At 39.3% G+C, this 72,089-nt stretch overlaps 1 protein-coding gene and 1 long non-coding RNA gene across 4 annotated transcripts; both read right to left on the minus strand.

Annotated features, from left to right (window-relative positions):
* Positions 1–1,253: 1,253 nt before the first annotated feature.
* On the minus strand, positions 1,254–26,362 carry LOC149846762 (uncharacterized). 3 transcript variants are annotated; one of them, XR_016430556.1, is made up of 3 exons: positions 26,153–26,362; positions 2,484–2,560; positions 1,254–1,641 (listed from the first exon to the last, which is right to left on the minus strand). It is a non-coding gene; the product is annotated as an uncharacterized LOC149846762 (long non-coding RNA). The 3 variants fall into 3 exon arrangements; XR_016430557.1 differs by lacking the exon at positions 2,484–2,560; XR_016430555.1 differs by having other exon boundaries at positions 1,254–2,560.
* A 1,139-nt stretch (positions 26,363–27,501) lies between these two features.
* Positions 27,502–56,094, minus strand: LOC149846763 (serine/threonine-protein kinase MPS1-like). The gene is made up of 6 exons (XM_089998143.1): positions 55,691–56,094; positions 54,422–55,198; positions 53,187–54,301; positions 52,632–52,832; positions 28,112–28,273; positions 27,502–28,039 (listed from the first exon to the last, which is right to left on the minus strand). Exons 1-6 carry the CDS (start codon positions 55,845–55,847, stop codon positions 27,551–27,553), a joined length of 2,901 nt encoding a protein of 966 aa, XP_089854269.1. The 5' UTR covers positions 55,848–56,094; the 3' UTR covers positions 27,502–27,550.
* Positions 56,095–72,089: the final 15,995 nt, after the last annotated feature.

Consider the following 72,089-nt stretch of genomic DNA (forward strand, 5'->3'; position numbering starts at 1 on the left):
AGGTCAGATTGAGTAGATACAACATGCACCTATGATTTTTCAACTAGATTTCACATGCAATAATCAGTACAAATATACATCTGGACAACGATGCACAACAATCATGTGATTTCAAGCAGAACTCTTAGCATATCCCTAAGACCATTTAAAAGGAACCGTTCTCCTCTAGAGGATGGTGGCAACCATCCACTATTTGAGAACGTGGAGCCAGTACTTAGTGAGCCAAGTTATGGGCAAAGAGGACGGATAGCCAACAAAGTGGTACCTTTAGGCCAAGGCTAAGCCCATGTGAAACAGACATTCAGAAGAAAATAAGCTAGAAAGTTCTAGGAAAGCAACTGTATGTACCAAGATCTATTCATTGTTAATTTAGTTGATTCTAGTTTCTTTAGAAAAACACAAAAAGAATAAAGATGGTGATAATCAAACAGTGTTGTACATGGGTAAGGAAGGCCAGCATCACGACGAAGCAGATTTTTTGAGGGTGAATAAGCCAACACAATGACGCTAAGCGACATGATTAGTTCACAAGAGATTGTTGAACAAGAAAAACTCCATGAAAGATCCAACTCAAAGTTTCTAGACAATCATGGTCACATACCACGTGACTGTTTCCACCAAGGTGGGGTGGGGTGGGGTGGGGTGGGGTGGGCAGAGAGAGAGAGAGAGAGAGAGAGAGAGAGAGAGAGAGAGAGAGAGAGAGAGAGAGAGAGAGAGAGAGAGGTGGGGCGGGGTGGGGTGAGGGAAGGGAGTTTAAATTTTATGCTTTGCTTGTAGAAAGCCATTCATCAAAAGCTAGAACCAGCCCCAAAGGGGGTTTGGTATAATGGGGTGGGGCCTAAACTGCTAGACAGGCGGTCAAGGTTTGATTCCTCACCGGAAAAACTTTCCTTGTGCTCTGACTTACAGCTTACGCACAAGACATGCCCTTGGGTTTCTCACTCGAGACACCCTTTAATCTCACCCTTTCATCTCGTGACAAATAGAGCCGGCCCCTAACCAGATGTGTGGTGTGGAGCCCCCATAGGCACTAATTACCGTTCCAAGTGTTTCACTTGAAAAGCAGAGCTGCCAGCACCGTAGATGAAGGGTTTCTCTACCCAAATTACTGTAATATAGGGTTCCATTACTTTTTTGGCCCCTATGGTAACACCTCTACTTCAAAATATTGTCCAGGCTTTGAAATTTTGAACCAACTTCTTTCAAGCAGTGAACCCTTGTTCCATCAATCACCTTTTTCCTTCCCTTCTCCATTTTCCTGGCTGGAGTTTAGTAAGATTGCTAGTGTGATGTGAGATAACATGCCCCTTTTCCTTAATGATTGGTGGTTCTTTTCAGCAATATGGTACAATACACTAATGCTCAACAGCTCTACCATTAGATTATTAGGAGACATGCTTCTCATAAAGGCTGCTTTTGCCAAGTAAAGAGGTGGGGATCCAAGAATAAACAGGGTCCAAGCCGAGTGGGTTCAACATAGAAATGTGAATGTGCAATGCAGCCCACGTTATTCTGTAAGATAAGGTGGCTGACAACTTGACATCGTGCATTTCTGAAGTGTCATTGCCATCACCACGCTTGTACAAAGGCCCACCCATGTACGAGAAGAGGATGAGCGGTACATTGCGAGTAGAACTGCATCTGCAGATCCATTCAACAAATATTGAGGCTGACAAAAGAAACAGTATCAAACGTTCATTGTGGCAACAGTATATTTGATCCAGTTCCCAGCAGAAAGGGGAGTAAAAGATATTCGATTTTCATATGGAATAAAAGTATTCAACTTTATCTTCATATAGAGCATTTCCATTAAAATAAGACAATGCAAGGGGTATAGGTGCCACAGCATGACGCAGGCAGCCAAGTAGTGCTAAGGAGTGTGCCTGGCCATAAATTCCCCCCCCCCACTGCCTGTTATTGATGTGTTTATGAGCAGATGGACCACAGTGCCCATGGCAGACATGCATCCACAATCACGAGCGGCACAGCCAACATTATTTGGCCACCCGTGCCATTCTTGAGCCACTACCACCAAAAGATGATTCAAAAAGCAAGAGAATCAATGATGACAATGTCTCATGCCCTGCTAAATTTGAGTGTCTTTTGATTGCAGAAGGTTAAATATTAACCCCAAATCAGTGGTTGCTGCCTATGGCATCAAACAGTTATTAGCTACATTGCCTAGAACGGGGTTCTAGATAAAACTGTGTCATTCACTGGGTAGAATTTGAAAATAACAATCATAGATTCCATTCATCAAAAGAAATTTTGAAAAGAAAACATGAAACATTTGCTACATTTTAGAAAGCACAAAAACAGAATAATTTCAGAGTTATATTGAAGCCATAATGAGCAATCAGATAACTATAATCTTAAATTCTTGCAGAGATTATGGTTTTGCAGTAGGATAAATGAAGTTCAACTGAAATTAGATATTGCAGGATTAAAACATTGCCCAAGAAGAAAGAGTTTAGATAACCCACAAATAATGAGGTACGTTAATTCAGAGAATAACACCATCAAGACTATCTTCTTCTTGATTAGCCCTTTGAAGTCAAAGCTACAGAAAAAACATGAATACTAAGTGAATCCTCTACAATGAGGTGCTACTACCATTCTTTACAACAGCTATTTAAATAAAAAACATTAGCAGTGGTGAAAAAAAAAGGAAAGCAAAAAGACCAGTGTATCTTCAGCTAGGTGTACAATGAGGTGGGACAACCATTCTTTACAGCACTTGATGACTAGAAAACTTCATGGTGAAGAAATTAGAAAAGAAAAAGGTATAAACATGATTCATAGTTGGCAAACCCGTCACTCGGGCTCGGATCGCCCGACCTTTGACTTGCGGGTCAACTCAGTAACTCGGATGGGTTAGCACCTAAATTTTTTTGTGTTTTTTTATAAAATAATACTTTAAATATTGAATATGACACTGTTTTCTATAATGTGAATGCAAATAATCAAACTCCAAGCAGCAAATTCACTAAATCAAAGCATCAAATAACAAAAACCACAAAATGTCTGCATAAAAAATAAATAAACTTTATAACTGCACATAGCCACATACATAAGAACAATAATAAAAATTGTGAAACAAATATTAATAATTAAGCTACACATGTAAAAATAAAACAAGTAAAAAATCAACAAGTAAACTAGTAATCACTACCTTTCTAAGAAGGGAGACCGAGGAAGAAGAAGAAGAAGAAGAAGAAGAAGAAGAAGAAGAAGAAGAAGAAGAAGAAGAAGAGTGGAGATAGGAGGAAAAGAAGAAGAGGAAAAAGAAGAAGAGGGGAAATGGGAGGAAAACTGGAAAAGAAGAAGAGGAAGAATAAGACGAGAGACAGAGAAAGAAAAGAAGAAGGGAGACAGGAGGAAAAGAAGAAGAGGAAGAACGAGAGAGAGAGAGAGAGAGAAGAAGAAGAAGAAGAAGAGGCAAAGGGGGAGAGAGAAAGAGAGACAAGAAGAAGAAGAAGAAGAGGCAGAGAAAGGGGGAGAGAGATAGAGAGAGAATAAGAAGAAGAAGAAGAAGGAGAGAGAGAGAGAGAGAGAGAGAGAGAGAGAGAGAGAGTGGGGCAAGGCGTTACCTTGGGTGGCCTCCTTCTTCTTCTTCATCGATACAAGACGGGCGAGAGTTGAATATATATATATATATATATATATATATATATATATATATATATATATATATAGAGAGAGAGAGAGAGAGAGAGAGAGAGAGAGAGAAGACCTGGCTGCTGGCGGACGGTGGTTGCCTTTGGCCTGATGGTCGTCGGTGGTCTTTGGCCGTCGCCCTAGGGGTTTCGAGACTTCAAGTTGAAGAAGGGGAGAGAGAGAGAATGAGAAGAGGCGAGAGAATGAGAATTTCAGTGTTGAACGATTCGTATCGAAACAAACTGGTTCAAAATCCAAGACGACTTGACAAATCGGTACCGAAACATTGAAATGTGTTTAAGTCCTGAATCATCCGATTCAGTCCTGAATCAGTTGACTCACCGAGTCAGCCGATTCCCAGCCGAACCTGGTCAAACCAGGACTGGTCTGGATCAGCAGCCCAGTTGGTGGGCGATGCGATCCGACTCAGTGAGTTTGCCAACTATGACCTGATTTACCATTCTCTTTGGGAAAATGCTTCACTAACTCAAGGAGGCCAGAAAAACTGGAGGCAGTTAAAGAAACATCATACCATCTAAAGCTAGAATTTCAAGTTTGTTCTCACTTTGATTTGACATAAAAATATACCTGTCTTAAAATGCCATAACACCATTATAGCCAAACTCTATTGAAGTCAGATGAAACACTAGACCATCCAATTACATTTTGATACTCTGAAAACTTCCATGTTTCATTATTTCATGAGTTTGGAGAGACAACACTGATGACCAGACAACATGACCAATGATTTGAATGGGCAATCATTTCTTACACCTAATCATTTAAAAATGGGTAGAACATGCAATATGCTACATTACATTTACCGGTAGAGCGTGTGCAGGATTGAGGGCAGGAGCTTCAAATTTAAGAGGATTCCTCCAAGAAGTGGATTTCATTAATTACATACATTGGTCATGTTGTTAATATCATATTATCTAGCAGGAACAAAGGTGTGAGCTTCATTTGCTAAATCTGATCCCATATGTCTTCAGCATGGTCTTTTTTTTACAAGGAAATGTACTTTGGATTGAACTGTTTCAACATAAAGCACTGATTTAAATTGTGAGATTTTGGATCATCGTGGGCCATGGTTTTTTTTTATGCTTATCTGTACATGACAATCACATGATCCAAAATATCTTTCTTACTAAACAGCTATATAGAAAAACATCTGACGGCTTTGTCCATGAACTGGGAAAAGAGAAAAAAAAGGAAAAAGGTACAAACTCATGGAACTCATTTATGGCACTGTGTGTGCACATGTAAATGCACACAAACAGCTAAAATATCTTTCTTACATCCCCTACAGCTAGTGGAGTGACATCCAATTTGGGTATGTTGGAGATATTACTATCGAAACCAATGCTTACATTGCATTCTCGATGGAAGAGCAACTAAACTAAATACATGGGCAATGTTATAACAAATGCATTAATAAACAAGTTAAAAAAAGTGATATTTTTAGTATCATCATCCAAGAAAAAGCTCAATAATTTTTTTTTTATTAGCAAGCTGGGGTTAGGCAGACCCCTACCAGTTACAAGTGATAATCTTAACACAATTTCAAATTGAAGGACACTAATCAGGTGGTTTATCCTTGTGAATTTTTTATGATTATGCATTTAAATATGATTCCTTTTGTTGATAACTTTTCTAATATTTTTATTTAAAAACTAAGTTGAGCTCCCCCTTTGTGTATAAATATGGGACTTTTCCCCTCTCAATGTATTCCTTTCTTAGAGCATCTCTTCAATAATATCACTATTATTTATGCTCTCTTGTGCTATTGTGTTTGAACACTTTGCATCTTTAGGTTTTGTTGCTCATTAGTGGCCTTGTGACTTTGTGGATCTTGCCCATTAGTGGCATTATCATTGTGTGATTATGGATATCTCTTATCTCTTATTTCATTACATGGTATCATAGCCATTGGGTTCTTTTGATCTTGGAAGCCTTAGTTGTGGGATTGAAGATCGTGACTAAAGTGTGTTGTCTTCTCATCCTCTTTACTCGTCATGGAACATAAATCAAGAGTGAAAATTTCCTTCAAACTCAATGGATCCAATTACTTGACGTGGGTCTCTGCAATGGAAAATCATCTTAGAGGAAAGAAACTTTGGGGCCTTGTGATGGGTACTTCTCTTGAATCATCATTAAAGCTCACTAAGGTCGAAGAAGGTGTTGCCAAAGCTCTTGACGGAGGTGATCGTGATAAAGTCATCAATGAACACCAAACAAAGGTAGATGATTGGAAAAACAATCGTGCTAAAATTTTGGCATGGTTCATAAACAATGTTGACATACAAATATGTGCCAGCATCGCTAAATTTAAAAAGGCCAATGAAGCTTGGTTCTTTCTTAAGGATATGTATACCCAAAAAGATCTTGCTAGACACTTTTTGTCAAGACAAGATTAGATCCACTAAACAAGGAGACATGCACGTTCGGAATTATTTTAGCATTTTGTCTGCTCTTTGGAATGAATTAACACTTCTTGAGTCAAAAAATAGGTGGCTTCCGAAGATGTTGAGACTAAAAGAGAGCAAACTGAGAAAGAACACTTTTTTTAATTTCTTCATGGTCTAAGACTGAAATTTGAACAAGTGAGGTCTTCTCTTCTTTATAAAATTAAGGCTATAACTCTTGAAGATGCTCTTGCCGAGGTATGTCAAGAGAAAACTCGCCTTGGCATAACAAATAAGAATGATGATGTTTTGGCCATTACTAGGTTGGGTTCCAATGTTAGGACCTATAAGCCTCCTTAGTTTGTAAAACAAAATAACTATAATAATGGATCCAACTATAATAGTCGATATAAGAAGGGTGCTATTTGCCACTATTGTAATAAACCGGGACACATTAGATCTATATGTTCAAAGCTTAAAGGCAAAATTGCTTCCGTTGGTGAAATTACACCCCAAAAAGAAGAATCAAGCAAAAATGGAGAAGATATTAAAGACACTTAACTAAATATCAAAGGCACTTCAACAACTTCTCAAATCATCTCCTACGACGGGTGCCACCATTGCATCTTCTTCACATCCTCCAGGTATATGGATTCTTGACTTGGGTGCTTCTTTCATATGACACCTCATAAGAATGCTCTTTCCAAAGTTCACACTATTTTTACTTCATCTTAAGTTTCAATGACCAATAGAACTTCCTTAAAAATAAAGTGTTGGGACACACAAATTTCTTGTTCCAAAAATAAGAGTTGTTCCATAGTTAAATTTAATTTTTTTTTTCTGTTTTTCAAATTTTCGATCATAGTTGCAAAATTTTTTTCTCATCTAAAGATTGCACCGTACAGGATCTCCAGTCAGGAAAACTGATTGGGCAAGGCCATAGGAGAGGCTATCTTTACTTTATGGATTTTTTGTCCTTTCCAACCAGGTCATTTTGTAATTATGTACAAGACAAAAGTATTGATACTTGGGATAAGAGACTTGGGCATCCTAGTTTTTCAAAGATGTATCTCTTTCCTTTTTTGAAAAATATTTGCAATGAAAAGGATATATCATGAAAAATATTTGTTTCATGATTGGCTGCCTTATGTTTTGTTTATATATATTGATATTTACAAAACATCATTTCTTGACCTAAAACCTTGTATTTATTTTACATTACAAGGGAGTGGATCCGAGTCTGGTGTATCCAGACCCGATTAAAAGAAAAGGTTACAATGTTACAATTACATTGTACTGTACATAATCCAGATCGGATTGGATCCTCCTGTACATAATTTGGATCGGGTAAAAGGTTTTCTTGTACCTTTTTCACCCCCCTCAAGTTGATCATGGTTTTGGACCATGAACAACTTGCTTTTAAGCATCCAAAAACGATCCTTTGTTAACCTTTTGGTAAATATGTCTGCAACTTGTCTTTCAGTACTGACGAACTCAGGCTCAATCTCCTTTTCTTCAACCTTCTGTCTCACAAAGTGTTGGTCGATCTCAATGTGTTTAGCACGACTGTGATGTACTGGATTGAATGACATGCTGATAGCACTTTGATTGTCACATAGCAAGGAAGTGTGGGATATCTTTTCTCCTACTTCTGTTAGTAGATGCTTGACCCATGTGACTTCGGCAGCAACAGAAGCCATGGATCTGTATTCAGCCTCAGTGCTTGATCTAGCGATATCTTTTTGTTTTCTGCAACTCCAAGAAACTAAATTTCTTCCAATGAAGACACAATATCCTGATGTAGACCTTCGTTCGTCAAGATCTCCTGCCCAATCTGCATCACAATACACAGTAAGTTCGTGCTCATCTTTGCCATATGACTGTGGTGAATATGTCAATCCATCCCCAATAGTCTCTTCCAGATATCTAAGGATCCTCTTGACCGCTTCCATATGTCCAGTACGTGGCGCATGCATGAATTGAGACACTTGATTGACTGAATAAACAATATCAAGTATAGTAAAAGTGAGGTACTGCAACATTCCTATTATGCTTCGATACCTAGTGGGGTCATCACACAGATCTCCATCATAAGCACTAAGTTTTTGATAAAGCACACTCGGAGTTCCTAGAGGTTTGCAGTCTTTCATGCCTGCCTTGCTGAGAACATCTACGGTGTACTTGTGCTGAGTGAGTGTCAAGTCATGAGCCTGGTTATCGACTTCTACGCCAAGAAAATAACGCATAACTCCAAGGTCTTTCATTTTGAACCTCTGACCTAGTAAGTCTTTGACTTCTTGAATGTGGCCCGCAAAGTTTCTCGTGATGATAATATCATCGACGTAGATTAATAATAGAGTGGTCACAGGCTGACTTCTAAAAATAAATAATGAGTGGTCTATCATGGAACGTGAAAATCCATGTTTCTGAATCTCCAACAAGAAGCTATCAAACCAGGAGCGAGATGATTGCTTCAGACCGTAGATAGCTCTTTTTAACCTGCACACATGGGATTTACAATTTTGTTCTTGATATCCAGGGGGTTGTTCTATGTATACTTCCTCCTTCAAATCCCCATGCAAGAATGCATTTTTCACATCAAGTTGACTCAGCTTCCATCCATGTTCAACAACCAGAGAAATGATAATTTCAATCGTTCACATTCTTACAACCAGACTAAAGGTCTCATTATAGTCTTGCCCTGCTTCTTGAGTGAATCATTTTGCCATAAGCCTTGCCTTATATCGTTCAATGGTTCCATCTGGCTTGTACTTTATTTTATAGACACATTTACATCCGACAACATTTTTGTCTGGTGGTCTAGGAACAACTTTCCAGGTTCCACATTCATACAAGGCTTGCATTTCATCATTCACGGCTTCTACCCATTTGGTAGAAGTAGTTGCCTGATAGTACATAATGGGCTCATCTTCCTTATTGATGGCAGTTAAAAACAGTTGAAGATTCAGAGAGAAGTATTAGAATGTGAAATATGGATTGGACATGGATCCGATATCGGATCCATATCCATCCACGAGTTTTACTTCAGCTGTATTATATTGTAACTTGTGTTACTTATAAGGGGCAATTTTGTCCCTGTAAATTATAATTGTAACCCTATACTAATAAAGGCACGAGTGCAGCAACTGAAGAGAAACAGGCTGCCGACTTCTTAAGAAAGGTTCTCTCTCTCTCTCTCTCTCACGTGTTTTCACATGGTATCAGAGCACGCTGTATACCTGGGTGAAAAAGGATCTTCTTCCTCAGCGACGTGAACTACCAAATCTGTTCACGTGCACTAGCCAAGACTGCTGCAGCAAAAGCTGAGTTTTCAGAACTCGTGAATCTGCCTTCCTCAGCAACGTGAACCAGTTCACGTAAATCAACAAAAGTCGAGTTTTCAGAACTCGTAAATCTGCCTTCCTCAACAACGTAAATCAGGTTCCCATATTTTTTTTTATTATTCCTTTCTGTAGGCATCCACTTCTTGATTTGTTTGTTCCCTTCACTCACAAAGAGGCTGAGTTCTTCTTATTTGTCGTGATTTCACCGTAATTCATTTTTTTTTCTTATTCCTAATTCATTTTTCTTATTCCTCGTGGTTTTACCGTGATTTGGTTTCACCCACTTTTCTTATTGTTCTACTTAATCCTGTTATTTCACACAGCAACTGCTGTAGTTGTTTTTATTCCCCTTAATCCACACACAACAACTGCTGTAATCTCTCTCTTTTTTTTAAAATTCACACACAGCATCTGCACTTCTTTTTCTTAATTCACACAGCCACTGCAGGTCCCTACTTCTTCTTCATTCATTCACAGCTGGTTACTTCTTCTTCTTCATTCATTCACAATTTACACAAGAAGGCTGAATTCGTTACCTATTTCCGTCATAAGCTGCGTCACTCCATTCTTTGTTTTCAGCCACATCTCTGTCATAAGCCTACAAATGGATTCTTCAGGCAGTTCTAGTCTTTCCTCCAACTTCCTGGGGCAACTGGTTTCGGAAAAACTGAATACAAATAACTATCTGACTTGGAAAAGGCAGATTACCCCTTTTATTCGCAGTCAAGATCTTTCAGGCCACTTGGATGGCTCCACTCAAATACCTCCGGAATTTGTCACCACTGAAGAAAAAGGAGATGGAGCAATGTCAAGCACCACCCGCAATCCTATATTTACTGCTTGGATGAAACGTGATCAGGCTCTCGTCGCATATATCACTTCCACACTGTCGCAAGAAGTTTTGGTTTCTATCCCTGATGATTGCACATCTAAAGTATTGTAGGAAAGTTTAGCTCAAACCTACTCTCAGATATCGGAGGCTAAGGTACTATTTCTCAAGCGTGAATTTCAGCTTTTAAAGAAGGGAGCAATGACCATTATTGAATTTTTAAATCAAGTCAAAAGCATCACAGATCAATTAGCCCTTGTTGGATATCCAGTGTCCGATAAAGAAAAGGTGCAACAAACTCTGAATGCCCTGGGATCAGAGTATCATGTTCTTGTCACTTCTTTATTATGCTTGCCTTCGTTGCCCAGTTTTGAGGAATTACGTGCTAAACTCTTCCAATATGAGATGTCTTTGAAAAGCATATCTGATGCTTCAGCAGGGCAATCATCTACGCATGAGATTCTTGTCACAGGGATGTTTGCTGATCGTACACGGGGAGGGCGTGGCAGAGGCAAGGGAAATCCAATTCAGGGTGGACGTGGGATACTACCTACACCAAATTCTAATGCCAGTTTTTCAAAGAATGTTCCCACATGCTATCAGTGCAACAAACGAGGTCATATCAAGGCCAACTGCTGGTTCAACCCACAAAATCGGAATAGAATGCAAAACACTAGAAATGTTGGTGCATCAGGAACTGCAGGTACGTTCCGAGTCAGTGAGGATGCTAAGGATCTCCTTCTATCTGCTATGGCCAACTTGAATCTGAAGCAAAATGATGATGGAATATGGTATGTTGACTCTGGGGCAGCAACCCATGTCACTGGTAATGCAGGTAAGTTCTCTACTATGACTCCCTATTTTGGAAAATCTAATATTGTAACCGGAGATGGGACTCACCACCCTATTTCGAACATAGGCACTGTCGTCATTCCTTTGTCCAAGTCATCCATTCCTTTATCTGATGTTGTTCATGCACCAAATATAAAGAAAAATATTGTATCTGTTTCCAAGCTTGTTGATTCTACCAATTCTTCTGTGGAATTTACTCCTACTTCTGTCTTTGTCAAGGATCTTCAAACGAAGGAGATGTTCGCTAAAGGAGAGCGACGTGGAGACATGTATGTCTTTAATGAAGATCCAGCCTCCAGTGTCCTGAAGCCCCAGTCTGATCTCATCCTCAAAAGTGTCTTAAGTACATCCAAATGTAATAAGTCAGATCTCTGGCATTCTCGTCTTGGTCATTGTAGTCAAGTCTTTATTGAAAAGTTAGTGTCCAATGGTCTTCTTTCGGAGTCTGTTTCATCTTTATTGAGAAATAAAATATGTCCCAGTTGTCATGTCTGCAAAAGTCATGTACTTCCCTTTCATCAAATAAATAAAAGAGCTTCTATACCTTTTGAGATAATATGTTCAGATGTTTGGGGCCCAGCTCCTAATCCTTCCTCTTCTGGAAGTAAATATTATGTATCCTTTATTGACAGCTTCTCTCGTTTTACCTGGATATTCTTTATGAAATACAAATCAGAGGTTTTTTCCATTTTCCGTCACTTTCATGCCTATGTTAAAAATCAATTCTCTCAAAATATCCAAATTCTCCAATGTGATGGGGGTGGTGAGTATTCCTCTAAAGAATTTTTAGATTTTCTCCAAGATAATGGGATGCATCGTAGAGTTTCTTGCCCGTACACACCACAACAAAATGGAATCGCTGAACGTAAACACAGACATATTGTGGAAAGTGCAATGAGTATGATGCATGGGAGTAACTTACCCATTAGTCTTTGGTCTGAAGCCTTTCACACTGCCACTCATGTGATAAACCGCCTTCCCATGCCTATTCTTGAAAATCAATCTCCCTATTATGTTCTCTTTGGTGCACATCCCAATTATAATGAGTTGCGAGTTTTTGGATGCACATGTTATGTTCATATTGACAAATCCATGAGAACTAAATTCCAAGACAAAGCCTCTATATGCCAATTTGTAGGTTATGCAGATGAACATAAGGGTTACAGATGCTATGATCCTGCCAATAAGAAGATCAGAATTTCCAGAAATGTTGTTTTTGATGAAAATAATTTTCTGGGAAAAGAAACAGAAGCCAATCGTGAACCTACTGGCTCAGTTGCTAATTGGTATGATCCATGGCTTAGTGCTGAACTTATTTCACATGCTGCCGAGCATACTATTCTGCCTACTGAAAGCATACATGGTGAGACAGTTTCAGATGATGCATCACAAGCAGAGTGTCGAAGATACAAAAGAAATGTGTATACCAGGAGATCTAGAGAGCAAACGAATGTACCTACTGAAGAACACATTGCGTTGTCTAATGACAGAGAAGCACCAAGAAGATCAGGCAGGATAAAGCATCCTATTGAAAAATGGGTTAGTTATGACAACTTTTCTATGGACTTTCAGATCTTTCTATCCCAGATTGAAAAACACGATGAACCACTTGGTTTTCATCAAGCTATCCAATCCAACAAATGGATTGAAGCGATGAATGAGGAGATCGAGGCACTCCATGAATGTCGAACATGGGAGATAGTTGGTCGTCCTCCAGATAAAAATGTTGGTTCCAAATGGGTTTATAAAATTAAATATAAACCGGATGGTAGCATTGAACGGTACAAGGCGCGTCTTGTGGCCAAGGGTTTCACTCAAGAATATGGTCAGGATTATGATGAGACATTCAGCCCAGTGGTGAGAATGAGAACTATTCGCATTATACTTGGCCTGGCAATTGAACATGGGTGGATCCTCAGTCAGCTTGATGTTAAGAATGCATTCCTTCATGGGGACTTAAAGGAAGAAGTCTATATGGAGCAGCCTCAAGGTTATGCAGAGGGAAGCCCAAAAGAATATGTATGCAAGTTAACCAGAGCTTTGTATGGATTGAAGCAAGGTTCTAGGTCATGGTTTGAAAGTTTTTCCTTAGAAATCCATAAACATGGTTTCTTTCGCTCCCAACTTGATCATTCTCTGTTCATATATAGGAACGGTACCACTGTGGTTTTCTTACTCATATGTTGATGATATTGTTATCACTGGTAATGCTCCAGACCACATTCAGCGAATTAAAGTTCTATTGAGTATGCGGTTCAAAATGAAAGACCTTGGGGAGCTGAGATATTTTCTTGGAGTAGAGGTAGATAGACAAGGTGATAAAATGTCATTAACTCAACATAAATACACTCTTGATCTTCTGGCTAAAGCAGGAATGACAGATTGTAAACCTCTACCCACACCCAGTGTTGTTAACCAAAGGCTCAGTATTTGTGATGGTGAGTTATATCCTGATGCAGTCAAGTATCGGAGTTTAGTAGGTATGTTACAATACCTTACCTTCACTAGACCAGACATTGTGTATTCTGTCAATCAAGTATCTCAATTCATGCATGAACCAAAGACTGGTCACATGGATGCTGTCAAACGCATCCTTCGCTATCTCAAAGGAACGGTGGGTGATGAACTCGCATACACTCAGTCTTCATGGAAATCCCCAAAACGTGACATACTTGCTTATACAGATGCAGACTGGGCAGGGGATCCAGATGAGAGAAGGTCTGTTTCAGGATACTGTGTTTTCATTGGGAGAAATCTTGTCTCATGGAGTAGCAGAAAACAGAAGGCTGTGGCAAGATCTAGCACAGAGGCAGAGTATAGATCTATGGCAGCTACCACAGCAGAAGTGACCTGGATTAGGCATCTTCTTACAGAGATGGGAGAGGATATCTCAAATTCGACACTTATGTGTGATAATAGAAGTGCTATACAAATTGCATTCAATCCTGTTCATCACAGTCGGACTAAACATATTGAAATCGATCAACATTTCATCAGACAAAAGATAGCCGACAAAGAGATTGAACCAGTTTATGTGCCTTCAGAAGATCAAGTTGCTGATATGTTTACAAAAGGTCTCACAAGTCATCGCTTCTGGTATATGAAGAACAAGTTGCACATGGTTCAACCCCATGCACAACTTGAGGGAGGGTATTAGAATGTGAAATATGGATTGGATATGGATCCGATATCGGATCCATATCCATCCACGAGTTTTACTTCAGCTGTATTATATTGTAACTTGTGTTACTTATAAGGGGCAATTTTGTCCCTGTAAATTATAATTGTAAACATATACTAATAAAGGCACGAGTGCAGCAACTGAAGAGAAACAGGCTGCCGACTTCTTAAGAAAGGTTCTCTCTCTCTCCCTCTCTCTCTCTCTCACGTGTTTTCACAAGTTGTTATAGCTAACCCACCTGCCAATAGGATGTCGTATGCGATTTGATTTTCTGACCTCAAGAGTAGGATTGACGACTGAGACATGGTCTGAGTGGCTTGATGTTGTCGATCTCTGCCTAGAATAGACGATGCCTTTGTGTCTGCCCGGTACTTCCACTTCATTCTGTGATTCCGACATCCCAGTGTTCTCAAACATCTCTTTTTCTTGCTGTACGCAGTCTGAGGAACAATCTTCATTGGAACCAGCAAAAAGTTCTGAGCTCAGCCAAAGATAGTAAACTTCAGTTGGCATATTCGTTGTGTCGGCTCCATGATCAAAATTTTGTTAATCAAAAATAACATTTCTTGAGGTTTTGATGTGTTTGTTGGTGGGATCATAACACCTACATCCTTTGTAGTCATCTGCATATCCCACAAATCTGCACTTCTGGGCCTTGTCCTGGAACTTGTTTCTCAAGGATTGATCAATATGCACGTAGCAAACACACCAAAAAACACGCAGATCCTGATAACTGGGATGAACTCCAAAAAGACAGTGATAAGGGGGCTTATTTTCCAGAATAATCATAGGCAGTCTATTTATCACATGCACGACAGAATGAAAAGCCTTTGTCCATAGGTTGATGGGAAGATTACTGTCATGAAGCATACTCATGACACTTTCAACAATATGCCTATGTTTTCGTTTAGCAATCCCATTCTGTTGAGGGGTGTGAGGGCAGGATACCCTTCTTCCTATTCCGTTATTTCGAAGAAAAGAAATAAAATCACGGGATGAGAACTCCCCACCTCCATCACATTGGAAAAAATGAATGGACTCGAAAAATTGATTTTTGACTAAAGAAAGAAAATTTTGAAACAGAGAGAAGACTTCTGACTTATTTTTCATGAAATATATCCAAGTGTATCGAGAATAGTTATCAACAAAAATTAGATAATATCTGCTCCCGAATCCAGAGACAATTGGAGCGGGTTCCCATACATCAGAACAAATTATCTCAAAAGGTTTTGAAGCTCTCTTATTAATGGAATGAAAATGCAATACATGACTCTTGCATGAAAGACAACTGGAACACTTATGACTGCTCTCATCCCAATTGAGACTTTCTTTTGAAATGAGATTATTAGAAACAAGTTTTTCAATGAAATGACTCCCACAATGTCCTAATCGACTATGCCACAAGAATGACTTATTACATTCAGAAATTCTAAAAACATTAGCAGAAGAGGATGAACATGACTCTAGTGAAGACTTTGAATTCAGATGAACCGGGTAGACAGTATGACATGGAGCTTCTTCAAAGACATACATATTGCCTCGTCTCTTTCCTTTAGTGAATGTTTCCCCCGTGTGTAGGTCCTTGACCTGCACAGAGAAGGGAGTGAATTCAATTGAGGCATTATTATCATCAATAAGTTTAGAAACAGAGACAATATTTTTCTTGATGTCAGGAGCATGCAGAACATCAGAAAGAGTAAGAGTGGAATGTGACATGGGAATGACAGTTTTTCCAACATGAGAAACAGGATGGTGGGATCCATCTCCAGTGACAATCTTACCTTTTCCAAAATAAGGAATAGGGTTAGAAATTTTACCTGCATCGCCTGTCATATGAGTCGCTGCCCCTGAGTCAACAAACCAAGTGCCTTCATCACTCTGCTTCAATTTCAACTCTGACAAGGCAGATATCAACGGATCTTTAATCTCTCCACTGTCTCTGGTATTTGTGAATCTTCTTTTAGTTTCTGTTTGTGGACCCTTTCCGTTATTCTCTGGATTGTGCCAACAGTTCGCCTTGATATGCCCCTTTTTGTTACAAAGCAAGTAGGGATGGATCTTGGTCCCTGCGTATAAGCTAACATGTTTGGAGTGGGAAGTAGACCACGCCCTCTGTATCCACTTCGCGCTTGTCCTCCTCGTCCCCGTCCTCTACCATAAGTCACGCCTGTGGCAAAAACTTCTTGAAAATTTGGATGAGTGTGACTTTCTTCAGAGAATCCCTTCAGAGTCATTTCATACTGGATCAATTTGGCTCGTAGCTCATCAAAGGTAGGAAGAACAGGAAGGCACAATAGTGAAGTGACTATCATATTGTAGTCAGATCCCAATCCACTCAGAGTTTGTTGCACCATGTCATTGTCACTTACGGCACATCCTATAACTGCAAGTTGATCTATGATGATCTTTATCTTGTTCAAATATTCCATGATAGTCATGGAGTCTTTTCTTAACAACTGAAATTCCCTTTTTAAAAAAACCATCCTTGCTTGAGAAACCTGCGAATACGCCTGAACTAGTCGTTCCCAGAGTTGTAGTGTTATACAATTGTCGAGAATGGCAACAAGTACCACTTGAGACAAGGTTGAGGTGATGTACGCAACACCTGATTGATCTTTCCTTTCCCAATTGAGAAATTCTATATTTTTGACATACACGATCGAACTCGCCCCTTGATCATCTTTCTCTTCCCTCAGAACAAATTCTGGTGGGACTGAAGTGGTTCCATCCAGGTGACCTAAGAGACCTTGGCTCCTTATAAAATGAATGATTTGTCTCTTCCAATGTTAGAATTCCACTTGCACCTGTATTGGGAAGAGAGAGAGAGACGAAGAAAAGAATGTGAGAAAGGGGGCCTGCGACAGTCATGATTTCTGAATAGAAATCGTGACCTAAAACTTTGTATTTATTTTACATTACAAGGGAGTGGATCCGGGTCTGGTGTATCCAGACCCGATTAAAAGAAAAGGTTACAATGTTACAATTACACTGTACTATATATAATCCAGATCGGGTCGGATCCTCCTGATTGGGTCGGATCCTCCTGTACATAATTTGGATCGGGTAAAAGGTTTCCTTGTACCTTTTTCAGGGCTCTCCTTGTACAATAGTGTCACTCTCACCAATTGTAACATTTAATTACACACACATATATTTCATCAAGTCTTATCCCAATTAGATTGGGGTTGGCCTGTCGAGTATAAATTTTCTACTCCTTCCTATACAGAACCTGCTTGTCTCCCTGAAATCCTTCATGACCACCTACAATGTCCCTCCAAGTTCTTCATTCCTTTCCATAATTACTCCCATCTGTACCCAATTATCCTTTCTTGTTGGTGTGCCACAAATGTTTGCACAACACATCAAATAATCTTTAAAGACACTTTTTTTTAATTAGCAGTACTCAATGTTCTCTAGTGTACATTTTGCTAATCCTACCAATCTCTTCCATATGTCCACCTTAACACTGTTAAAATATACCATGCGTATGGATCTGGATCCAGATCCATACGCATGGCATATTAAATGAAACACATGCTATATTCATCTTCATTAATGGCATCCTTGTAATATCTCTGATATTACAAGGCTTGTTGTATACTTGTTTTGTTTTATAAATGTTAGGGTTTGGAGGTCGAGCAAAGGTGTGCCGCCCTAGCCGATTGTGCATCTCTCTCTCTCTCTCTCCCTCTCTACTTTCCTGTGCAGGCTGAACCACACATATGAAATCAAAATCTTAGATGGTATCAGGGCTGCCAAATTTCTGGGCGTGAAGGGGCGTGAAAAGTTGTCTCCTCCTTCTCGTCAATGAGTGTTGATTTGCCTCCAGACCTTCGTTTCTTTCATCCTCTTCTCCTCCTAATTTGTTCACCAAAGGTTCCCTAAGTATCCAACAGGTTTGACCGACCCTGTGTTTCCTAAGTATCCAACAGGTTCATAGCAGATCTGAATCACATTCAGATCTGCTGTGTATTCCAACAGATCTGTCATATTTTTTTTTATTCATTCTTTGATTTCCAGAACCTTTAGCGTCTGTCATTTTCATTCATTCCTTGATTCCAGAAAATTTTTCCTTTATTGTTATTTTAGTGTCCCCTGTGCATCGCCTACAGGCAAATTGTAACTGTTTATAATATCGATTCTGAACTGAAAAAAAAAAGGAAAATTACTTATTGATTAAGTGATCTCAAACCTGTTTGTTTCTTTCCATTCGTTTTGTTTGCTTATTCATTGTCCCATTGATATGGATTACTCATCGTCATCTGGTCCCTCTGCAAATTTCTTGAGTCAGCTCATTACAGAAAAACTTACTCATTCTAATTTTTTGACTTGGAAGAGGCAAATCCTTCCTTTTATACGGAGTCAGGATCTCGATGAACATCTGGATGGTTTAGTTCCTATACCACCACGCCTTATTTTGCAGGAAACCAAGGATGAGAAGGGTGACACAATTACCATTTCTATTAAGAATCCAGAGTATACAGCTTGGAGGAAGCGGGATCAGTCTTTGGTTGCTTATATTACGTCAACACTCTCTCAAGAAGTGTTGGTTACTCTTTCAGATGATTGCACTGCGGCGGATCTGTGGAGTAAGTTGTCTCAGACATATTCTCAGATATCAGAAGCCCGAGTTATGTACTTAAAAAATGAATTTCAAAGTTTGAAGAAAGGCTCCATGACAGTCATGGAATACATAGGCCGCTTGAAGAGTATTACTGATCAATTGGCGGTTATTGGAAGTGCTATTGCAGATAAAGAGAAAGTTCAACAACTTCTCAATGGATTGGGTCCTGATTTTGACATGCTTACCACGACTTTATCATGTCTTCCGTAGTTGCCCACTTTTGACGACCTTCAAGCGAAACTTCTCCAGCATGAGATGATTATGAAACAAAGGGCAGAAGGAAATGAATCAGCTCGTCCTCATTCAGTTTTGGCCATGGACACTTCTGTAGGTTTTGGACGAGGGAATGGAGGGCATCAAGGAGGCAGAGGCCGCGGACGTTTTGGGCAGGGAGGACGTGGTATCTTGCCTACACCTAATATTTCATGGGTTTTTAATACAGGGAATCAGAGGAGAGTGCCCACTTGTTTCTTATGTAACAAAAAAGGACATGTGAAAGCTGATTGTTGGTTCAATCTACAGAATAGAGGAAAAATAAACAAAATTGAGAATAAATCAGCTACTACTGTGGACACAAAAGGGCCATCCACAGATGTGCAACAACTTTTGTTATCAGCATTATCACAGATGACGATCAAGCAAAATGAACAAGGCGAATGGTATGTTGATTCAGGTGCCGCCACACATGTTACGGGTAATGCGAGTAAGTTATCTCACTTATTGCCTTATTTTGAAAAAGGTAGTATAGTTACGGAAGATGAAACTTATCACTCCATTAGTCATACTGGCAGTGCACATATCCCTATGTCAAAGTCCTCACTTCACTTGTCCAATGTCCTTTTTGCTCCTAATATTAAAAAGAACATTGTTTCTGTAGCTAAACTTGTTGACGATATGAATTCTTCTGTCGAATTTACTCCCTCTTCTGTTTATGTTAAGGATCTACGAACGAAGGAGACGTTCGCTAAGGGGGAGCGACAAGGAAACATGTACATCTTCAAGGAGATTCCTTCAGTGTCTTCGTCTTCAGTCCCAGTTCTCTAGTTGAAGTCGTCCAAGCATTCTTCAGTGTCTTCACCTTCAGAGTCTTTGTTTTTCCCTTCATTGAAAGTTTTTAATTCATCTCATTGTAATAATCCAGATACTTGGCATAGTCGTTTGGGACATTGTAGTCGGGGTTTCGTTGAAAATCTTGTATCTGATGGTCTCCTTCCATAGTCTAGTTTATGTTCATTTTCTGATAATAATAATAAATGTTCTTCATGCGAACTCTGCAAAAGTCATGTTCTTCCTTTTCATATTATAAATAAAAGAGCTTCAAAGCCATTTGAGATTATTTGTTCTGATGTTTGGGGACCCGCACCTATTCCTTCTCTTTCTGGCAGTCGTTACTATGTTATCTTTATTGATTCTTATTCCCGTTATACTTGGATATATTTTTTAAAACACAAGCATGAAGTTTTTCAAATATTTCAGGAATTCCATTCGATGGTCAAAACAAAGTTTGCTTGTGATATTGTGCATTTACAATGTGATGGTGGAGGAGAGTATTCATCGAACGAGTTTATTGCCTTTCTTCGGGATAAAGGAATAAGTTGACAAGTTTCTTGCCCTCATACTCCTCAACAAAATGGGGTTGCGGAGAGGAAACACAGGCATATTGTAGAGAGCGCGATGAACATGTTACATAATAGCAATGTGCCCGTTAGTCTCTGGACAGAAGTTTTTCACACATCTGTTCATATCATAAATCGTCTTCCTATGGCACTTTTGGATCGGAAATCTCCCCATTATACTTTATTCGGGCAACATCCCTCTTACGATGAGCTGCGTGTTTTTGGTTGTGTATGTTATGTACATGTTGATTCATCTCTGCGAAATAAGTTTCAGGACAAGGTTGTCAAGTGCAGATTTGTTGGGTATGCAGATGAATACAAAGGTTATCAATGTTATGATCCTACTACAAAACGTATTAGTACCTCCAGAAATGTTGTTTTTGATGAACGAAATTTTCAGATCAATGACTATGCAGCGTTGCCATCTCGAGAATTAGAAGTATATGATCCATGGATGAGCGCAGATCTTTTTGCTAATACAGGAGAAACATGTCAGACAAATTGCCCTTCCTTCGGCTTGAGTAGGGAGTTGAATGACTCACAGATGCATGTTGAATTATCTCCAGTTGAGTCTTCAGTTGAACCACCCCCAGTAGAACGCTTCTCTGGGCAGATATACACTAGACGGGACAAAAATACAGAGCCGAGGAATGTGGAAAGCATCGCCAATGATCCGGCTCAAAGACCGTCACGCATTAAGCATCCTATTCAACTATGGGTGAGTTATGAGACCTTCTCCCTTGATTTCCAGTTGTTTATGTCTCAACTCACAAAACAGGATGAACCCACTTGTTTTAATCAAGCTCTTCAATCCCGTCATTGGACTGAAGCTATGAATGAAGAAATGGAAGCTCTTCATGAATGCCAGACTTGAAAATAGTCCCTCGGCCAGAAGGAAAGAATGTAGTTGGCTCAAAATAAGTTTATAAAACAAAGTATAAGCCTGAAGGAAGCATTGACAGATATAAGGCACAACTTGTTGCTAAAGGATTCACACAACAATATGGTGAAGACTACGATGAAACTTTTAGTCCGGTAGTCAAAATGGGTACTATTCGTGTCATCATATCCCTAGCAGTCGACCGAGGTTGGAGCCTTAGCCAGATGGATGTTAAAAATGCATTTTTGCATGGAACTTTAAAGGAAAAAGTGTATATGGAGCAACCTCCTGGTTATGCCGAGAAGGATCCTACTGCCTGGGTGTGCAAACTAAGAAAATCTCTGTATGGGTTGAAACAGGCCTCCCGTTCCTGGTTTGAAAGTTTCTCTATGCAAATTCAGAGTTATGGTTTTAGAAGATGCCCTCTGGATCACTCACTCTTTATTTGCCAAAAGGCAGACATTGTTATACTTCTTCTTATATATGTTGATGACATTGTGATCACTGGGAGTTCAGATAATCATGTGCAAGACGTGAAGCAGTTTTTAATGAAAACTTTCAAGATGAAAGATTTAGGGGAGTTGAGGTACTTTCTTGGTGTGGAAGTTGACAGACAACAAGACACATTGACACTCATGCAACAAAAATACACTCTTGACCTTCTGGAAAGAACCGGGATGACGAATTGCAAACCAGTCAGTACTCCTAGTGTATTACATCAAAGGCTGAGCTCTGAAGATGGTCATCTTTGTGTCAACCCTACAACGTATAGAAGTCTCGTGGGGATGTTACAGTAGTTGACCTTTACCAGACCTGATATAGTTTATGCTGTCAATCAGGTATCCCAGTTTATGCATGCTCCAACGGAGGGTCATATGAAAGCTGTGAAGCGCATTCTACGCTATTTAAAAGGAACTATAGGAGACGGACTTGTTTATCGCAAGAACGATAATCTGCATAGAAGACATGAACTCATCACTTATACAGACGCAGATTGGGCAGGGGATCCAGATGAGAGACGATCTGTCTCTGGATATTGTATATATATTGGACACAATTTAGTGTCCTGGAGCAGCAAAAAACAAAAAGCAGTGGCACGATCCAGTACAGAGGCTGAATACAGATCGATGGTTGCAGGCACGGCAGAAGCCACATGGATTAGACACTTATTGAGTGATCTTGGGGAGACAATTATTCGATCATTTCTTCTATGTGACAATCAAAGCACAATAAACATTGCATGTAATCCTATCCAGCATAGCAGAACTAAGCACATTGAGATTGATCAACATTTCATACGGCAGAAAGTCGAGATGAAGGAGATAGAACTACGTCATGTTCGAACATAAGATCAAGTGGCAAACCTGTTTACCAAGGGGTTAACAGGACGCCAATTTTGGTTATTGAAGAGCAAGTTGTACATGCTCCAAAATCACGTACAACTTGAGGGAGGGTGTTAAAATATACCATGCGTATGGATCTGGATCCAGATCCATACGCATGGCATATTAAATGAAACACATGCTATATTCATCTTCATTAATGGCATCCTTGTAATATCTCTGATATTACAAGGCTTGTTGTATACTTGTTTTGTTTTATAAATGTTAGGGTTTGGAGGTCGAGCAAAGGTGTGCCGCCCTAGCCGATTGTGCATCTCTCTCTCTCTCTCTCTCTCTCTCTCTCTCTCTCTCTCTACTTTCCTGTGCAGGCTGAACCACACATATGAAATCGAAATCTTAGAAACACATGCATCTCAACTACATGCCTTTTCTCTTCTTGTTGCTACCTAGCTTTACAACACTCAATACCACATATTAGAGGAAGTCTTTGTAGTCATGCAAAAATGCTTTCTCAATGAAAGAGACACTCATATATTGTGCAACATTCTTCTAATTTGTTTCCATTTCATCCAATAAGCAAAATAATCCTACTAGTGACATCATATAAAACTCACCAATCACCATCTTAACATATGTACATACATATGTGTGTGTTCAAACACGTCTCAATCAAATGCCAGGTGATTGGCAATGAAAGATCAAACTGTTGAAGAGCACAATCATCCAAAGCAGAGATACATAATTTTGAAGAACCTATGAGGCTTTGAAATATAAATATGATGTACATAAATAATAAGTAAACTATATATATATATATATATATATATATATATATATATATATATATATATATATATATATATATATATATATATATATATATATATATATATATATATATATATATATATATAAGTCTCTGGTGTGGATATGCATCGGTATCAATGAGTTGAAACAAGCAATACCTTATTGATCGTGTTATTTTAAGTGAATCTAACCTTATAAATATGAGCAGGGGTCCAGAGAGCAGCTAAGTGCCAGGGCTATTTGACACAGCCAATCACATGACATCATTTCATGTGGGGCCTGCACTATGTAGCTGTGGGCCCCATGCAATGCTGTCATGTGATTGGCTAATGTCACATAGCCATGGCACTTAGCCACTCCTTTGATCTCAACTCTATAAATATAATCTACATGGTCTGTTTGGTGGGGGGTCGACTTTTGAATAGCCGGAATCTGGTTGCGTACAGTTTTTTCTGGTGATTCAAAAATCAACAGCCATAAATGCATCATTTTTTCACAACTTAAAAAGAGTTTTTTTTGTCGAAAAATCATGATCCAAGAGTCCTCTGACAAATTGACTATGCTGAAAACATATGAAGGGTCAGACTGAGTCAAAATAACGTGCACCTATGAGTTTCAATGCACATCTGCACCAGAGACATCCATATATACATAGATAGATAGATATATGGTGGTTCTATACTATGATACCTTATGGTGGTACACACTCTTGTTTGTATGGATCTAGCAACCAAATGGTAAATCTAATCGTACAGATGAGTTTAGCATGGTTTATTTAATATGTTAGAAGGTTTTATCGTTTTTTTAATACACCATCAGATTCATTTTTTAAATGGTGAAAAATCAATGGCTCACAATTCATGAAAATATGGGTGGTTTATAAATGGTATAAAACATCCTATTTGAGTCAACTTTAACGCATGAAAATAGTAAATAGGACATGCTAAACATCATCCAAAGGTTAAATTTTGTGTTTATAGCTTATATCTATGTAAATCCAGTGTGTGCCACAGTAAGTTATGGTGGTACAATACCACCATAGAAGCATCATACAACGGTCCATTTTGCACTGCTGATCGGGCGGCACAAATTTTTGTGTGCAAAACGCAACTTTTAGCAGCAGTCATGACTGCCGCCAAAGGCCTGGGCAGAAATCAGGCCTTTACCGGCGGTTCAAAATCGCCACTAAAAGTCTTAAAAACCAGAAAAAGGATGTGCGACATTGCACATGCATCCGAATTTCGTCTGACCAAAAAGGGTCCAATGATACCCACTTTCGTGTGTGTGTGTGTATATATATATATATATATATATATATATATATATATATATATATATATATATATATATATATATATATATATATATATATATATATATATATATAGGGGTTAATATTGGCTACTAATGAAGGTACAAAACTAATGAGCTAGAAATCATATGTGCAAGTTGTATAAACTCAATCTAACCACATAGATGTGTTCAGCATGGTTTGTTTGCTAAGGGTCAAGCCTTGGGTCGTGCTTTTCTGATGCACCAAAGGATCTTTTGAGTTATGAAATTTTGGCACATTGTGGGCCATTGATTTTTGGACCCCTTTAAAAACCTAATTACTTGTCATAATCACATGATTCAAAACAAGTTTCTTACTAAACGAACCATGTAGATCACATCGGTAACATTTGATCTATAAAAAATTGGAAATTTTGAAGAAAAAAGTGATTTCTACTCATTAGTTCCGTACCTTCATTAGTAGCCAATATCTACCCTATATACATAAAGTATTTCTATTGTATGTAAAGGATATATGATACAATAATATATAGTTCAAAATTCCAATACTCTTAGAATATGAAGAGCCTGATTACTCTAGTTAGTGATTGTATTTGATGCCCTAAACTTGTGCATATTAAAAAATAAAAATATTTCAAATCCAGAAATCAAACGAAGAACAAGAGCAGAAGGAAAATAACGAAAAGGTAAATGCTGTCATTAAAGAAGCTCCTTTAGGAGGAAATCAAGACATTCTGAAAGAAAATTTAAAAAAGAAGAAGAAATTTCCGATTGGATATAGTTAAGAAGAAAGAATTAGCGAATACATGTTTGTTTTCTAAAACCGAATGCGAATTCGATGGGACCAAGAAACCTATGCCGATTTGCAGCATCAATTTTCCAGATAAAATGAGTTGGGGGAGGAAGAGGCCATTTTCAATGATACCTAATTTCGCTCCTTCTGCAAATTCTCATCGACTAAGGATTCTACGTTTTACAAATACATAAAAAGGAAGGCGGAGACGATAGCGGCAGGCTCAATCGAAGGAAACGCCGGTGTCCGGAACCCTTGGAATCTGCTCGAATGATGGATATGAGAGAGGTAAACTGCATACACCCCTATTTTAAGCGATTTCACAGGGAACAACTCTCGATTCTATGGAATCGACTTTCGATTTGCGACGCGAATGGGAGCATTCGACGTCAAACACCATCGGAGGGCAGAGAGAAAAGAGAGAAGAAACGAGGATGATTCAGTGATCGACCGGACAACACGACGACGACGATCGGGTGATGAAGATGGAGCTCAACCGCACGGAAACGCGGGAAACGAGTGTCAAACCTGTAGGAGCCGCGTCGGAGCAGCTCCCCGCTGCTTCCTGGCAAGCCATTTCACGCAGAAGTCGAGACGAGGAGTCGGTGAAGTGAGGCCTCTGGTTAGAGGGAAACGACCGCAGATTCCGGCGACTGGGAAACGGTTATGGAAGGAGAAGAAAGGGCCCGTACGCCGGAGAGAGCCTGTAGTAGATAAAACCCAGCTGCATGGTCAGGGTTTCTCGGCCCCGAGGCAAGTTTTGAAAATTTATATATATATATATATATATATATATATATATATATATATATATATATATATATATATATATATATATATATATCATAGATTCAGCGTTCGGTGGAAAAATAAAATTTCCTTGAATTTTGTGTGTTTGGATCAGTGTTGTCAGTATCGGAATCGGACCTGTATCGTTTGGCCAGCGATTCAGGTGAATGGTGAATCGGCCGATGCCGATTCTCAAGTGAATCGTTCTGAATCAGCCAAAAATAATTAAAAAGATTACATGTCAGAACGTGACACGTGTTAAAGCTATTAAAATAAAATTAAAATCTATTTTAAGTTTTTTTTATATTTATTAAAAATAACTGATTCAAGTCAGTATTGTATCTATTTTCTGACGATACGTATCGGCCGATTCAGGTCCGATACTGACAACACTGGTTTGGGTTATTTTTTTTCCTATGAGAGTTTCTCTCTCTTTCAAACGTGTCCTTAAATAAGAAATATTCCTCCAAAAAGGAGGTGGAGGAATGTTTCCTACCTAAAGAAAATGGTGATTTATACTCTCCACCACTCATTTCACCACATCTCACCAACACCACCAATCATCTCACCACCACCCACCTTCAGAAAAACCGCCATTCCCACGATGATTTTACACCATCCATCACTACCACCACTACCACCCACCATCACCTACCTCTCTCGAAAAACCACATCGGAGAAGCTCCACCACCACCATCACCCACCTCCTGAAAACTGCACTGGAGAAGCTCCACCACCCCGCACCTCTCTCATTTTTTTTAAAGATATTTCATTTTATTTTCCTCATGCTACCCAAGCAAGTGAAAATTTTTCATTTTAGAAAAATTATCATATCAAAACTACTCATAGGCAAATTTTTCTTTTCCTATGAGTTTTTCTTGCTTCCAAACGTGCCCAATGTGTGGTAGGCGATGGAAGGAAAAAGACTTTGAAACGAGCTTTTGCTTTGTTTAGACTTGCGTTTAGGCATGTTTCTAACAATTCCTAAGACTTTATTCAAGTGCATTTTTAAAAATTTCCTTGCACATTTTCCTGATTCTTCCATATGTGACACTTGCTAGTTATTGCACAATGAAAGAACACCATGATATTAAATATCAAATTTCTACCAGAACAGATACACACTGGATGCACAACTCACATTGTTACATAGTCTGACACACCTCTGCTCACTCTAAGAATGAGTTGCTTTAATTGGCTACACAGTAGAGAAACTTGTGGGGCAACACTATATTGTTCAGCAATCTGTGTGAGGGCTCTACACTGTTGGTCCAAGGGAGAAGAAAACTCAAAAGGCATTGGAGGTGCAAGAAAAGGGTGCCCAAGTAGCTGAGGTATCCGCCACCGTTCATTGCGGTCCCATGCAAGGCATTGCTTCATGAGATCAACCAACCATGGATTTGATACTGGACCAAAAGTGATCTGGTGATTTCTGTCAGTGATCATTTTGTACTTGGCCCAGAATGTCTTGTATTCAGCATAGGGTGTCCTTCCATAAACCATCTGATAAAGAATGCATCCAAGGGACCAAATGTCTGATGGCCGACCACATTTGATAGTGTTTCCATCTGAGTCTCGGTCGTTGCACATGAAAGCTTCAGGTGACATGTAATTCAATGTGCCTACCTGCAATGAAGCATATAATGAGCATTTTCTTCTTATTTAATCAGGGAAGAGATGGAGAAACAGAATTGAAACCTGTGAATCTCGTTGGATATTCGTTGTATCGCTTTGTATTGCCTTTGCAATCCCAAAGTCGATCAACTTCAGTGAACCTTTCACAAGAAGGAAGTTGGCAGGCTTCAAGTCTGAGTGCACAATGCGCTCTTCATGTATTGTATTCACAGCTTTGAGTATTTGCTGCAAGGAAAAAGCAGCTTTGTGATGTACAGATTGCATCAAGGGATCCTTTGTTATGTGAACAACTACAGAGATTCATAGATAAGCAAACAGTAGCATCATATTAGAGACAAAATACGTTTGTCAGCCATGAATTTCTCAGAAGATATTCAAATTTTTTATTTTTCTCATATCTTTATTGGAAATATCTGGCGAAAATAAAGAAATCAAATAAATTTAAAAATACAAAAAAGGAACTAAAGTTAGAAAATACTTCAAAATCAAAAGGAAGCTTCTTTTCCAAGATATTGCCAATAAAGGGAATATACCACTAAAATTGAAATATATATTGCTTTTAGTGATAAAATTGTATTATTTTCATTGGATTTTTAACCTTTGTCAAAATATATAGTCGTGTGATATTTTGGGAAGCGAAACGATTATAAGGAGCTGAACTTCCCATCAGAACAAAGAATGAATGACATCATGCAACACCAAGCCATTAATTGAATGTGAAGCTCTTGGTTTATGAGGGTTTCATCAGAATACTCATTGGCTTGCTACCAAACAATCAAATAAAGCATCAACTAGCAAAAGTATTTCAAAAAATAAGTTACCACTTAGTGATCTCAGATCCAAAGAGACTTTGGGATACCCATGAAAAAAGGAGGTAAAAACGGAACAAATGTACCCCCAGACATATGCACTGGCATTCAAATGTAGGCATAGATAGTCTACTTACCACACACATTTCCTCATCTCCCAGAATTGGAGTCAAATACAACCAGGTATTCTTATGTCTTCAAGACAGAACTGTGGCCATATTTTTTTAGGCTATTATACTTTGGGTTAATAGAAGAATTTTGTCTCTTATCTTCTCAATCTACTCATTTCAATAATGAGAATCATATTCTTTGTCAGCAACTATGTCACATGGGTGCGGGTGCGGGTGCGGCACTTTCAAAAACCTTGGGTGCGGGCGTGCGGCAGGGCAAAATGTAAAAAAAAATATATGTATATATATGTATATATATATATATAATTTTGAAGTTTTAACAGTTAACATTGTCATAATATCATTCATCATGCATGCAATATACCGGTGAATGATTGTTTCAAATATTTGGGATCTATCATTCAAAAGTATGGAGAAATTGATGGAGATGTAAATCATAGGATAAAGGTGGGGTAGATGAAATGGAAAAGTGCAACAGGAGTGTTGTGCGATCGTAGAATGCCATTGCGGTTGAAGGAAAAGTTTTATAGGACGACTATTAGGCCCGCTTTACTATATGGTACGGAATGTTGGGCTGCCAAGAGACATCATATTCAAAAAAATGAGTGTAGCTGAGATGCGTATGCTTAGATGGATGTGTGGAAATACAATAAAAGATAAGATTCGGAACGAGGAGATACATACGAAGGTAGGCGTTGCACCCATTGAAAATAAGATGAGAGAGAATTGTTTACGGTGGTTTGGACATATTCGGCGAAGGCCTAATGATGCTCCAGTTAGAAGGATGGAGAAATGGGAAAATATATTAGTTAAAAGAGGTCGGGGTAGGCCTAGGAAGACTTGGATGGAGATGATAGGAAAGGATATGAATGCTTTGAACCTCACTGAGGACATGGCATTGGATAGAAATGATTGGAGGAGAAGGATTCATGTGGAAGACCTCGAATGATTTTCTTTTTTGGTTCATATCGCCGACCCCAATTGTTTTGGGATGAAGGCGTAGTTTTTGTTGCTGTTGTATGCATGCAATATATCAACCTAAATATCAATCAAATAAGTAAAGCAATTACATAAATCAACCTAAATATCAATCAAATAAGTAAAGCAGAAAATAACAAAATTACATACAAAAAGTATTATCCTACAATGTATATGACGATGAAGTAATGGATCTTAATAATTTTCTTCTTCATCATCAAATGCACCATTAGAAGGAATACTGGGCTCAGCTAAATCCATGTTTGTCATGTTGAAATCATGCTCTCCCTCGAAGTCACAGTCTTCTGGATTTACATCCCAAAATTTGGATGTTCCTTGTCTGCGTTACAAACCCAATTTGAAAATGTTAAATATAATACAAGTATATTTAAATGAAAAACTAAGAAATAATCAAATAACTAAGAGAGCAAATTAGTACTTGTATTCATCATTGGTTCGTGAAAGTAATCGATGATTTGAATGAACATATATTAAACCCTCTGCATGCTTGCCGGTGAGTTTGTTTCTCTTCATGTTGTAGATTTGAGAATATGTGCTCAAATTTCTTTCACAACAAGATGAACTTAATGCAAGACGTTGGAGAAGAGGTGTTTCTAATCCAAATGTTGACCACCATGTGATAGGATCTATATTATCCTCCTCTCTCGCGAATAATGTCGGTCTATATAATCTCGAAGATAAAAATTTTTGAAACTCTTGTGTGACTTGATGTAGAAGATATGCTTCTGGAAAAAGTCTTGTCATACACATATTTCTATGTCTTGATAGCTCTGGGTCTAAATTTGGAGAGACACAACCAATACCACCTGCCCGCAACTTATTTGCATAATATTTTGGATTAAGAGAATGTGTCATTCCATGCAAAGGAGTATTACTCTTATCCCATCTTCTGACTAAAATTGAATGAATATGGTTAAAAAATCCTGAATCATCCAATGCAGAATTTTTTTCTTCATGCTTGAAAACTATAGTTTGTATTTTTTCAATCATATTATCCCACATTTCATAAACTTTGTAAAGCATGGGCTCATCATTATCAACTTCTCTTAACTTTTCCCAAATAGGTTCCGAAAATTGAAGGAAGTATACCACTTTGTCCCAAAACTCATCATCAAGAATGAATTTCTTAATTTCTTGAGCCTTGATATCATCATCAGCACAATAGAATGTCCAATTTTCATCAGTCACCATGTTAACCAAAGCATTCTTCACTTTTTTAATCATTTTCACCATCACAATGATGGACGCAAAACGTGTTTCAACGACCTTCAACAATTTCAGGTCAGAATGCCTATTAAATATAACATTAGTACGATAGTGGTTAACAACAAAATTTCTAATGCTTTTGACATTTCTTTCTAAATCTTCAATCCATGAACATAAAGCATATGCTTGTAAATTTTCTTTTTCTTTGGGGTTGCAAATGCTCTTTAGGGCCAGATTTAAGCTATGTGTTACACAGAGAGTCTAAAAAATATGAGGGTACTCACTCTCCAAACTCAACGTTGCACTTTTACAAATTGGAGCGTTGTCTGTAATGATTTGTACCACTTTCTGATCACCCATTTCTTTTATGACTTCTATAAACAACCCCTTCAAATACTCTGCATTTTTATATCCCTAGATGCATCAACTGCTCTCAAGAATATTGGGCCACTAAGCGAACAAGCAATGAAATTGATCAATGGACGCATTTGAATATTTGTCCATCCATTAGAAACGATAGAAACTCCATTTTGCTCCCATGAATATTTTTTAATCTCCAGCAACCTCTCCCCATTTGCCCTCTCTTCTGCAAAAAGTGTGGTTCGTATTTTTTCTGAGTTTGGATGCACATAGCCACTCAAATTATAATTTGCCAAAGATGTTACTAGATCCTTCCAATAAGGATTTCTAGCTGCATTAAATGGGAGTGAACTAGAATAAAAATACCATCCTACTTTTCTATCCATATCCTCCCTTCCATATGTATTGAATGATGCTTGTATCGTTCATCTACCTCCTACATTGACTTTTCTTTTTTTTTAGCATCTTCTTGGTGGCTTCCAAATGACACACTAATTGCACAAGAATCACACATTGTCTTTTCTCTTCTCATATTCTTCTTGTATTTTCTTGTTTTGTCTTCGCATTGCCTCATCAACTTTTCTGCATCCTGAAATGTCATGTCCTGGTATCTTCAACAAATGAGCATTCACTCTTGTGTAAGACCCAACAAAATCTCTTTCATAGAGCTTGCATCAAAATTTCTTGTTTCCACCGCCTCCTTCTCTAGTTTTTGCAAGCTTATCTACATGTACTCATAGCGGCCCTACATCATCACTCCCACTACAACTATCAACAAAACTAGCAACAGAACTCACATATGGGGATGAAGATAACGCAAGTCTTTTCCCTTTATCCGTCATTTTTGTCCTGAAAACACAAAAAAAAATATATTAAAATCAATTATGTAGACAATCAAGATTTGTAATACCGAGTCCAATAATGAGTGGTGGAGCCTGATTCAGAGTTTTTGCCCTTACTGGGGGGTTCAAAGGCTCCTCCCTTGGCGCGGGTCCCGCTGCGCATTCAACAGGCGGGGTCCAGGGGGGGCTGGCGGGGGGTCGTAGGGGGGCAGTGCCCCCTGGAAGAAATTTTTTCTTGGGAGGGGCTCGACCCCTCTCTTGAAATCAGAAGGAGCAAGGTGGGGGGCTCGACCCTTCCCCTGAAATCAGAGGGAGCAGGGTGGGGGGCTTGGACCCTCCCCTACCGAAAACAGGGAGGGGCTCGCCCCCTCCCCTGAAATCAGAGGGAGCAGGGAGGGGGCTCGACCCCTCCCCTGTCGAAAACAGGGAGGGGCTCGACCCCTCCCCTGAAATCAGAGGGAGCAGGGAGGGGGCTCGACCCCTCCGCTAAAGTCAGAGGGAGCAGGGAGGGGGCTCGACCCCTCCCCTGCCGACCCAACAAGACATCGAGAGGGAGCAAGGGGGGCTTGGCCCCTCCCCTACCGACCCAACAAGAGAGCGAGGGGAGTAGGGAGGGGGGCTCGACCCCTCCCCTGCCGACCCAACAAGAGAGCGAGGGGGAGCAGGGAGGGGGGCTCGGCCCCTTCTCTGCCAACCCAACAAGAGAGCGAGAGGGAGTAAGGGGGGGGGGGGGGTCCCTCCCCTGGCGACCCAACAAGAGAGCGAGATGGAGCAGGGCGGGCTCGACCCCTCCCCTGTCGACCCAATAAGAGAGCGAGAGGGAGTAGGGCTCGGCCGCTCCCTTGCCGACCCAACAAGCGAGCGAGAGGGTACCTGCGACGAGGGAGAGGAGGAGGTGGCGTCGGGCTCCCCTGAGAGACGTCGGGAGGAGAGGAGGCGAATGAGCGAGAGAGCGGAGCTGTGCGGGAGAGGAGAGGATTAGGGCAAAAAAAATTTGCCCTAATCCTCTTTCGCAGCCTCTTTTCATCGAGCATCAGATTTTTTTTTTTACGTTAAAAAATTGGATAAAAACGACCCTGCGTCGACCGCACTTTAATGAAAAGGGGAGGAGCGGCAGAAGCACCAATAAAGCAAATCACTCTTCAAGAGTGATTCCAAGAGCCAAGAACACAAACACTAAAAGTGTATACAAAAACCCACACAAGAGAAAAATGACCAAAAAGTCATAAGTTGGATATTATTGAAGAAGGAAAAAGAGGGTAAAAAACCCTTGCAATACAAGAGGAAAACCTCCTCTATTTATAGAGGAGGGGGCCATGTAGAAGGGACCACAAGGGGCTCCCATGTAGTCGTTGGGAGCCCCAACGGTCATAAATATGATTGTTGGGGCCCCAACGACTACATGTGTGGGGCCCTTGTGGTCTTACAAAAAGGTAAACAATAAAAAAGAAAAAAGAAAAGAAAAAAGAAAAAAAGGAAGAAAGGAAAAAATAGAAAAAGGAAAAAAGGTTACATGGGGTTTTACCAAAATACCCCTATCGGGTATTTTGAGAATCAAAGAAGAAAAACTGTATATATATACATATATGTATATATATACTTATATATATGTAGGTATATATATATAAGTATATGTATATATATATATATATATATATATATATATATATATATTTATATATACATAATTTAACACGCCCCCTCAAACTTTACGGGGAGAAGACCGAAAGTTTGCCAAGAAGAAACATAAATCGTGGAGTTGGGAGCGCCTTGGTGAAGAAGTCAGCCAGTTGATATTCTGAAGTGACGTATGGTAATGTGATGGTTCCTCTGAGGTATTCATCTCGAACATAGTGGCAATCCATCTCGATATGCTTGGTCCGTTCGTGAAACGTATGGTTGCTTGCAATGTAGATCGCACTTTTGTTATCACAGCAGAACTTGGTGGGTGAGGAAATGAGGACACCCATGTCACCAAGGAGCCCTCTGAGCCACACGATTTCCATTGTTGTCATTGCCATAGCCCGATATTCAGCTTCAGTGGATGGTAGAGAGACCTTTTGCTGCGTCTTGCACCTCCACGAGATGAGAGATTCACCTAAGAAAATGCAAAGACCAGTAGTTGAGATACGATCATTGGGATTTCTTCCCCAATCAGCATCAGTAAAAGCAGTTAATTCAAGAGATGAGGAAGAGGATAAGAAGAGTCCCTTGGAGATGGTATTTTTGATATATCGCACAATTCTCATTACAGCCGTCATATGAACTGTAGTAGGTGCATGCTGAAACTGGCTTGCAGCATGAACCGCATGAGCTATGTCTGGACAGGTGAGAGATCCAATTAATTGACGATAGGGAGTTGGATCATCAAGAAGAACACCATCATCAAGTCTGAGTTTTGCATTGATAACTTCGGGAGTCTCAACTTTCTTTTCATCAGATATTCCAGATTTGGTACAAATGTCTGCGGCCAATTTCATCTGAGATAAAATGTATCCTCGCGTAAGTCACTTCAATTCCTAAAAAATATCTCAAGAATCCAAGGTCAGACATATCAAAAGTTTCTTTTAACATAAACTTCACATCATTTACCCTCTTTTTGTCATTCCCAGTGATGATCATATCATCAACATATAACAGAAGAATAACAATGAAATCACCTGTTTTCTTAACAAAAAGAGCAGTGTCAGTATAGCAAGAAGTAAATCCTAAATTGATTAATACATTACTAAACTTGTCATACCAAGCTTTAGGAGCTTGCTTAAGTCCATATAAGGCCTTTTTTAATTTCAAAATTTTACCATTTAAATTCATACCCGGAGGTGGTTTCATGTAAACTTCTTCATTTAAATTTTCATTTAAAAAGGCATTTTTGACATCTAGTTGAAAAATTGGTCATTTTTAGCAGAGGCTATTGCAATAAGAGCTCGAACACTAGTCATTCGAGCAACAGGGGCAAAGGTTTCATCATAATCTACCCCATACTCTTGTGTATATCCCTTGGCCACTAACCTGGCCTTATATCTTTCTAAAGATCCATCGCACTTAGTTTTAACTTTAAAAACCCATCGACATCCAATGGGTTTCTTACCATTGGGTGGATCAACAATTTCCCAAGTTTGAGCCTTCTTAAGTGCATTAAGTTCCAGTTCCATTGCTTCATTCCAATGAGCATATTGTCTAGCCTCATTATAATGAGTTGGTTCATGAATTGAGTGAAGAGCAAGTAGACATGCCCGAAAATTTAGAGAAAAAGAATCATAAGATACAAATCTATTTGGTATTTTTGAAATACGATTTGATCTTCTTTGAGAGGTTTCTTCGGTTGACTCATTTTGAGAGAATTTTTCAAGGGCACAAGGAGGATTACTTTTATTTCTTCTAGAGTAGACTTGTATTTGCCTTTGTACATTTTCTTGAAAATTTTGGTCATCATTTGGAGGTTCAAACTCGTCTATGAGTGATTCACTAGATTCATCATTATCATCAATGACCTTTTCTTGAGACAATAAGTTAAATAAAAAGGAATAATCAATATCTTCATTTGGTTTATGTGAAAAACCATTTTCTTCTTCTAAGAATGTGACATCTTTTGAGATATAAAGTTTATTATTTGATATGTCAAAGCATCGATAACCTTTTTGTTTTTCACCATATCCTAAGAAAATGCATTAAATAGCTCTAGAAGAAAGTTTATCATTTTTGTGGGTTAAAATAAAGCATTTACATTCGAAAATTCTTAGTCTTTTATAATCGGGAAACATATTGTAAAGTTTCTCAAATGGAGAAAGATTTTTTAAAGAAGATGAAGGAGTTCTATTGATAAGATATGTTGATGTTAGAACCGCTTCGGCCCAAAAAGATTTTGGAATATTTTTTGAGATTAATAAGGTTCTTGTGGTTTCTATTATGTGTCTATGCTTTCTTTCCGCAAGTCCATTTTGTTGCGGAGTGTTTGGACAAGAACGTTGATGACAAATTCTGTTTTCTTTTAAATAGTTTTGAAATTCATTAGACATGTATTCACCTCCCGAGTCAGACCTAAGAATTGATAGATTTCCTAAAAATTGATTTTTAACCATCGCATGGAATTCTTTAAAGAAGGAGAAAACTTCGGATTTGCGACTTAAGAAGTAAATCCATGTAAATCGAGTGAAATCATCAATAAAGACCACATAGTACGAAAATCCTCCTTTTGACAAAATAGGGGAAGGTCCCCATACATCGGAATGAACAAGTTCAAAAGGCTGAGTGGTGAAATAATTTCTTTGAGGAAATGGAGTAGCTTTAGATTTCCCAAAAATGCAATCTTTACAAGTCATGTGATTGTCTTTACAAGTATTGTTCAAAAAAGGGAAAAGAGACATTTTTACAAAATTTGGATGACCAAGTCTCTCATGCCAAATTCCAATACTTTTGTCCTTTACAAGATTGCAAGATGACTTAGATGGAAGAGTCAAAAAATCCATAAAATAGAGATCACCCCTTCTATGGCCTTGCCCAATCAGCTTCCCTGACTGGAGATCCTGCACAGTGCAATCTTTAGGTGAGAAAGAGACTTGGCATCCATGATCGGTGATTTGGGAAACAAAAAAAAGATTTAGATTGATTTTTGGAACGACTCTTACTTTAGGAACAAAGAAGGATTGAGAAGTTTTAAAATTAAGTGTTCCAATACTTTCAATTTTTAAAGATGTCCCATCGACTGTTGAAACATAAGAAGATATGGGTTCGGAAAAAACATTAGAAAGCGAGTTTTTATGAGATGTCATGTGAAAAGAAGCACCAGAGTCTAGTATTCACGTACCTGGAGGTGATGAAGAGTAGACGATAGCGGCTCCAAATGTTGAAGATGAAGAAGTCTTGAGAAGATGTTGGAGAACTTCGGAGATATGATTAAGAGTTTCTTTGATATCTCCCTCTTTGACACTTTCTTCTTCCTTCTTTGGAAAATTTTCTCCAACCACGGCCACTTTTCCTTTAAGCTTTGGGCAAACCGGTTTAATGTGACCCGGTTGATTACAATAGTGGCAAATCACCCCTTTCTATATCCATTATTTTTGTTAAAGTGGGGAGGTCTATATGCTTTTACATTAGATCTGAGCCTAGAAACGGCCAAAACTTCATCACTCTTGATACTTAAGCCAAGTCGAGTTTCTTCTTGGCATACTTCGGCAAGGGCGTCTTCTATGGGTAAGGCTTTGCTTCTAAGGAGAAGGGATGCCCTCACTTGTTCATATTCCGGTCGTAGACCATAAAGAAATTGGAAAAAGTGCTCCTTTTTAATTTGTTCTCTCCTTAACTCAATATCTTCCGGAGCCACCCATTTAGGCTCAAGAAGAACAAGCTCATCCCAAAGAGGGGTTAAAGAGCTAAAGTAGTCACGGACACTCATATCCGCTTATCTAGTGGAACGAATTTTCTCTTGACAAAAAAATTGTCTAGCAAGATCCTTTTGGGTATACATACCCTTAAAAAAGAACCATGACTCATTGGCTCTTCTAAATTTTGCAATATTTGCACAATTTTTGAGGTCCACATTGTTCATAAACCATGCCAAAATTTTGGCATGATTACTTTCTCAATCCTCAATTTTGGATTGATGATCATTTATGGCTTTGATGCGTTCATCGCCATCTAAAGCTTTTTCAACATCATTTTCAATTTTAGTGAGAACAAGAGAGGGTTCAAGAGTAGTTCCCATAACAAAACCCCAAAGTTTCTTACCTCTTAGATGATTTTCCATAGCGGAGGCCCACATAAGATAATTAGATCCATTGAGCTTGAAAAAAAGCTCAACTTTAGAATCACGTTCCATGGGAGCCGAAAGGTCTTCTTTCCTTCTTCAAAAAAGCTTGAAAGGCATGCGTCCCAAGGCACCAAAAAGGTAGAAGCCGGATCACCAACCTTGCTCTGATACCATGTAATGAAAAGGGGAGGAGCGGCGGAAGCACCAATAAAGCAAATCACTCTTCAAGAGTGATTCCAAGAGCCAAGAACACAAACACTAAAAGTGTATACAAAAACCCACACAAGGGAAAAATGACCAAAAAGTCATAAGTTGGATATTATTGAAGAAGGAAAAAGAGGGTAAAAAACCCTTGCAATACAAGAGGAAAACCTCCTCTATTTATAGAGGAGGGAGCCATGTAGAAGGGACCACAAGGGGCTCCCATGTAGTCGTTGGGAGCCCCAACGGTCATAAATATGACCGTTGGGGCCCCAACGACTACATGTGTGGGGCCCTTGTGGTCTTACGAAACGGTAAACAATAAAAAAGAAAAAAGGAAAAAAGGAAGAAAGGAAAAAATAGAAAAAGGAAAAAAGGTTACATGGGGTTTTACCAAAATACCCCTATCGGGTATTTTGAGAATCAAAGAAGAAAAACTGTATATATATACGTATATGTATATATATACTTATATATATACGTAGGTATATATATAAGTATATGTATATATATTTATATATACATAATTTAACATGCACCGGGTGCCGCACCCGCATCGCGTCGACGTGTGTGCGGCACCCACGTCGCGTAGGGTGCGGCACCTACTTTGCCGAGTCCCTGTGACTTAGGTTAGCAACAACCTATGTCACACGGACTCGGCTAGGAGGTCGATGCACCCATGTCGACACGTCCCAACACGGGTGCGACTTCGGACATGGGGCAGAGTCGGTCAACAAGTGTTGGACTCGATCAACGCACCGGGGCCGAGTCCGTCCACTTTATAGACTTGGACAACTTTGAGTGAGCCTATTGTTGTCCATATTTAAAATTTAAAATTTATAATTTATAATCTTATTATTAATTTATATATATATATATATAGCCGAGTCCCCGTGTCCAAAAATTTTGAAATTGTCGCACCCGTACCCGCACCCATGTGACATAGGCAACAACATATTCCGTGCATAAACCATTAACCAATAGAATGCTATAGCATGCAAAAGTAGTAGCTTGATGATACTATTATTTCTCTATCATGATTAAAATAACCAATTTCTTGAAGTCCCATACCACTACTAGCATTTACATTGTAATGTCTCGACTTTTTCAAATCTTATAAATGATGAATTTCAGTTATATATGCATTTTTGAGTTATAAATGTTTTATTATAAATATTCGTTTATCACGGATTTGGATCTCAAACCGGTCGAATTCTGGTTTTGATCGGCCCAATTTGGATTTGGGGGCATAATCATCATTTTTTTAAAAAATGATGGGCTTTATGGGCAAGGGTCATACCCAATATTACTAATAAAGATTAGGGTATTATTATCCTAGGGATAAAGATGAAATTTTGAAAAAGATATTGGTTTTTAAGGGTTATGGCAGTCTTGTAATTAGGGTTGCAAAAGGGGCAAAACAAGAATAAAAATTTGTAAAAGGCATCTTGGTTATTGCAGTGGGTCAGTTTTCATTAAAGAGGGACAACTCAGCCTCCACTGACTAAACATGTCTTAAACTATATAAGAGGGTTTCATTAGAGTTAATCTAATAACTCATTACGTATAACCTTACTCTCTCTCACCCAACTTCTTCTTCTCTCTACCATTTTGCAAACATATTGGCCCCTACTCCCTCTCACTCACCTCCATCTTCTCCTCTTAAGCCTTGTTAAGATTGTTGCAAAGAGAAGGAGCTGAACTAGTTGAATCTGCTATTGGGAGGAAGTTTTTGTACCTTGAGGAGTTCTTGCAAATTGGAGGAGAACTTGTATAGTTTCTGGATTTCTATTTTTGGGTGTTCTTGCACGCTCCAGGAAGGTACAATGCCCTACTCCTATGATTTCTAGGAAGCATGTGGCATGTAGATGCTTTGTAAGTTTGTGTTTTTTAGAAAACATGAGATTTGGAGGAAACTTCATGTTATGCTTAATATATATCTCAAAATTTTGGTTTAGAATGTGTTTTTGAAATTTCCCGTTGTGTCATTTTGTTCCTCTTGTGTGAAGAATAAAATCTGAGCATGAATCCATACTTGAATCATTGTTTTTCTGGAGTTTTCAGATTATTCTCAACTCTGTTTGAACATAGGAGTCTACCCCTGCGAGGCAGGAGTCGACCCCTGTTATTTCTCACCTTCGGTTGATCTGTTTTGTAGCATAGGAGTCGACCCTCGTGTTCAAAGAGTCAACACCTTTGCTACCATTCCATGTATAAAGCCAGGGTAGGGTCGACTCTCGTGTTAAGAGAGTCGACACCTTTGTTGTTCCATATGTAAAGCCAGCCGAGGGTCAACCCTCGTGTTCAAAGAGTTGACTCTTTCTGAAAAAGAGTCGATCCCTGATAAAGAGAGTCGACTCTTTCTGAAAAAGAGTCAACCCCTGATTTAAGAGAGTCTACTACTGAACTTCTAGAATCGACTTCTTAGTTCCTCAAATAGGTTTTCTTGATGTTTTGAGTTTGAGTTTGGGTTGTTAAGTCTGAGATTCGAGTGAATCACCCCGAGAATAGACTAAGAGGCTTATGTTTATGATATTTTTGGGTTATTGCATGAAATTATGTCGGGTGGTCCAATGAGGGACCCAGTTTGAGTTGAAATGCATGGGTACGTGAGCATGCATGCATGATATGATGCATAAGTTTGTGCATGTTTTTCTTTTCAGTATTTCTAGTAAAAGGAGTGATGTTCTGTCAGTAGTATAAGTGTGGTTCTATGTGGTTTGTGCACGCACGACTTGCTTGTGTTCGTATTTGCAAGTGTTGTAATACGTAAGGTAGTACTTATGTGAGTACGGGATTTTAGTTCTTGTATTGCAAGAATGTGCAATACATGATTGAATGCATGACATAAAAATGATGTCAGTTGAGTGTGGCTTGTGTGGGCATTGGCCCGAGGTACTGAGAGTGTAACATCGGCGATTTTTCGAGGCTTTTTCTGAAATTTTTGAATTTTTGTATTTTGTGATAGGTCTAAAATTCTAAATTGTTAGTTAGAAATGCACTAAAGAGGGTTGTGAAGTTAGTTGAAAAAAATTTAAAAATGAAAAAAAGTGAATGAAATACCACATGTCTTGAATTTTAAGAAATTTAAGGTATATTTTGAGAAGATTTGGATTTATAACCCTAATAGAATTAATTAAAATGATTAATTAAGATGCTTAAAATGTGGACAATATATTATAAAAATTTAATATGGCATGGATTTAATTAAATTATGTGCCTTAGTATTTAACGTGAATTCCAATTGAATTTAGAAAGCATTTTACATTAATTTAGAACGAATTTGACTTAAATTCCATGGAATGGATTTCAAAAAATTAATTAGAATTTACAAAATGGTAGGAGTCCATAGGTGGGACCCTCATCCTATGTGGCAACCTAAATTTAAATTTTAAAAATGTTAAAATCCCAAAAAATAAACTTGAAATTTGAGTTAAAATCAAAGTTACTAAAAACAAGAAGAAAAGGTTGAAAAAGTCAAAGTTTCTAAAAAACTTAAAAGGAGCCCCAAAGGGGGGGGGGGGGTCACTTTTGAGAAGAAACTAGAAGGTCCAGCAAGGGCTGGACCTTCCATTAGGCATTAGGAAACTAAAGACAAAAAAAAGTAAATTATTAAAATAAACAAAAAAAGGGGAAAGTTGAAATAGACAACTTGCTTGCCAAGCATGCAAGTTGCTATTTTTTTTAAATAGGAAGGAGAGAACCCATAGGGAGGTCGATCAACCCTATGGAGACTCTCCATAAGGAGTATTATAGTAAACATATATATATATATATATTTAACTATAGTATATGGTATATCATATTATAAATGTATATATATGAAAAAAATAAAGAATAGCTAATAGTAGGTAGCTTGTCTTAGATTTGGATTTTTTTTTAGAATAGATCAAGCGCTGGGGTTTGTCCCCAGCCCTTGACCTAATTTGTGAATCTATAAAAGAGGAGGGGCTCACGCCCCCCCATTTGAACCTCTTTTGAAATTTTTTTTAGCTACTCCCTTCTCTCCCAAATCCCTTTCTTTTTCCCTTTTTTCCCACTTTCCTCAACACCAGCCCATTGGTGTTTGGCCTTGTTCCAACAAGGGGAAAGGCTTGACGTGTCTGTGGAAGGCCTAAAGAGGTTCTACACCAGGCTGTGGTGTGCTTGAAAGTGACGGATCGTGCGAAACGACCCGCCGATGCACGAAAGAACGAAAAATCCGACAAAAAGGTAGGTGATCTATACTCTATTTGTAAAACGAAATTCGTGTCACGAATTTCATGGGTTTTTCATATCCATAGGCCCTAAACAAACCCTGGCACACGTGGGTTTGGCCTAGGGCTATCAAACCATGAAAAAAGAAGGGTTTTCCGAAGGAAAACCCTCTTTGAAAATACAATTTACTCAAAAACGGGTTTCTCAGAAAAGAAATCTGTAATTTTTGAAATTTCATGAAATATGTTATAATTTTTGTGCAAGTATCAATTTGGATTGGTAGTATATGATGTTTTAGACATTCTGTGAAAATTTTACGAATTTCCATGGTCGGAATCTTGAGATATTTTGATTTTAGTCAAATTGGGTTTTTCAGAAAAGATTTTGGTAAATTAGAGAATATCATGAATTTTGTGTATGAACCCATGTGATTTTATTTTTGTAGTTGGTAGAATATATGCTTAGGAGTATTCTGTGATTTTTGTAGATTTTTCTGAATTTTATTTGCATCTAAATTACATGATTTACTTCATTAATTATATACTTTCCGAATTTATTTATGAATAATTAATGCATGTGAGAGACAGATCGATTTTTTCGGCCAACTGGCTGAAGAAAAATCCGATTTGTCTCAACAAGAATAAATCAGACTTTGATGTGTTGTTCTACTGCTATTTTGAATAAAAATATTGTCAATATTTATGGATGTACGGATTCGGGTGACCCGATTTGGGCCCACCCGAATGCCTAAATCCGGAATTTACAGTTTCCAGTCAGACATCCGACCGGTAAAACACTCGTAACTCCCTGGTCCGGAGGAATTTCGACGAGTGGTTTGTTGCGTTGGAAAGCTAACAAATTTTTTTGTCTACTGTGAAATTTTGAGCTCTGTCCATAGTCTGAATCCGGTTCGGCAACAGTTAGAACACAATCTGACATACCTTTTGTAAAACATTCATAACTTTTTCATATGAAAGAATTTTTATGAACGATTTGCGCCTATGGAAAGCTGACAAAATTTCTTACATTCTGTGAAAATCTCAGCCATGTTCGCTGACTGAGAAATTTTCTATGAACTCTGTAACAGTCGAACAGAGTTGAGAGTTTCACAATTTGGAGTTGGTCTAAGGGTCCAACCCCGATATATGTGCAGTTATCTATGTTTCATGAAATTTCCTGTATGATTTGAATACATATTGTGTTTGCATAATCATGTCTCATTTATACAGTGTATGATGTATTTCTTTTATGGCATGAATATGAATGCTCGTAATTAATTATGTTGCTCAAAGAGAGACAAGTGTTAATTGATAGACCGAAGGGTCCAATATGCAAAGTGCCATGTATGAGATTTCGTATGGGTGTATGTGTGGTTCAGCTTGCACAGGAAAGTAGAGAGAGAGAGAAGGAGATGCACAATGGCTAGGGCGGCGCACGCTGGCTCAACCTCCAAACCCTAAGCTTTATAAAAAACAGTAGATAAACAATGAGTCTTTAATTTCAGAGGTATTACAAGAATGCCATTAATGAAATTGTATTGTGCATGTGTTTCATTTAACATGCGTATGGGGTCTGGATCCAGATACATACGCAAACTATATTTTAACACCCTCCCTCAAGTTGTACGTGATTTTGGAGCATGTACAACTTGCTCTTCAATAGCCAAAATTGACGACCTGTTAACCCCTTGGTAAACAGGTCTGCCACTTGATCTTCTGTTCGAACATGACGTAGTTCTATCTCCTTCATCTCGACTTTCTGCCGTATAAAATGTTGATCAATCTCAATGTGCTTCGTTCTGCTATGCTGGATAGGATTACATGCAATGTTTATTGCGCTTTGATTGTCACATAGAAGAAATGATCGAATAATTGTCTCCCCAAGATCACTCAATAAGTGTCTAATCCATGTAGCTTCTGTCGTGCCTGCAACCATCGATTTGTATTCAGCCTCTGTACTGGATCGTGCCACTGCCTTTTGTTTTTTGCTGCTCTAGGACACTAAATTGTGTCCAATATATACACAATATCCAGAGACAGATCGTCTCTCATCTGGATCCCCTGCCCAATCTGTGTCTGTATAAGTGATGAGTTCATCTCCTCTATGCAGATTATCGTTCTTGCGATAAACAAGTCTGTCTCCTATAGTTCCTTTTAAATAGCGTAGAATGCGCTTCACAGCTTCCATATGACCCTCCGTTGGAGCATGCATAAACTGGGATACCTGATTGACAACATAAACTATATCAGGTCTGGTAAAGGTCAAGTACTATAACATCCCCACGAGACTTCTATACGTTGTAGGGTTGACACAAAGATGACCATCTTCAGAGCTCAACCTTTGATGTAATACACTAGGAGTGCGGACTGGTTTGCAATTCGTCATCCCGACTCTTTCCAGAAGGTCAAGAGTGTATTTTTGTTGCATGAGTGTCAATGTGTATTGTTGTCTGTCAACTTCCACACCAAGAAAGTACTTCAACTCCCCTAAATCTTTCATCTTGAAAGTTTTCATTAAAAACTGCTTCACGTCTTGCACATGATTATCTGAGCCCCCAGTGATCACAATGTCATCAACATATATAAGAAGAAGTATAACAATGTCTGCCTTTTGGTAAATAAAGAGTGAGTGATCCAGAGAGCATCTTCTAAAACCATAACTTTGAATTTGCATAGAGAAACTTTCAAACCAAGAACGGGACACCTGTTTCAACCCATACAAAGATTTCCTTAGTTTGCACACCCAGGCAGTAGGATCCTTCTCGGCATAACCAGGAGGTTGCTCCATATACACTTCTTCCTTTAAAGTTTCATGCAAAAATGCATTTTTAACATCCATCTGGCTAAGGCTCCATCCTCGATCGACTGCTAGGGATATGATGACACGAATAGTACCCATTTTGACTACCGGACTAAAAGTTTCATCGTAGTCTTCACCATATTGTTGTGTGAATCCTCGAGCAACAAGTCGCGCCTTATATCTGTCAATACTTCCTTCAGGCTTATACTTTGTTTTATAAACCCATTTTGAGCCAACTACATTCTATTCTTCTTGCCGAGGAACTATTTCCCAAGTTTGGCATTCATGAAGTGCTTCCATTTCTTCATTCATAGCTTCAGTCCAATGACGGGATTGAAGAGCTTGATTAAAACAAGTGGGTTCATCCTCTTTTGTGAGCTGAGACATAAACAACTGGAAATCAAGGGAAAAGGTCTCATAACTCACCCATCGTTGAATAGGATGCCTAATGCGTGACGGCCTTTGAGCCGGATCATTGGCGATGCTTTCCACATTTCTCGGCTCTATATATTTTTGTCTCGTCTAGTGTATATCTGTCCAGAGAAGCGTTCTGCTGGGAGTGGCTCAACTGGAGATAATTCAACATGCATCTGTGAGTCATTCAACTCCCTACTCAAGCCGAAGGAAGGACAATCTGTCTGACATGTTTCTCCTGTATTAGCAAAAAGATCTGGATTCTGCGCTCATCCATGAATCATATACCTCTAATTCTCGAGATGGCAACATTGTAGAGTCATTGACCTGAAAATTTCGTTCGTCAAAAACAACATTTCTGGAGGTCCTAATACGTTTTGTAGTAGGGTCATAGCATCGATAACCTTTGTATTCATCCGCATACCCAACAAATTTGCATTTGACGGCCTTGTCCTGAAACTTATTTCGCAGAGATGAATCAATATGTACATAACATACACAACCAAAAACACGTAGCTCATCGTAAGAGGGATGTTGCCCAAATAAAATATAATAGAGAGATTTCCGATTCAAAAGTGTCATAGGAAGACGATTTATGATATGAACAGATGTGTGAAAAACTTCTGTCCAGAGACTAACAGGCACATTGCTATCATGTAACATGCTCATCGCGCTCTCGACAATATTCTTGTGTTTCCTCTCCGCAACCCCATTTTGTTGAGGAGTATGAGGGCAAGAAACCTGTCAACTTATTCCTTTATCCCGAAGAAAGGCAATAAACTCGTTCGATGAATACTCTCCTCCACCATCACATTGTAAATGCACAATATCACAAGCAAACTTTGTTTTGACCATCGAATGGAATTCCCGAAATATTTGAAAAACTTCATGCTTGTGTTTTAAGAAATATATCCAAGTATAACGGGAATAAGAATCAATAAAGACAACATAGTAACGACGGCCAGAGAGAGAAGGAATAGGTGCGGGTCCCCAAACATCGGAACAAATAATCTCAAATGGCTTTGAAGCCCTTTTATTTATAATATAAAACGGAAGAACATGGCTTTTGCAGAGTTGGCATGAAGAACATTTATTATTATTATCAAAAAATGAACATAAACTAGACTCTGGAAGAAGACCATCAGATACAAGATTTTCAACGAAACCCCGACTACAATGTCCCAAACGACTATGCCAAATATCAGGCTTATTACAATGAGATGAATTAAAAACTTCCAATGAAGGGAAAAACAAAGACTCTGAAGGCGAAGACACTGAAGAATGCTTGGACGACTTCAACTGGAGGACTGGAACTGAAGGCGAAGACACTGAATGAATCTCCTTGAATACGTACATGTTTCCTTGTCGCTCCCCCTTAGCGAACGTCTCCTTCGTTCGTAGATCCTTAACATAAACAAAAGTGGGAGTAAATTCGACAGAAGAATTCATATCGTCAACAAGTTTAGCTACAGAAACAATATTCTTTTTAATATTAGGGGCAAGAAGGACATTGGACAAGTGAAGTGAGGACTTTGGCATAGGGATACGTGCACTGCCAGTATGACTAATAGAGTGATAAGTTTCACCTCCCGTAACTATACTACCTTTTTCAAAATAAGGCAATAAGTGAGATAACTTACCCGCATTACCCGTAACATGTATAACGGCACCTGAATCAACATACCATTCACCTTGTTCATTTTGCTTGATCGTCATCTGTGACAATGCTGATAACAAAAGTTGTTGCACATCTGTGGATGGCACTTTTGTGTCCACAGTAGTAGCTGATTTATTCTCAATTTTGTTTATTTTTCCTCTATTCTGTAGATTGAACCAACAATCAGCTTTCACATGTCCTCTTTTGTTACATAAGAAACAAGTGGGCACTCTCCTCTGATTCCCTGTATTAAAAGCCCCTGAAATATTAGGTGTAGGCAAGATATCACGTCCTCCCTGCCCAAAACGTCTGCGGCCTCTGCCTCCTTGATGCCCTCCATTCCCTCGTCCAAAACCTACAGAAGTGTCCATGGCCAAAACTGAATGAGGACGAGCTGATTCATTTCCTTCTGCCCTTTGTTTCATAATCATCTCATGTTGGAGAAGTTTCGCTTGAAGGTCGTCAAAGGTGGGCAAGTGAGGAAGACATGATAAAGCTGTGGTAAACATGTCAAAATCAGGACCCAATCCACTGAGAAGTTGTTGAACCTTATCTTTATCTGCAATAGCACTTCCAATAACCGCCAATTGGTCAGTAATACTCTTCAAGCGGCCTATGTATTCCATGACTGTCATGGAGCCTTTCTTCAAACTTTGAAATTCATTTTTTAAATACATAACTCAGGCTTCTGATATCTGAGAGTATGTCTGAGACAGCTTACTCCACAGATCCGCCACAGTGCAATCATCTGAAAGAGTAACCAACACTTCTTGAGAGAGTGTTGACGTAATATAAGCAACCAAAGACTGATCCCGCTTCCTCCAAGCTGTATACTCTGGATTCTTAATAGAAATGGTAATTGTGTCACCCTTCTCATCCTTGGTTTCCTGCAAAATAAGTCGTGGTGGTATAAGAACTAAAACATCCAGATGTTCATCAAGATCCTGACTCCGTATAAAAAGAAAGATTTGCCTCTTCCAAGTCAAAAAATTAGAATGAGTAAGTTTTTCTATAACGAGCTGACTCAAGAAATTTGCAGAGGGATCGGATGACGAGGAGTAATCCATATCAATGGGACAATGAATAAGCAAACAAAACGAATAGAAAGAAACAAACAGGTTTGAGATCACTTAATCAATCAGGAGAACTTCAACAAGGCATGTACATGTGCTACCAATATCTTGAAATAATTCCCTTTTTTTTTGCAGATTCAAAATCGCGATTGTAAACTGTTATAATCTGCCTATAGGCATTGCACAAGGAACACTAAAATAGCAATAAAGAAAAAAAAACTTCTGGAATCAAAGAGATTGTTTGCTATCAAAGAGGAGACTACAATAAAAAATGAATCAAAAAATGATGACTACAATAAAAAATGAATCAAACATACTGCAATCAGAGAGGAGAACACTTAGAAATGATGACTGCAATGTGACTGCAGTCATTGATGTCGAGGAAAGAGTGACAGACGTTAAGAGTTGATGAACGAGAATCAAGAAATGATGGATGCAGTCGTTGATGTGGCTGATAGTCGTTGATGAACGAGAATAAAAAAAATGAGTAGCAGACGAATTTGTTTAGTTTTGGGGCCGAGACGAAGATGGGATTGGTATCACGTTAAGAAGATAGACAGATGATGAACGAGAACTAGCAGAAAAGAACGAGTTGCATAGAAGGGTTCATGGAGGAGAATAAAAACAAGGGGGAAAGATGAACCAAAACTTGTTTCTTCAGATCTCGCTGAACACGCCTCTGATAGGATTCCGCAACCTCAGCTCTGATACCATATGAAATTTCGTATGAGTGTATGTGTGGTTCAGCTTGCACAGGAAAGTAGAGAGAGAGAGAAGGAGATGCACAATGGCTGGGGCGGCGCACGCTGGCTCGACCTCCAAACCCTAAGCTTTATAAAAAACAACAGATATACAATGAGTCTTTTAATTTCAGAGGTATTACAAGAATGTCATTAATGAAATTGTATTGTGCATGTGTTTCATTTAACATGCGTATGGGTCTGGATCCATACGCAAACTATATTTTAACACCATGTATTTGTCGTAATTGAAAGTTTGAATATGTTATGATGATATTGATGTTTCAATAATATGGATGCTCAAGTGTATGTTCTATATTGCATTGGCCATGTACATGAATATGTATTAATCATAGCATGAAAATGAATGAGATTTTTCATATTCGCATATGCTCAAGTTTATATTAAAAGCATGATTTAATTTCAATGCTTTATTAAGAATGCATCCATCGCCCGTAAAGTGGCTAAGAATTTAGATGTTGCATGAAAAATACAAATTTAATCAAGTAAATATGTGATATTTAAATTTCAAGATACTTGCTAGGAGAGTGACAAGTGATACAAAACTTCATGGGGCAGGCAAGTCTCGAGCACGGAAGGTTGCTCCTCCCCTCCCACGATTTTATCGGGAAACCTCTGCATTAGACTGCAACGCAGAGGGCAAGATACTCATGAGGAAAAACTGATGCATCGGGTTGAAAGGTGTTGAGAAACTCTCTCGTACTAGCGTCCATCACCCCGTCTTGGTAAAAGGGCCCGGCCAGGCTAAAGTCACCCATGTATGTAAAACATTGTCTAAGCCATGGTCCTGATCTGAGAGTCAAGCCTGTGTCGTATCAGCAGGGCTAAGAAGTGATAACTTAAAGTTGTATGTGCATTAGTTAGGCATTGCATGCATTATTTAAGAAAGAAAATGTAATTTAAGATAAGAAATTACACATGCATTCAGTTGCTTCTGCATATGGTAAGTCATGCATATTAACTGCTCATGCATTTGAATTTCTCTGAATGAATAAATAGATGCTCAGTTATTTAATTTCGTAATTGAATTTGCATGCCAGTTGTGTAAGTAGTTCATTTAGTTTTAAATGTTAAATTATGAAAATCTGATGAAATTCTTGCTTCGTATTTTATTTTACAAGTTTAGCATATTTCACTCTACTGAGGCATGTGTGTCTGACCCTATTTGATTTAATGTTTTTCAGGTGATGAGTAGTTGCTTACATGCGAAGGTGGAAGGTTGCGACGGGGACCGAGCCTACCTTTCCTTTGTCTTTACAGGATTTGTGTACTCTGATTTTATATTTCAATTAAATTCAATTCAAGGATAATATAATAAAGTTTGGACATGTGTAGACATTTGATTTATTTTATGCATGATTAATTATTTGTTAAAATTCTGCAATGGTATGTTTGCAAGAGTTCATGTGAAGTAGCACGTCAAGTTTTAGACCCGTTGAGTTTTTCTTCTATTATTTGCTAAAGTATTTCAAAAAAAAAATCACCATTTTTCGGGTTATAAAAATTGGGGTGTTATAGAGAGGATACAATATTATACATAAAGAATTAATTAAGAATAAGCTACACTAAAGGATTGATTTGTGCTCGCCAAAGTATGTGGCTGGAACAAGCATGTCAAATGTAAACAAGCATTAACACCAACCTTGTGGCAAAACGTGTAACACTAGTTAGTCAATTATGGATCGTCCCTAGCCACAGGGATTAGGAGACACCAGACTCCGATACTCGAAGTAGAGGTGGAGCTGCTACGATATGCCTAGTAGTGCACTATATTGACTTTAGAAAGGGATAAGGTCCCGTATTCTAGGTTCCAGAGAGAGGGACACCATGACCAAAGGTCATAAACTCTGGTGCAAGTGTCTCGATATTTTTAAAGGGTTAAAAGACATAAGGTACTTGAATAAACACCCTTGGACAAGCCAAAGATGCCCACAAGGGCCAGATGAGTGGTGCTCCTTGGATTTAAAGCAGGATCGTAACAAAAAAAGTATATGTTAAGCATCTCATATAAAGCAACAGAAATTAAATAAAGATTTAATAAAATATTCATGCATGTAAAAGTAGGCATGGCATGAGTTTATGTGTTGGTGCCTTGGGCATTAAAGGTTGACTCCTGGGTTGGGAGAGTCGACCCCTGTTTGTTTTGAATTGAGGTTCTGTTGCAGTTGAAGGTCGACTCCTCTTGTGTAATTGATCTTTTGTATTTCCAAGGGTCAACCTCTGAGTGTAAATGGTCGACTCATTTTTGGGTCTATTGATGTTAGGATTGTTTTTGAGGGTCGACTCTTGGGATTGAAAGGTTGACTCAATTTGTGTGTGTGCTCTTTAGTCTATGAGTCGACCCCAATTGGGGTGAGTCGACTCTCTTTGAGTTGTTCTCTTGTGTTGAGTAGACTTGAAGGTCAACTCCTATGGAAGGAATTAACTCTTCGTATTTGAGAATTAAGGATCTTTGTCAAATAGACTTTTATTTTGACTCATACTTACTGGTGATCATATGAGTAGTGGGACTGTACGGTGACAAGTTGTTTCTCACCGTCGTCATTAAAAATTTTAGGAAATAAGGCAAAGACGGAATAGAATGCAGCGGACACTGGAGGCTCGTGGATCTTGACAGATGGACTTTGGGTCTTCCTTTTTCGATTTTGGAATTTTGAGATTGTGATGTATAAACTCGTATATTTTGTAAATGAATAAAATATGATAATTATTTACTAAGTGCTCAAGCTCATTCTCATTAGCAATCCTGGTTTGATTGAAATGGTTTAGAAAGAACCTTTATACGGCTTCTATGTTTTTGAATAAAGCTAAAAGTATTTCACCAAGGTAAGAAAAAAACATAACAATACTTGGTAAAATTCGAGTGTGACATATATCCTACTTAACAAACTATGGTTACACAAAGCTATATCACTCAGATAATCTATTGCTTCTCCCATACTGCATCCCCTTATATACTCATTGCATGGGAAAGCTCCTTGAAAATGGCCATATCCATGTGACATAGCCGTCAAGTTATGAAGTAGGGTTCCATAATAGATTACATATACATCATATTTTATTGGTCATATTAGCCATTTCAGGTTTTCATATTTATGTTCTTATTTGTCATTAATTTTCGTATTTATTTTATTATATACCCATAACCAACTGGGTTAGGTCCCTATGTTGATCAAAGAAATCTACTTTCAGTAGCTCTGCCTCACAAAACAATCTCAGTTCAGCTGATATTCCAATGTCAAGTTATGAGTATTCGATATAAAAAGGTTTGTACCTCAATGCATCTATAAATAAAGCACTGACATCAAAGGAAGCATTAATAGTTAAGAAATTTAGCAAGAAAAATTGTCAAAGTGTGAAATTGTACTCCCCAATGAAGACATACCTGCCAGTAAAACCGGAGCCAATTTTCATCCATTTGCATGTTAGAGCTATCGATTTCTTTCCACTTTTGAGATAACATGTGTGCCAAATCAATTTCTCCATATTCAAGTACCATATAAATGTATGCATCATCATTTATTCTCACATCCTTCATGTCGGCTGAGTCATTATTGGCCTCTTCTAGCAGACGCTTATCAGTGACCTAACTAGTTAAGAAGATAATGATCAGGAAGACAAACTTAAGTACTTTCAATGTCCCAAAAGGCACACCTTCACATAGAATACCGCTACTTCAACCTATTAAGCTTCTTTCGTCATGGCACCTCAAAAGGAAAACTTCAATAAGGGTTAACAAGCATGTGCTTCATATTTGCAGGCAACAAAGCAATAGATTCACAACAAACTGAAGACTTTTTGAAGAGTTCACAGGTTTTTCAAAAAATATACAGCAAGGAAGAAAAACAGTATCCACTATAGGAAGTAATCTGACTTCCACTGTTAGATATACAAGCTTCTACAGAAAAAACATTTCTTGTTTGATGGAAATATTCAGTACCTCATAGTCAATGAGTTGTATGATATTGTTTCTTCCTCGCAGTCTGTTTAGGTACTCGATCTCCTGATAAAACCCATAAGCAGTAGAATAATCACGACCCTTTAGCTTAATCTTTTTGAGAGCACAAATGGCACAATCTGAGGATATGACTTTGTAGACCTCACTACTGCCTCCACTCCCTATCTTTCCAAGCTTCTGATAAAGTTTTCCATTGACCTTAAAGAACACATCAGGATCATAATTTCTTTTATGTGAAACAGCAGTTTTTTTACCACTAACAGCCTTTCCTGGGTTGCCTACATTAGAAGGTGCCCGATTTACATTTGATGAAGGGTTTCTTGTTTCTGGAGGCTGGGATCTCATATCACTATTCATTACTACATTACCAGGACATGAGACGTCTTTTCCTCTAACCAACTCCTGCTCAGATTTTGGATACTGACAGTCAGCACAACCATTAGTTGTCCGGATACTCTCTTTGTTAAAATGCCTCTGTCCCTCTAAAGGGCCCTGATCTTGAACCCCTGATGAAGTTTGTGGAACAGATAATGATGACATTTGGATTGATGCTTCTGTCTCAGTACCCAAAGAGATAGATACATGCAGTAATCGAGGATTTGACAGAACGTTAGAGTCGTGCTGGTTGTGAGGAGCCTTTGTCTGCTTGTTTATAGCTCTCATATTTGCATCAGACTCCCCTCCAGGATGCCTTTCGACCTTTAAATTGATGTCATTGTAGAAAGATGGATTGTATGTTGTGGAATTTAAAGGAGGTGCAGAAGTACACTGAAGGGAAGTTGCAGTAGCAATAGCTGAAGACACACTTAGTGGATTGGTCGTTTCTTTTCCAACAAAGGTCATAAACTTCTGATCTGATATTCCCATATTTCTTTTTACCAAAGACCCAGTACCACCCATATAGATCTCTTCAGAAGCAGCCCCACACACAATCATGTTTTGGTTTGGATATTCACGCTCCTTCATACCCTGGTTTTCGAATGTGTATTGCTTCATCTGACTATTCATGCTGCATCCATTCTCTGTAAATGCAAGAGAACTGAAATAAGATGACAAGTTTTCCATTCCAGTATCAGTGGCCAATCTCTCGTCAGCCCCTGCATAGACAGATAGTCAATACACAAGGCATGCAATCATCAAATCAAAATAGGATTTTCCCAAGACATGAGAGAGAGAGAGAGGTCAGAAATTGCATTAACCGATTGTATGCAACTTACTCTGAGAACTTGATCGACATGTTGAGGCAACCGTATCCATAGGCTCAACTCTATCCTCGGTCGTAGGCATCAACGAGTTGTTAGATAGCACAGGATCTTGCTTCTCACACGAATAAGTATGAGAATAGGTACACTGACTATTTTGCACAGATTCCTTAACTGGGTAGATTCCTTCTCTGCTCATGTCACTAGATGAAGAGAATAAAACCTTCTTCAAACGATCGGCCAACATAGATTCACAAGGCTGTTTGCTTGGGTTGGAAATTACACAAACCTCCCTTTCCACTGCTCCACAAGATGCATAATCCTTAACATCCTTATTAACATTGGCATAGCTGTTCATCGAACTATTGTGTTCATCAACAGATTTACGATCGGTTGGCACAGATTTAGACAGATGTGCAAATTCTTGCTTGGAGCCAACAGCACCCATATTTTCATCCTTACTACTATGATTTTTCACATTGCCCACCGAACTAAGCGAGCTATCATCAGGTGATACCTCCGAATCCCCATTTCTCTTCCTACAATCAACTTTTTCTTCCTGTGCCACCGATGCAAGATTTATTTGATCAGTTCTAGAGATCAAATTCCCTCGTGATTTCTCTGACTTAAAAGTGTCAGCATCAGGCCGTGAATCTCTTATCGCCCTCATTTCTGGATCACTCTTTATACCGCTTTCAACACAAGGATTCAATGAAAGACCCTTAGAAGAATCAGTTTGAGAGACCAACACTCGTCTTGCTCGACCAATACTAGAAGTTGACAATGACATACCTGAAAAACCAAACGGAACGAACATTCAACGATTTTGCAAGCTCAAGGAACTTCAAGAATGCATTAAAAAGAGTTGTGAATCCAAAGAATTTCTAGTTGCTCTTACTCTATTCGATTATACCCATTTCTGTGAATAAACACTCAGCTCCATAACAACCAGAGATCCAAAAAAAAATGTATAAAAAACAATGAACACTCTAACATGAAAGCACAATTTGCACACATACTGCCCTAAGATCAAGGACGAAGAAACGCTAATTGCATTTAATCGATGAAACCAATTAACCTACGGTTTCTTTAGATCCAGAAACTAGAATCAACAATTCACCCTTACTACCATAGACCTAATCAGATTGAGCACAATTTTACCAATTTTCACAACAAAATCATAAATTCTGTAACCTAATCCAGCAATTGCAGTAGTTTTCAATGGGCAAGCATCAAAGAGAAAAAACACATAAGAAGATCGCTCGGAAGAGAAATGATCCTTACCGGACTGCTGCGGGCGCTGCAAAGCCGCCCTGGCATGTTGAAGAAAATCCCTGATCTTCTCCTGCGGGGCGGCCGAGACGTCGCCCTCCGAGACCAGCCGGAGATTTATCCCTTGAACCGGCCGCAGTGACGGCGGAAGGTCAGCCTCCCTCTCCATGGCGGAACCGCACCCTAGACCCAAACGGCATCGTTAATCACGATTACCGTCTGCCGACGACGGGAAGGGGAGAGAAGAAGGGAAACGACGATGGTGGGGCCGGAGAAATGCAGAGCCGTTGGATCAAGAACTTGTGAATCCGGTGCGAAATTATAAGTCACGAAGAGGCGGAAGGGCCCCGTCCGCCATGAACGGGACCATCGAGAGAGAGAGAGAGAGAGAAACGATGCTTTGCCGCCAGTGTTACTTTCTTATAATAAAGTAATAAACGAGTTCAAATACCCGCCCAGCCGTTGGGTGGGCATAAGTTGCAGCTTAGTTACATGCCATAGCTGTAGGGTGACAATGGGTCGGATTTGACCCGGATCCGACACATATAGGGTCAGGGTTCGGTGACAAATAAGAACGTCCAATTAGAATCCGGTTCAAAACTGAAGGATCCAATTAGTATATGGAGCCAAGTATGATCTGTGAAATTTCATACCAGACCTGGGTTCTGATTAAGATCCTTGATTTTTCAATGTAAAAGAGATAAAAATATTATTTTATGGGTATGGACCTGCAATGGTTCATGTAATCCTTATAGGACCTGTTTGTTGTCATTCTTATGTTGGGCCCAATGAGACCCAGGTTCGGACCTGATACCTGTACCTCAAAGTCAGATCTGGGTTTGGACCCACTGAGTCCAAACCAGATCTGAACCCGTTGACACCCCTATATAGCACGTAGGGATATTAATGAATTGGATTTTATCTGATATCGGATCGAATTTAATTTTGTGTAGTGGCATTTGGTAAGCCAAAACTATATCCGTTTACAATCGGAAGCGGATATGGTTTTGTGTCGTGGCATTTGGTATGAACTTTTTACCATCTGTGTCTGAATTTGAATTGGAATCCGCTTAGCTAACATCCGATTAGTTGGATATGGTATTGGTTACATCTGATCCAAATCCACACAGTTAACATCCCCAATAGCATGGAACCGACATATATGATAATTGTCATTTTGAAGCCATTAGATAAAAAGACTTTAAAATAGTATTTAAAAAACAAATATGCAAGATAGTTGAAAAAAATATATTCTAGGTATATTCACTGATGTGTTCAGCATGGTTTGTTTGCTAGGGATCACAATAAGAATAATTTTTTTTCGATGTAAAAATATAAATTTGTTGTATATTGTTGGCTGTTGATTTTTAAAGCCCTTGAAAAACAGACTTTCATTTTGAAAAAGCATGGTCCAAAACTTGCTTTCTAATAAAGAAACTATTTGGATAACATCTGTAAGGTTAGATTTACAAAAATAAAAAAAATATTGTTTTATCTAGATTTCATCTATAAATGGCTTTAGCAAATTTATATCATTGAAAACACCAAAAAATAAATATAATAGTTTTTTTTTTTTAAGAATGCAACTAAGTTTTTAGTGATAATGAAAGACACTTAAGGCCTGTTTGGAATCTGGGCGCTGGGATGTGCGTTTATGCATTTGGTGTTCTCTAGGCAAAATCTTGGTCAAAGCCCATGGTGATCCCGTTTGGAATCTCAGCTTTAGGATGGGAGTTTATGCATTTGGGATGGGAACTGAGGCCCTTTCTCCTTTGTATTTACGTGGATACCATTGCATGTCATGGAAGAGGAAGTCGGGGCACCTTCATCCGCGATTTCCTCTTCTGTGGAAAAAGAATGAGACTCCTCCCCCCCCCCCCCCCCACCATGGGAATGCTTTCCTCAGAAACGAAGGGTCCAATGTTGAAAACGACCACCTTTTTCTAGGGGTGGCAAAATTTGACACGACCCGCCAACCCGCTTCTTAGCCGGGTTCGGGTTTGGCTTAAACGGGTTCGTGTTGTAAACGGGTCGACCCGCCTAACCCGTTTATTAAACGAGTCGGGTTCATGATAGGAGTATGCCAACCCGGCTGACCTGTTTAATAAACGGGTTAACCGTTTAAGTTTGTATAATGGAGAGGCCCAGCGAGGCCGATGGCGACGACGATACTAGTGAAGCCAGGCCTCCCACCCCCTCTCCTTTTCGATTCAGAAATCAACCTCTGCAATATTGGGGACAACGACAGTGAAAACCGTGGGCGACGATGACTGGAAAGGTCACCGCTGACAAAAAACCGGTAGACCTCGTCGGCGATGGCGATCGGCATCCTCCCTTGCTTCAACCGATTTCTACGAAGGGTACTAGTGAAGCCAAGCCTCCCACCCCCTCCCCTTTTTCGATTCAGAAATCAACGTCTGCAATAAGGGGGGCATCGGCAATGAAAACCGCGGGCGACAATGACTGGAAAAGTCATGGCTGACGGAAAACCAATAGACCTCGTCGGCGATGGCGATCGGCATCCTCCCTTGCTTCAACCGATTTCTGCGAAGGGTACTAGTGAAGCCAAGCCTCCCACCCCCTCCCCTTTTTGATTCAGAAATCAACCTCTGCAATAGGGGGGACAGCGGCAGTGAAAATTGTGGGCGACGATGACTGGAAAGGTCATCGCTGACGGAAAACAGATAGACCTCATCGGCGATGGCGATCGGCATCCTCCCTTGCTTCAACAGCTGGATGGCCGATATACCGTTGTCGGGGCTACTGTTGTCACTAGTGGCCTGCCGTCGCCTACCCTGCCGGCGAGGTTAGGCGATGGCAGTGCCATCATGGCACTGGCAAACCCACGTGAAGTGTTGCAAAAAAGTTTGTATGCTTTTTAGGCTGCACCGCTAACCCGCCAACCCGTTTACCCGACCCGACTCGTTTATTAAACGAGTTAGGCGGGTCATGTCGGGTTACCCGTTTAATAAATGGGTCGGGTTCGTGTTTGCCACAGCCGACCCGTTTAATAAACGGGTAAGGTTCATGTTGAGGTATGCTGACCCGCCAACCCGACCCGATTGCCACCCCTACCTTTTCTTTTCCACGGAGAAAAGGTTTGCTGTGTTTGTATTGTCATTGTGAGCCCCGCAGAAAATGCACACCATCAATGCGTTTCCACAAAAAAGGCCCACTTTTAGTGACATGCAAACAGGCCCTAAAGGATGAATTTGACAGCTACCACTTCCTCAAATGCATAAACTCCATAAACGCCCATCCCAGCTACCGATCACTAACAGGCCCTTAAGTTTTGAAAATGGTTAAAAATATGTAAACCTATGCAACTCAAGGGACGTTTGCTTTAGTCACAAGTGAGATAAGAAGCTTGTTCATGCCTAGATTCTAATGAAAGTTGATCACAAGATTGACGTTATGACTAACAATTATAGCAAGTTTTGCAGCTGTGACTAAAGAATGAAGTTCTAAGGTAGGTATGATGATAGGGTATGACAATAGGGATGACTGGAACCAGGGGGTCTCAGGTTCAAATCACATGAGGGTTATCCTCCAACTTGCCAAAAAAAAAAGGTAAAATAATTGCACTAATGCTAATTATTATGATTTCACCTTATTAATTCATTATTGGTTCATGTTAATTTAAATTAAGACTCCTACTAACTAAACCAAGTCATGCTCTTTAACTTGGTAAGGGGAAAATGTCTAGATTACAAAAGATCATATTTGATAAAAATAACTTTGAGAAACTTAATACGTTTAGGGCAATTTCGGTTGGATCACATGAGATTCACTTTCACATTTGAATGAGAAAGTGAATCTCATTTGTATAAGCAGCCCAAGATAAAAGGGTAAGCTGTGAGAAAGTGAATCTCATTTGCCTTTGCCTTTGCCTTTGCAAATGAGTCACTTTCTAATTTGCTTGAGATTCAAAATCACATGAGACCCCATGTGATTCTGAATCATGTTTTGAAATCGGCAGCTCCTTTCAGAAAGGATTTGCAATCAGAATGCAATCTCAGATCACAGAGGGTGTCCTGTGATTTGAGATCTCATGCTATTTAGAAAGTGATTCTAAAAAGCAAGTAGAACAAGTACAAATCACAGTAGGGCCCCCGTGATTTGAGATTTCATGTTTGGTTGCTCAAAAATTAGAATCACTCTCTCATGCCCGTGAGAAAGTGATTCTAAAGGATGCAACCGAGCATGCCCTTAGTGTTTTAGGCCTTGCAGTTTCCATAAACTTATTTTTCCTTTTTTGGCTAGGCCGAGGGAAGTGTCCCCAATCCCCCCCCACACACCAAATCCATCTGAAGTTGTTTGGGATTGATATGGATTTTGTAATTGCCTCCACAACTACCAATTCCCAAATGGACATGAAAAATTGTACTCAATGGTATGTTTCAATTTGGACTATGTTTTGGACCAAGCTAAACATGAGTCTAGGACTCTAGATATAGGGTTTTTTTGGGAGAGAATGGTTTATGAATAAGACTGGAGCTGCTAATTTAATGTGGACATGGATCTTAACATGGACCCAAGTTGGAACCAAAATGGGCCCCCAAAATTTTGAACTAGATTACAGTTTTCAGGGTCGAAGTATGCAATTTTAATGAATTTTCAGTCATTAGTCTCATATTTCTATAACAACTGAACTGCAAATAATAAAAGCTTACACGTTAATATGCTAAATATACATGAGGCCAACAGTGAATACTGTATCACAATTTTTCTTAAACAACAATTTCATTTTTTGGAAGTAGGGATGGCAGTGGACCGGGGCGGGGGACAAGGTCTCCACCCCTGCCCTGTTTCAAAATCCGAACCTTCATCTCCGCCTCCATCCGGCACGGGGATAGATTTTAACCTCCACCCCGCCTCCATCCCTGGTCCAAACGGGGGCGAGGTGGGGCAGAGCCCCGTTTTCCCTTAGTCTATAGGCATCCCTTAAAGGATTGGGGATGGGGCAGGGTGGGGTGGGGCTAGGTGGGGATTGGGACGGGGACGGGACGGGGTGGGGAAAAGCGTAAGTCCATCCCCGCCTCTATCCCGCACAAGGATAGATTTTAACCTTCATCCCTGCCTCCATCCCCGTTTCATGCCCTTCATTCCCGGTCCAAACGGGGCAAGGCGGGGCGGAGCCCCGTTGTCCCCCGGTCCACTGCCATCCCTATTTGGAAGTGAAGTGTGGTAACTATTTTCTCTCTTTCCTGGGGTATCCAAATAAACCATGACCTTTCTCACAACCACTTTCTTACCTGGGAAGGGACTGCCATCATAGTTAATGAGATCTGAGCCCAATGAAAGGCCTTAAAGCACATCGCTTAAAAATGCCACATGCCAACATCGTCACCCCCAACCATAGTGACAAAAGTTAAAAATGGCAAAATATCTGCAAACTCATGAGATTTTGAAATTTTTTATTAATCTCGCATTTTTTTTGGAAAAATCTTGGTAATAAAAAATAAATTAAAAAATACATTTTATAAGAATATAAAAAATATATATTTAAAAAAAATCTCGGGGGTTTTCACAATAAATATCTGCTAAAAATATAAATATCATGATAGTTGTCACGGTTTTAAAATCTCGCAAGAAATTATCATTTTAAACTTTCTGGCAATTTCTCGTGATTAAAAAAATCTCACTATATTTATGACAGAGCCCCAAACCAACCAGGTTGAGATCAAGTGATTTTTGAAAATCACTAACAATTGTGATATTTCCAATGTCCGCCCTCATTATGATGGTACAGAGCACCACCATACAGAGTCTTTTTAAGCTTCTTTCAAAGGCATTTTTATACCACCATTCGAGCTCCATCAAGGGCATTTTCATACCACCAGCCCATTTTTTTTTTGTGTTTTTCTATTGCCAAGACAGTCTCTCTCTCTCACACACACATACACACATGGATGACTAATTATTACTTCTATAACAACAAAAACAAGCAAAACTATAATAATTTTTATAAATAGGCTATGTTTGAAATCTTTGAATTGGAAGTGCTTTGTGTTGGCAATTTCTGTAAAACAAATACAGAAAGCGTACATGTATTCACCATAGAGTGCGTGCAGGGTATTCGGCGTTCTCCTCAGCTGATCGATGCCCACAATGAGCCCAGACCTTAAGTCGACGGTGAGCAGGACCCTGTACCACGTAAATTGGATGTGGAATTTGGGTAGGCTTACAACTACGAATCTCTCATCATCTTTGTAGTAGCCTACCCCCTTATATAATGAGAGAAATAGGTAGTTACGTGAATGTGGTCTCTCCACGTTCACGTAACTCCCACCCACTAACCCCATTATGTGGCCCACTAATGACTGTCAAACCGGGTCACCCTGTGGGTGGGACCCAAACTTATTATGTCCAACATTCTTCCACTTGACCCATTGACACCAAAAGTGTACTAAATCGAGATGTATACTGTTATCTCGATTTAATCCTTCATGTGGGTTCACATGCAACCCTTTATCACAAGGATGAATCATATGAGTCATGGAGATGAACACTCCTTTATAAAATGTCAGATTCTTATGTACTATACTAAAATTCATCTTTAGTGCTTAGGCATGTAGAAAATACCTTTATGAATAGGTTGGTCTCTTACTTATTCTATTGGTCTTTTAATATTGTTATTCTACTATTCTCTCTAAGCTATATGAGAGATTTTTTATGCAAAATCAACAATTTATAAAGCCATAGAGAATCAAATATACACAAATGTGATCACAAAATGTATTGTCATACATCAGAAGAAATAAAAAAGACTCATCCCCTTTACATGTTGAGAATACAATCCCGGTGCTAGCCCTTTAGTAAGAGGATCCACAGTCATTTCCTTCATCCCAATTGTATCAATACATACCAGATGATTCTCAGTCCTTTCTTTAACAATAAAATATTTTAACTTCATGTGTCGACACGATATTGAGCTCTTGTTGTTATTTAAAAAAGACACAGCTACTTCATTATCACAAAAGATCTTTAGTGGTCTCTCAATAGAGTCCATAATACTAAGACCTATAATGAAGTTTCTTATCCAAATGGTCTGTGACAAAGTCTTGTATAGAGCAATAAATTCTGCCTTCATGGTATGAGTAGCAGTGGTAGACTGCTTTCCACTTCTTCATGAGACAACACCACCCGCTAGTAAGAAAATGTATCCAGTAGTGGATTTTCTACGATCAATACACTATCCTAAGTCCACATTAGAGTATCCAACAACCTCTAGGTGGTTAGCTTTCCTGTAGGTCAACATATAGTCTTTTGTTCCTTGTAAATAATGCATGACCTTCTTTGCTACATTCCAGTGCGCAATGCCTGGATTTGATTGATATCTACCAAGCATTCTCAAGGCAAATGCTATATCAGGTCGAGTGCAAGTTTGTGTGTACTGCGAACTCCCAACTGTCGAAGCATATGGAACATCATCCATCTAAGCCTTCACAATATCATCTTGAGGACAATCATTTAAGCTTAATTTATTCTCTTTCACTATAGGTGTCGAACCAGAAGAACAATTCTCCATCCCATATCTTTTAAGAACCTTAATGATATAAGATTTCTGAGAGAGGCCAAAGACACCCTTAGTTCTGTTATGATAGATCTCGATTCCAAGGACATAAGTGGCATCACCCATGCCCTTCATATCGAAATAAGAGAAAAGAAAATCTTTTGTTTTATGTAATAGACTCAAATCATTAGTTGCAAGAAGAATATCGTCAACATATAAAACCAAAATTATGAACTTACTCTCACTAGTCTTAATGTAAATACGCTGATCAACAATGTTTTCAATAAATCCAAAGTTCATAATTACCTGATTGAACTTCTTATACCACTAGCGGGAGGCTTGTTTAAGTCTAAAAATTGACTTATTCAATTTGCAAACAAAGTTATTCGAGTCATCTATACTGAAACCAGGAGGTTGTTGCATGTATACCTCCTCATCTAGATCCCCATTCAGGAAGGCAGTTTTCACATCCATCTGATGTAGCTCTAAATCAAAATGAGCTACGAGGGTCATGATTATCCACAATGATTCCTTAGTTGAGACAGAAGAAAAAGTCTCATTATAATCAATACCTTCTATCTGCGTGAAACCTTTTGCAACAAGCCTAGCCTTGTACCTCTCCACATGACCTTTAGAGTCTGTTTTGGTCTTATAGACCCATTTACAACCACCAGGTCTAACTCCATCAGGTTGAGGTACAAGATCCTACACTTGATTCTTTGCCATAGAGTCAAGCTCTTCTTTCATGGCATTGATTCAATGTGTTGATCTTTCACTTTCAATGGCTTCTGCAAATGTGAAAGTATCTTCATCAATGTCTATGAAATCATTTGACTCTTGTAAATACACCATATAGTCTGGATGGATAGCAGATGTCCTGATTCTGGTGGACCTCCATACATGTGCTACAGGTGATTCAAAATGAGCCTTTGTATCCTGTTGTTGTTGTATATCCTCATCAACAACCAGATCTAGTTGGGATTGATGTTCATTGACCAGACTTTCTCTCATATTATCCGAAGGGATAATGATAGAAAAAATCGGGTCTTTATCCTTAGCAGGTGTGAAACCTGAATCCTGCATTTCCTCAAAATCAATATTTTGAGACACATTTACCCTAATAGAACCATTTTCAAGAAATCTTGCTTTATTTATTTTCACTATCTGTGGTGTATTAGATGAACAATAAAACTTAAAGCCTTTTGACCTTTCTCGATAACCAATGAAGAAACCACTAGTTGTCCTAGGATCAAAAGTTTTTATATGTGGGTTATACAATTTAGCTTCTGTTGGACATTCTCATACGTGCATATATGACAAAAATTATTTTTTACCTGTCCATAACTCGTAAAAAGTCTTTTGAACAACCTCCGTAGGAACCTTATTCAGAATATGCATTGATGTCTTAAGAGTTTTACCCCACAAAGTCAAAGGAAGGTCTGAGTGATTCAACATCGCTCGAACCATTTCTTTAAGCGTACGGTTTCTCCTTTCAACTATACCATTCTGGTAAGCATTACCAAGCATGGTATACTGAGGTACAATGCCTTCCGCTTTTAGAAACCGTGCTAATGGACCTTCTTTTTGTCCCATTTCAGTGAAACGACCATAATATTCACCTCTATTAGACTTGACAACTTTAATAACTTCATCGGTTTGTTTCTCTACTTCTTTCTTAAAGTCCTTAAAAACTTGAAAGACTTCTGATTTTTCAAATAATAAGTAGAGATACATATATCGTGAGTAATCGTCTATAAAGGTGACAAAATACTTTTCACTTGTATAACACGGTGAAAAAGGGCTGCACACATCCGTATGCACTATTTCTAACTTTTCATTAATGCGTTTGTCATCTTTCTTATACATGTTAGATTGCTTAGCCTTTATGCAATCAACACATGGTTCTGTATTCGTAAAATCAAGGGATCCAAGCATTCCCACTTTCACAAGTCTTTGGACTCTCTCTTTCAATATATGTCCTAACCTCCGATGCCAAAGCAGATAGGATTGATCATCCTTTAGGCCACGTTTATTGCCAATCATTGTGTTCTCAATGGAGTGAGATTCTTAAATTTGAAATTTGGTTCTTAATCGATACAAACCATCACACATATATGCAGAACCTAAATTCATTGAATTTTTTCATAATAATAAGTTTGAAATTTTCAAATTTAAATACAAAGCCAAACTTATCAAGTTTTAAAATTGAAATCAGGTTCCGACTATAGGATGAAACATAAAATGTATCGACCAAATCCAATATGAATCCTGACTCCAACACAATTCTGCAGGTTCCAACATTCTTGACATGCGAACGCATCATATTTCCAGAAAAGATGCTTCTCTCATGCTCTATTGGTTTCCTCTTGTTCAGAAATGCCTGTAAAGAGTTGGCAATGTGTACCATGGCACCATAATCAATTTACCAACTATGCAATAGAACATGAATTAAATTGCACTCATGAGAAACAAATAACTTATTACCTTTATTTTCGAGTTACTTCTTATGCTTCAAACAATCCACATTTTTATGCCCCTTCTTCTTGCAGAAGAAACACTTTATAGAAGAGCCTCCTGACTGGGATTTATCTTTCGCCTGAGAGTTTGAACTCTCCCCGATGGCTTTCTTTTGATTCTTCTTTTTCAAGGAGCTTTTCTTTGGCCTCGACCTCCATTTATTCTTATGAGAGGCCATATGTGCACTTGAAACTCTCTCACCCTTCAATCTCTCCTCTTCTTCAACACACTTGACCAAGAGGTCATTAAAAGACCACTCATCATTATGTGTGTTGTAGGAGATTTTGAAGGGTCCATACTCAGTAGGTAATGAGGTTAATATCAAATGGACCAAGAAGGAGTCAGAGATGAAGAACTTCATGTTATTCAACTGAGTCACAATATTCCTCATTTCAAAAATGTGTTGTCGAATGTGACTATCACCAGTATATTTCATAGACACTAATTTGGACATGAACGTATTGACCCTTGCATTATTAGAAGTGACGAATTGAGCCTCAATGGCTCCCAGAAACTCCTTCACTGTCCTGCAGTGAGGAATGACACCTCGAATATTCTTAGCCACCCGAGATTGCAAAAGCAATAGGCTAAGTCTGTTCGAGCGCTCTCACTTCTTAGAGGCAGCCTGCTGATCGGCTGTACTCTGCTCTATAAGAGCGAGAGGTTCATCAATTCTAAAGGCTAGATCTAAATCCATATAGCCTAAAGTGAATAACACGATTTTTTTCCAATCTAAAAAATTAGATTCTTCTAAAAGGGGGATATTACTATAATCGTCAATAAGGAAAGAACCTGATAAAATAAGAAGCAAAAATGAAAGGACATTACTATTATTGCTTAGATGAGACTCATGTTGAAAAAGTAAAAGTGAGACCCTTTATTTTCATCTTTTCTGAGACAAGCATAGTTGAGTCATTATCGTTCTACTTTGGTGGAAACGACAATACTAATAGTTGCCCCGTCTCTAAAATTCTTAAGGAATTGACTTTAGTTGGTCAAACTAGCAGATCATGTATCCAGAGGCAATTCAGTACTGTACCTTTGGGTACGAATAGGCTTCATGAGTTGAAATACACATCTACACACCCTGTGTAAATTTGGAACACAATGACCTACCTTTGGGTAGAATCGATGTTTCATAAATTCACACATAATCATAATAATGAATCTTAATATGGTCCAAAGAATCCTTAATCAACACGACTCAGATCACTTTGGTGATTATATGAATCGGTCAATCAAGATCTTTTACCAAAAACCTATTCGTATTATAGTGCACACCCATGCACACATTCTAATGCATGAATATTCATGACATAATACAAGTTCATGCTTCAACCAATATGCATAAACTAACTGTCACGAATTTAGTCATAATTCATGCTTGAAACCATCATGCACAACTTAACCAACATAAAACACATGAATTAACATGCATAAGTCATGCATTATTTAAAATAAATACTTTATAAAGCATGAAAAATGATAAAAGCATGCTCATATGGGTAAAACTCAGGGTCCTCAAGTAGGAACCGGTCTAAAAACACCCCAAACCGGTCTGAAACAGCCCTAAACTGATCATCTAAGGGTCCAAACCGGTTCTGAACCTTATGAACTGGTACCAAATATGAACAAAAGTTCATAAACCCTATAACCGTATGCCAAAATCCTTGTATCTCCTTATATTTATGAAAATAAGGTCTTAGCATATCAAAATTGATGAAAAATTAAAAAGAACCAGTCAAAAACGGCTCTGAATCGGTCCCAGAAAGGACTGTATTAGTGTCCGATCCGGTTTGGTTTCAAATAGTATCCGGTCTCTGCTAAACATGATCCGACCCGATTCAAATGGGATCTGGGTCTGACCCGGTCCAAAATAGGATCCAGATCTGACCTGGTCGAAACTGGACCCGGGTTGGACTCAGTCCAAACTGGACCCGGGTCTGATCCGGTCTGAACTGGACCCAGGTCTGACCGGGTCCGAAATGGACCAGGGTCTGACCTGGTCCTAACTGGACCCTGTCCGAAAAGGACCTGGGTCTGACCCAGTCTGAAAAGGACTCAGGTTGTACCCGGTCTGAAAATGGACCCGGGTCTGGCCCGGTCCTAAATGGACCCGGATTAGACCCTTTGGTCCTGATCGAGTAGATTAGACCCAGACCCGGATCCCAAATGGATCTGGGTCCGAACTGGCTCGAAATGGCAGACCCGTTACGGTTGCCCTTTCAAAAAAATCAACTTGCGGTTTCTGTGAAAACAGAAACCGAAAGCCGCCGCTCTGAAGATGGGGAGAAGACGAGTAGCCGACGCCAGTGATGAGAAACATCGCCAGTGAAGAAAAGACTTCCTGACGTCATCGGTCGGCGACCGACCGAATGACCCGCTGATGACGACATCCATCATGGCGGCCAAACACGGGGCCCATCTGTCTCCGACGACATCAAATACCCTCCAGCCTTTGGTTCAGAGAATGTCATCGCCGAGGACGCCAGTGACTCGGTGACCCAACGACAAACTCACCCCCAGCGGCAGGTAAGGGTTACTATTTTTTTTTTGTTTTATGGATATGTCGCCGGAACATCCGGTAAATCGGTGATACCGTCAGGCAGCCGACGACACCGACAAGGCCGCCACTGCCCCCGGCGAAAAACCACCGACCAAAATTCCCAGCCCGACGACTGAAAGGTTTTGGTGAAAAGAGGGTTTTCCAACATTGCTTTTTTAGGTGACCAACGCAACATGTAAGGAGTTCGCCGCACTCCGCTGACAAACCAGCGGTCTGGCAAAACCCCCTCCCACGACGACATCCCGTGGCGATCCCTGCGCTGGCAGACTACCCTGCTACCCAACGACGCAGGTTAAACCCTCGACCCTCTGCATATATTTTTTTATAGAGGGTCGCCTGAGCCAACATCTGCCGGGAATGGCTGTCGCCCCACAGTGATAGTTGCCGTCGTTCAGCAACCAATGTCTCCCCATGGCGATGGGCGGTCACCAACTAAAATGGCTTTGTCGTCGGTGAAGGCTGTCGCCCCACGGTGACAGTATGCCGGAAATGTTGTCGCCTTATTTGTCGCTGTTTCTGACAGACTGCCAGAATGATCGGTGACCCATGTCACCCCACGATGACATGCCGGTCAGTGGTACCGATGCGTGGCGAGAATTCAGACAAACGCCCGAAGGCTCAACGCGCCCGCACGTGCAACAGAATGCGTGGACCGTAAGCCCATAACCCGATGTTGGTGATTTCTGTAAAACAAACACAGAAATCGTACCTGTATTCGCCATAGAGCGTGTGCAGGGTATTCGGCATTCTCCTCAGCCGATCGATGCCCACGATGAGCCCATGCCTTAGGTCGACGGTGAGCAAGACCCTGTACCACGTAAACTGGATGTGGAATTTGGGTAGACTTACAACTATGAATCTCTCATCATCATTGTAGCAGCCTACCCCCTTATATAATGGGAGAAATAGGTAGTTACGTGAATGTGGTCTCTCCACATTCACGTAACTCCCACCCACTAACCCCATTATGTGGCCCACTAATGGCTGTCAAACCGGGTCACCCTGTGGGTTGGACTCGAACTTATTATGTCTAACACTTTGTGGTATCCTCAACACCCTTTTCTATTTGAAAGAAGTGTGTTGCAGTTTTCCCAATTCCCTCTTGTTTGGAAGCGGTGGTGTTGCCAAACACTGCATTTGAAATGAAGTTAGCAGCTGGAACACCACTTTGATACAATTCAAATGTTTTTTTTGGCAACTCCGTACTAATTAACACCACATCACGCCATTTTTGGCTGCAGCATATTTTTAAAAACATAAAAACAGTGTTTTCATCTAAATGCAAGGCCCCCAAATAGAGCCTTAAATAATGAGCAGATTGCAATGCAGCCTTCAAGCACATGAAAAATTCATGCAATGACTTTTCAGATGAGGGATCATGTGTAATGCGATTGCCGCGCCATCTTCCAATGTGATCTATCTGATTGAGACTGTACACTGGGGCTGAATCGGATCCTCCCTGTTTCATTTCTATGAAGAAAATGGAACATGGTGCACAAAGGTTGCCCAAAGCGGGTTTGGCCTAGTGGGATGGGACCTAAGCCGCTAAAGAGGCGGTCTAAGTTCAAATCTTATGGACACCAGCTCCTTGCATGATGATAGTGGAAGCAAGGCGTCTTCCTGGGGAATAAGGGGTGCACCATGCATGGTTTTATGTCATCGGAGAAGTGACGGTAGGTTGGCAGGCATAGTCCAACGTGGCCAGGTCTCTTACTCGGTGTGGTTTTTCTGTTCTTCATGAAAAAACAAAAAGTGATCTACAAAGAATCGATGGTGATTATGGTACGGAGAACTGTTTCATTTTCCCTTGAGCTGCATTACTCATTCTATAAAGTATCTTCAGATTCAAGCACATCACTCACTTACAGAAAAGATTATATTCAAGATCACATGCATGCGAAGCAAAAGTGAATAACACATAGATAACCACTCAGTAACTTTTTTTTGAATTTATAACCCTAAGAAACCACACCCAGCAGCAAGACCCAGTCGTGCTGCCATACATTCGTGGCAGGGTAAAACTCCCAGGCTAGGACCTCTGCCCCTAGGGCCTATGCTATGCATTGGCTTGTGCAGAAGAGCTACTACACCCATGAGGATCGAACCTTGACTGCCCGTCTAGCAGTGGAGGCTCCACCCCACTACGCCAACCCCCTTGAGCTTTCCTTGATACATGCAACACGGTTTTGTGTTGTTTCAGCCACTTACCTCAACCAATATTTGTGCTTTTTGTTTGTTACATTCAGAAAATGGTGTTTGGTCAGAAGACATGCCGCACTGGAATGCCCTACCAAGCTATGGCTGCCATACCCAACAGCCAGGTAACAGGTTGGATCAGTGTGAGGCCCAACAGTAGATGGTGGGTACTCAAGCACAGCGGCACATTTGAAATAAGCAATGTGATTGCTCCTGATGTTTTTTCCCCAACAGCAACAAACCTTACCAGCAGTAAATTACATAGAGGCATTGGTACTATGGATGCAAATGGGTCGGATTTAGGATGAAGGTTTTTGCAAATTTTGACTGTTCTGTACCCGGCTCACATTCGACTCTCCATGTATTTAGCTGCTCTGGACCTGATCTGCTTGCATCCCTAATTAGAACAATTCCATCAATCATATTCTCAAGATAAAAATGATCCTTACCAAGAAAAGAAAATTCAAGCACATATAGACGAAGAAAACCGCCTTAGTCTTCCACCAACTGGAGCAAAGATAATTCATTAGCTTAATTATTAGTAAAAAATATTAAAACTGCTAATCTAAACCTACGATGTGATATGCAGAGAAGAGCAACATCAAGTTTTAGGGTTTCTTCAGACAATGTTGAACATTTTCATTTATAAAATCAGTTTTATAAAATACTGCTTTTTCCAAGCTGCAGTGATGTTTGTAATAAATAACTTATTTTAAAAAATAAAATACTTTGTTCGTCAATGAGTGCTTGACCACATACCTGTGACTGGCTCGATGTTTTTTAAAATTGATGACTCACTATCATATATTTTCTCTGCTAAAAACCTTTTCTAAATTGTGCTTCAAAAAAAAATCATAAATTTTTGACCAAGTATTATTTTGAAAATCCGAGGCATTACACAGTGGGTCAAGTTTACATCGTACCAAACCTATTAAGCTCCAAGTATGGTGATAAATAAGAAGACTCAATTAAGATCCAGGTCTGAACCTAAAAGTCCAATTAATACATGAATCCAAGTATAGTTTATGAAATTTTATACAAGACTTGAACCCGACCCGAGTTCCAATAAAGACCCAAAAAATTTCAAAGTAAAAATGATAAAAAATATTATTTTATCAGGTATGGCCCGGGATGGTCCAGGTCTGGTTCATGTATTTCTTATCAAGTCCGGGTATGATTTGTCTTATGGTGGGTCCGATGAAATCCGAATCTGGACCCAATACCATACCCAAAATTTCGGGCCAAGTCTGGTTCCACTTGGCTCCAAACCAAACCCGACTCATTGACACCCCTACACACAACTCATCTTAGCCCAAATGGGCCTGTTGAGCACACCAAGAGCACCCAATTCCTCATGCACACGCTCATGTATGGCATAGCATGAACACCCACTTGAATGCCATAAGTGGGGATGTCAATGGATTGGATTTCGTTCAATATCCATCAAAACTGGCTTAATCAGATTTGGTAAAGCTAAAATCATTTCCGGTTATAATCAGGTGTGGATATGATTTTGAAATTTTGCTACCAAATTCGATGATATCTGGATTTGATGGATAATTGGATATCCAAATCAATTATATGAAAAAAGCTTGATATATTAAGAGTTTTTCACC

This window comes from Nuphar pumila, chromosome 2 (genome assembly GCF_984573655.1).
Source record: "Nuphar pumila chromosome 2, dmNupPumi1.hap1.1, whole genome shotgun sequence".
In the NCBI taxonomy this organism is placed as follows: domain Eukaryota; kingdom Viridiplantae; phylum Streptophyta; class Magnoliopsida; order Nymphaeales; family Nymphaeaceae; genus Nuphar; species Nuphar pumila.

What these genes read in the sequence shown, in the direction of transcription:
- LOC149846763 (XM_089998143.1), bottom strand. Translation starts at nt 55,847, where the DNA reads ATGGAGAGGGAGGCTGACCTTCCGCCGTCACTGCGGCCGGTTCAAGGG. An exon ending in GGCTCCGGTTTTACTGGCAG is followed by an intron (nt 28,274 to 52,631) that starts GTATGTCTTCAT and finishes TTTTCCTTGCAG; the next exon opens with CAAATACTCAAAGCTGTGAA. An exon ending in ATATCCAACGAGATTCACAG is followed by an intron (nt 28,040 to 28,111) that starts GTTTCAATTCTG and finishes GCTTCATTGCAG; the next exon opens with GTAGGCACATTGAATTACAT.